The sequence below is a fragment of the Poecile atricapillus genome, chromosome 4 (assembly GCF_030490865.1).
Source record: "Poecile atricapillus isolate bPoeAtr1 chromosome 4, bPoeAtr1.hap1, whole genome shotgun sequence".
Lineage (NCBI taxonomy): Eukaryota > Metazoa > Chordata > Aves > Passeriformes > Paridae > Poecile > Poecile atricapillus.
Genome location: NC_081252.1, coordinates 70,487,065 through 70,558,213, shown reverse-complemented (window position 1 = coordinate 70,558,213; position 71,149 = coordinate 70,487,065). Strand labels below are relative to the sequence as shown.

The window sequence follows — 71,149 nt, the reverse complement described above, 5'->3', positions numbered from 1 at the left end:
CCATTTTGTGTTTTTTTCACAGGTGCTGTTGGGTTCTGTTGGGTTCACTTATTTTTCTGCAGAAAGCTTTAAAGTCCTAAAACTGTGGAAATTCTGAGCAAAGAGAATATCACTGTTCCCTACATCTATTCCACATTTACTGAGGATATTCCACATATATTGAAGAAAAAAGCTTTTTTTCTTCCAGCACCTCAAAGTGCAAAGCTGAGCAGTCCACGTGGCTCCATCTGAACCCCCAGACCAGACCTGCTCATCTCTGAATGTGAAGATACAAGGAATATGGAGTTTAAAGGAGTCAGAGCTGTGGAGAAGTGTCTGGTGCTCCCCCATCATCTGTTCTGATCCTGCATAAACAAACTTCATGTCAAGGGACAGTGGAAGTAAAGTGTGAATTTCATGTTAAAGAGAAAATTAAGAAGGAGAAAAATGTGGGAGGAATAAGAACTATTATAGATTTTTGGGCTTTTGTGGCTGGAGTAAGGGCAGCTGGGTGGAGGATGAGGACAGAGCTGTGGAGGAAATGCTGTTTTACCCTTAGTCTTTCACTTCCCTATAAATACATGTAAATTCAGGACTACTGGGATTATTTGTAGTGAAGTTTGCTAGGAGAGTTAGTGGGGGATGGACTTAGGGGGGGAAAATCATGAGAAGATGCCTTCAAAATATTCAGAATGAGGAGAGAGGTTCTTGCTGATGTTGGCCATGGGCTTGGAAGACCTTGGTTTTGTTCTGGGGTCAACCATAAGATACTATGCAGAGGTTTCAGCCCACACATTTGTTTTGCAGTTGTAACAGGATTAGGAAAAGATTCTTCACTGAGGGTGGCTGGGCACTGAACAGCTCCCCAGGGCAGCCCCAGCCTGACAGAGCTCAAGGAGCTTTTGGACAAAGCTCTCAGGCACCTTCTGGGGTTCTTTGGGGCTGTCCTGTGCAGGGCCAGGAGCTGGAATTCATTGGTCCTTATGGGTTTCTTCAAGCTCAGCATATTCTATGGTGACTGTGGAGATTCATTTGGGAGTGCCTGTACAGCTCCATGGACCTGGAAATGCTGGCTGGATCATTTCTTCACAGTGGTTCAGAGAAGCCAGAGTCTGTACAAGGTAAGAGACCCTTTGACTGAATCCCTTGTGCATTGGGGGTTCTAGCAGTCCCAGCAGTTTGAGGTACCACGTCTTCATATGGGAAATAATTCCTGTCTTTCCACCAAAGGGATCTAAGAAAGAGATAAAAAGGATGCCTTTGGATCAAATAAATCATCTTCTCATCTACTTTGGTTCTGCTGAACATCAGCACAGGCATATTAAGAGCAAAGATTTGAAAGCAACTCTTCCTGTCTGCAAGCAAAAGGCTGGAACAACACCTGATGGTTGGGATCCTGACAGGATTAGCAAAAGCCCAGAACTGAGCTTCCAGAAAACATACTGCTGACAAACAGGATTCACAAACTTTCAGATTTTGATCTCTGCTTGTTTTTGTGCAATAGTCCAAGGGGTCTTTGAAAGAACATGTTTCACCACTCTGTCCTTCCAGAGAGACCACATGTCAGTTTGATACTGAGAGACCTTGGCAGCAGTGGCTGCCTTTCTGCTCATCTCCTTCAGCTGCACTTTCCACAGAACTCTTCTTTTTTTCCCCTCTTTGTCTCCTGCTTAGTAATATCTCCTTCTGTTTGTCCTTGATTTTAACAACTGAGAATGTGCCTATGTGTTCTCTACACTGGATTTTTGAATGAGTGCCTACTGGGCAGCTGGTGTTGTTGGCATTTTGGTCTAGACTGGTGAGAAGAAAGGAGAAGCACTTGGATTCAGAACTCCAAAAATTGAAACCACCTCATTTTTCATTCCCTTTGATTAACTCGCTGGTTTATTTGCCTGTAACAATGACAAATGACACCACCAGCTGATGCTATCGCATTTGGCAGAGTCATCCTGGTTTTGAACTCGTCAATTAAAATTCTACATTTTATGGTAATGCATCACAAGCTCTTGGGGGAAAAATGGCTCTGACAGATACAAGCTAAGTAGGAATCTAAAAGGTTCCCAACAGTATGAACAAATAGTTCCTTCATGTCCTATTTATTCAGAACTAGTAATATTCACCAATGCTGCTCACTACCATGATTATAGGATGTCTGTGTTTTATTCTCATTGGGTTTTTTGTCTGCTTTACTGTGAGTCTAATGTTGATGTTATTTACACCAGTGTAAGCTGGAACTGCTTTCACAAAAATTGACTGCTGGCTTTGCAGTAGTCCAGGCTCCAGAAAGGCTGAAAATGCCTCATCCAAGCAGCTGAGGACAGGTGGTTGCTTGTTGAAGTAGAGATCTCACCTTTCACTTGAAACCTGGTTCCTGCCTTCCTGGCTTTTCGGAGAGGCTCTCTGAATGCAGACATCTCAAACCAAGAGAGCAAACTAAAACATCAAGTGTTGTATTCTTCCCCTCTTATTGTTGCCTGAGGGGTGCCTGGGAAGGTGTCTCATGGCTGTTTTCAGGGCAGATACTGCTGAATGTCAGGGCTTTGCAAGGAAGTTACCCCATGCCTGTTGCATCCATTAATGCCAGCAACAGTTTTGGTCTCCAAGATTCTCTGCTTGTGGAATGGATCAAACCCTATCCTGTCCTGTATTGCATCTGAAATATTTTACATCCAATGGGGAGAAACACACCTTCCAACTCCCCCAGACTACATGCTCCGTTAGGGGATCATGAATCCCACCTACTGTCCTAAAATCCAGTTGAATTGCCATCATGAATTGAACAAGTGAATTCAAACTTTGACCCTGCAGGGTCTGTACCCAAATTCTCGTGTCCTTGCAAGCCATAGATCATGTCCAGGAAAAGGAGATAGAAGGAAATCTTCAGGAGAAGCTCCAGGCATGACTCACAGGGGATTAAATCATTCCCTTGAGTGTTTCCCTGCAAGACAGGAGCAAGAAGAAAATTTGGACTTTTTTTGCTAACCCAGGCACAGAGGAATGGGGGTTGTGTTCAGACCCACATTTCTGGGAAACAGCTCTAGTAAAATCAGGGATGTGATGATCTGTGCTTGCTGCTGTGAGCTCTGAAGCACATGGAAGAGGAGGATGAGTCAGGAACCACACACCTGGAGCTGTGGAGGAGTCACAGGTAGACCTAAAAGGCCTTGAATTTGACATGAAATCTAATTTTTGCAGGCAAAGGTGGCAGAATGAACGGCTGTGTTCTAAGTCTGACCTGTAAAATGCAAAGTACTCATATCCCCCCCCCCCCCCCCCTCCTGTGGTGCTGTTAGTAATTAATTCAGCACATCTGCTAATGCTCCTTGTCTCTCTCCACTGCCCATGGCTCTTGTTTAAATGTTAATACCGCATGTGCTACCTTTTATCTGCAGATGAAGATGGATTGCTGTGTCAGACTGGATTTAAATTCATTTTTACTGTTAAAAATTTGGAATTATATTGAAAGGTTGTATGAAGTCCAAGACCTCTCTGGGCTACTGTGGTTAATTAGCTGCTACAGATATTGTGCATTCAATCAAATTGTTCTCACTGCATTAAATTTGGTTATTAAACACTTGAAATAGTTAAGATATTAGCAATGCTTGATCGCTGGAAGGTCACACTCTTCGTTACTCATCCAGGCTGTGTGTCAGGCAATTTAAGTGCAAATGGCTTTGTGGGTTGAAGAGCCCTCTGAGAAGGGATTTGGTAATGGTTGGCAGATTTGCACAGGCACTGAGGATGTAGTGGGAGGCTGGGGCTGATGAGATGAGATGGGTTCTTCATGCAGCAGATCAGGTGAGACTGTCCCTGCTTGCAGGCTTCACCAAGGAAACAGTGTTTGTGAGGGACCTACTGAAAAGGTCCTGTCAGGCTGTTTGTAGGAAGGGAGGGGATTGCTCCAAATCAGTTCAGATGTGAGTGAAAAAAAGCTTTCAATGATGACATGAAATTGGGAAGGGAGCTACCACACATAAATGGAAATAAATGTCTTTGTGCTGATACTCTGGAAAGCGTTGGCTTTTGACAAACCCTTGTGACCACAGACAAGGAAGACATATCTTGAAGGTGCTTCTGGTGGCACCAGCAGACAGAAGAAAGCTCCTGAGTGGTGGTGTGGGCTCTGCCCAGTTTGTCTGAAGGCATCATCGATGTGGCTGAGACAACCTGTGGGGTACCTAACACAGACACCTTCACCAGAGAGATGGGGACACTGAGGCAGGAGGTTCACCAGGGTAACAGACAACAGAAACCTGAGCTTTTCTAGAAACTAACCCAAAGTTTCTCCATTGCTCAGAGTGCACCTCAGTGCTTTGTTGGGGTTATTAAAGACAGCCCTCAGCACCTCTCTGCAGGGATGATGCTGCAGCATGGGGTCCATATTTCAAAGCAATGCAACTCCTCCTCCCTCCTCACCTGCCACCTCCGTGTCCCTAAGTGAGGAAGGCAGGGAATACTCAATTCCCCCAAAAAAGTGCAGCAAGCCATGCTGCACCCCTGATTCTTATTCCAGGAGCTCCCTAATAATCACTATTGCTCTCTGCTCCTCTGCAGGAACGTGTGCGCTTGTCTTCATAGGTCCTTCTTTGGGAAAAATACAAAGAAGAGGTTATTCTTTCTCCCTCCACTGGACATGTGCTATCTCCCAGCCCCGCAGCCTGCAGCTGCTTCTCTTTGTCAGAGGATTTTGGCTGGGCTGCCGCGATAATTACACAGCTGGGCAGTGGGAAATCCCGCCCAGTAGCTGACGCCTGCCTAATCGCCGCTGGTTGTGTTCGGAGGCTCCAGGACCTGCTGTAATAACACAGCCACTTAATTAGTCTTTTCCTGAGTAAAGGCCTTGGAAAGCAAAGCAGTCGCAGCTTCCTAGATCCTCTTAACTATGTGAGTACACAACGGGTGAAAACAGCCCCGATAAAGGGCTACAGAAGGAGCTTATGCAGCTGGGTGTCAAGGCTCTGCCCTGCCTCAGTTTCCCCTTCTTGGCTTTCTTGCTATCTGGTGTCAGGACAATCCAAGTAACACCCACTCCTAGGGCATGGTTTATTCCAAGGACATTACAGTTCAAAATGTCAGGATAAATCAATATAAACATTTCCTTCTGTCCCAGGGCTGTCTGGCATTTCACCCACCTCTCCATTTGTGAAGCTCTCACCACAAGCAGCTCCAGCTCACCACCCAAGCTAACTGCTCCATGTAAATGTGTCTGAAACCAGCCTGTGCTGTTATTTTAGCTTGTTTCTAGGTTTGTATCAATGACAGAGTGTCTCTTCTGTGTTTGGAGAATTCAGACACTGAATTAACAGTGAGCTGAATCACAGTAATTTACTGTGCCTGTGTTTTCACTCTGTTGCAACTGGGAAAGCTTTGCAGGGATTTAAACTAATTTATTCCCCTTGTCCTGCTCGCCTTGGGCTTAGGAGACAGCATTGTTAACCACGGCTCAGCTGACAGCATTGCATTGTGTCAAAGCTTAAATAAACTTTGCTGAAAATCAGAGTTAAAAGAGTGTAAAGGGCCATTATTATCCAAACTTGGAAAAAGAAAAGAAAACCCCTCATCTGCTCCTCTTCTTCATTGACCACCCAGCCACCTCATAATCCTTCATTACTCCCTTCTTGCCTGGACTATGAGAATTTATCAGCCCCTCAGACCCTCCTCCTTATCCCTAACCCATCCCCAAATCCTGACAATACCTTCATCCTCATAACCAGCTGCTGACCTCTCTCCTCCTCACCCACACATTCTTTATTCCTTCCCTTCTCCAACCCACCCCAAATCCATCTACATCTGCCAACAGTTTTTGGCTGCTCTCTCCAAACATCCTGCTCAAAGTCCTGGCATTTTTGCTGTGTGGCAATCCCATTTTTGCCTAAATTTGAGACTCTTCACCTCTCCTCTTCCCGCCACACTCTTCCACTGATGTGTGGTGGCCTTCCTTTGCCTGGTCTTCCTCTGCCTGCTCTGGCAGAGCATCAAATAACAACCACAGAAAACATCCAAACAAGCCTTGAAAGTAAGAAAAATTGGGCACTTAAAGGGGGAACGCAGCCATGTCTCTACTTAATTACAAAAACTCCAAGATCTCTTTGGTTGGATGACTGAAATTCAAGACCCAGTCCAAATTTTTATTGTAGTTTGCTTTGTAAAGGTGCAGTATTAAACTCTGGCACTCTGACTCCAGATTTCCTCCTCTGCTGTGTAGTTTCTGGTTTCAGCGTTGGGTCAGATCAAAGTTATCCCTGGAGACAGGGTGCCAGCACCTTCTCCATTCTGAGCTGGGTTTGCTCTTCAGTTCCACCTCCAAATTCAGTGTTCAGAGCACACATACATTGATGTTTTTCATTTTCTGTTTAGTCCCTAGCACTGTATTTATGTCAGGGGTTCACAATATCTAATTTTTCTTGTCTATCTTTCACATCCACATTTTTTGTGCCAAACTTTGAACATTAATAAGGATTGTACCAGCTCTTTGTGGTAGACCCAGGGCCAGCAGCTTTAACTAACCTGTGGGAATTGATGTTCAGGCACTTTGGAGGACACGTACCCTCACCTTCTTCTCCCAGAACCACACACCCAAATGTGTTCCCAGTGCAAACACTGCTGAATCCAGACTGCAGATGTTTATTTTCCTTTGCTACATTTCTTATTTCCTGAGAATTGGTATCTCACAGAAAAAGCTCAAGCCCTTCCCAGCTCAGAGTTGTCAGTCCCCCAAGGCAGCTCCACAGCTCTAAAACTTGGCTATGTGGTGGTCAAAACCAGACCAGGATCACCACCCTGGGTCCCCTGGGTGAGAAAAGAGAGGAGGGGAGAGGAGATAAAAGTGAGGGTATGATAGTCCCTGCAATGGGTCTGCTTACAGAGCTCTTGGGTAAAATTGTTCATTCAAAACATTCTTTTTGCTGAAAATGCCTTTTTTTAAAAAAATCAAAACCAAAATCTGTGGGAAATGTCCAATTTCAACAACAATTTTAAGGTTTTCATTGAGGAAGAAAAAGCTTGAAAAATGTGCAGTTTTTTGGCAAAAGCAAGCTAAGGAGTTTGGCAAAAACTCAAACGAAAACCAAAAACCAGAAACCCCAAATTGTTTTGGTTTCTGGCCAAAATGTTTCCAGTTTTTGATTGCCAGAAACCAAACATTTTTCAGTTTTTGCTTCTTGAATGAAAACCCCTGAACTTCTGCAGAAAAATGTTAAGATAAGCTTTTGTTTTCACCGATTGTCTTTCATGGGAACACAAACAATTTCTGCCTTTTCCCTTTTTCCTCCGTAGATGGATGTGTGTGACTATGGGAGTGTGATGTTCCATTTCTGAGCTCCATTTGCCTGTCAACCCAAGCTGCAGCACTTTCTCTGCCTGGCTTTATTCCTCCAGCCCTGGCTATCTGCCCATTTCTTGCTGTTCATGGGCAGGTTTGAGCATCCTCTGCAAAACACTTCAGGCCTTCAGCTTCCAGAGATATCAGGAGTATCTGAGGATTCCAAACACATTACAGGACTAGCTGGGCATTATGCAAGATCTGGCCCTCAAAAATCTACCTTCATCTTGGTGGGGAAGCCTGAATTAGGCATTTTGGCTTCCTAATTGTGATTTTTGAGCCTTGCTTACCACCCACTGTGCCTGGGATTACACCTGTCTGAGTGTGCATGTTCTTCATTGCTGTGTTCCAGCTTGGATACACTCCCTTAAAAACAATTACTTCATGTGGTGGATCTAGTTAACACTCCTTCCAGCTCTGAGCTGCCTCTGACCCTGCAGTTAAGTGTTAGCAGTTGTGCTCTAGTTGCTGTAATTCTCATTACCTCAGTGTAGACAAGACCTGTTTGCACCTTAAAAGCTTTAAAATCTTTTAGTGGAATCCCTATGGAGGGTTTGATGATGGGGGTGGCTTTTACTTCCCAAAAATGCTGAGTGCCAGTATCTGCCAGTCCCTTCACTGGAGCTATGTGAGATGGGCACTTGTGGCAGCTCAGCCAACTTCTTGCCCTTCACCAGCCTGCTGAAGTCATTGCCAAATATAAAGCCAGGCCCTTGCGCGTTTTCTTCTTGGTTTCAGATGTGAAGGTGACCAGCTGTTGATTGAGTGTTGCAGAGATCTTTGGAGAACAGTGTGCACTCAGCTTGGAGATGAAGGGCTAAATTCAGACCATTTGTGCTCTTGGCATGCTGCTCCTCCTCATCGCTGTGTGTTTGCTTTAGAAGTCTGACTGGCTGACATGCCCCGGCCGCCAGCTAATGCGGATTAATTCTGACTCTCTTCAGGCTTCAAGGAAACAGATTGTGGAGGGGTTTTCATCACAAGGGGAATGAAAGAAGCTAGCAGAGTATCTTAACCCAAACCACGTCACCCATTGCTTTCAATCAGAAAGGAGGGCAGATGAGATTAACCTCAAACCCCCCCGGCTTCCTTGCGGACACTGCAGACCACAGTACCAAGTAAGAGAGAAATGTGGGAAGAGGACGATTTTTTTTGTAGGAAACTGGACTTTGGACTGTAAGGAACTGGACTTAGTACACCAAGCCCATTCTACACTGGCCACTGAACAGTCATCAGAGGGTGTTGACTTTTGACCACTACTGTTTTTGTTAACAGGAAAAATAAAACCATATGTTGCCTAAGTAGATGCACAAAACTTTTCTCCAAATCCCCACAGACAAACTGTCAGCAGCAAAAGTATTTACTTTGGTAATGCAGCTGGGCTTAATCCCAGCCCCATTGTGTTTGTGCATGCCTTTTCACCACGGAGCTCAATAACATGCTGTTTGCGAAGAGGGTGAATGAATGCATGCAGTATGATTTCGGTTATTACGCCTATCGGTTACAGCCCGAGACAAAAGGCTGGAGTCAACAATGGTAGCACTACATAGGCCCTGCTCATGCTTTGAGTTAGGCTAAATGGAAATCTCAGTCATCAGTCACGTCAACTAGCCATCAGCTTGAGGTAGGACAGCAGGACTTGGCCCGGTGGTGCAGATCCTCAGCTGGCTTAAATCAGCGTAAATCCAGTGTAGTCCAAGGAGCCACAGCTGAGGATTTTGGCGCCTACTGTCTATTTTTGAGTTTAGTGGTTGTTGAATGCTTAATTCTCTGGGCTGCAGGCTCCTGCAGCTGAGCCATGGATGTGCTCTCAGGCTGCTTCCTCCTGTCTGGGGGGTCACAAATGTCAGTGAGGTCCCTGGATGGCACCTTTGGGTGCACCAGCCCCGGGGCAATCCCAAGCACAAACACAGGCTGAATGGAGAGTGGGTTGAGACCAGCCCTGGGGAGAAGGACTTGGGGGTGTTGGTGGTTTAGAAGCTCAGCATAGCCCCTGAAGAAGACTGTAAATGTGCTCATGAAGCCCAAAAGGCCAGCTGTCTCCTGGGCTGCATCACAGGAAGGGTGACCAGAAGGTCAGGGGAGGTGATTCTGCCCCTCTGCTCTGCTCTCATGAAGCCCCACGTGCAGTGCTGTGTCCAGCTCTTGGGCCCCCAACATTAGAAGGATGTGAACCTGCTGGAGAGAGTCCAGAGGAGGTCACAAGGGTGATCAGAGGGCTGGAACACTCGTGCTATGGAGACAGGCTGAGAGAGCTGGGGGTGTCCTGCCAGGAGAAGAGAAGGCTGCACCTTCCAGTACCTAAAAAGGCTTCAAGAGAGCTGGAGAGGGACTTTTCACAAGGGCATTGAATGACAGGACAAGGGAGAATGGCTTCAAACTGACAGAGGGCAGGTTTAGATTAGAAATTAGGAAGAAACTGTTCACTCTGCAAGTGGTGATGCACTGGCACAGGTTTCTCAGAGAAGCTGTGGCTGCCCCATCACTGGATGTTCTCAAGGCCAGGTTGGATGGGGCTCTGAACAACCTGGACTAGTGGAAGGTGCCCCTGTCTGTGGCTGGGAGCTTGGATAGAGATGATCTTCAAGGTTCCCTTCTAACCCAAACCACACGAGGATTTTATGACATGGCCTCATCAAAATTTGTGTGCAGTGTAACTCCATATTTGAGTACTGTGAACACTGAATGTTTTAAACAGGTGCTGGGGGAGATCAAACCAGGCACCAAATCTGTTCTCTTGTGAGCAAACCTTCGCAATCAAGGGCAAGTCTTAAAGCAGCAGGTCCATGAAAAAATGTTTTGGTGCCTTTTTCTTGTGCTGGAAGTGCTGCTGGAGATGAACTTGTAGCAAAGAGAGTTGTGCTTTAAGTCTGAAGAACCCTAACCATGGTTAGCTTGGTTAGCATGGTTAGCAAATTATCTGTTCCCAAACACAAAATAAGTGAGGAAGAGGCCAAATTTCCTTTTGTAAGAAATACAAGGAGCTGCTTTTCTCAGGGAAAAGGCTCATAGATAAACCAGATGTTCCCAGCTAAAAGAAGATCTGGTTCTGCTGACACTTCCATAAACCTTTTTTCTAATATAATAGACTTGAGCAGGTTGCTGATAGATCTGTGCAACACAAATCATTCAGACCTGCAAAAAAAACCCATAACAAGATGGGTGATTTAAAATATCCTTTGTAGACCTGCACAACAAAGTAAAACACCTGATAAAACTTAGAGACAGTCCTAAAATACCCCTGTAAAATATGGGACACTTGTGTTAAAGCTGTTTGGCACCATTTGCTTCACAAAAAATATTACAGTGCCACCAATTATTTCCATAACACCACGATGGGATGAGAAATTGACATATTTTGGGACAGTGGCAGAGAAAGGCAAGGAGAAATTAAACCAGAGAGAAAGCCCAGCACCTTGGACATGCTCTGGTAACACACACTTTCAGCAGCACAAAGGTATGAATCTATGGCTGTGTCAGAGTATTGCCATCAGTAATATAACCTGATTAAAACACTGACACTGTGTGCTGTAAACTGCACAAAGGAGAAACCTTCTGTCCTGAAGAGCTGATGGATACCAGGAGGCCAGGGCAGGGCTGGGAGGCTTTGCAGAAGGAACATTGAAGCTGAAGACAATGAGGCAACCATTAAAATGGAAAATGCTGGTATTTTTTCTGGTTTTCTGGGGAGTGGCAAAATGACTCTTTTGTGGAAGAATTTCAGCTTTCAGCAGGGAAAATGATCCTTCTGATATTTTTTTCTCCAAAGGAGATTTCCTCTCCTTATTTTTTATTTAGGCTGCTGTTGCCACTGAATCTCAAGATTTTCTTCAAAATTTCCTGTGGGGCATGAGACTGGGAATTAATTTAAATAATTATTTCTATATGTAAGCTCTAAACCTCTCCATGTTGCCCTCATCCTTCTCCTCATTCAGGACTCAGTCCCCTATTCAAGACTGTCCTTGAGCAAAGCTGCTTTAAGGGACTCCCAGTATTTCTTAGCCCCACACATTTTCCTCCTGTTACTTGGCAGTCTTCTGTCCTGCAGCCATGCCAAAACAGCTGCTGGTAGGTTGTGCTGCAAATGGGGTCTGTGCAATTTCTTTAAATCTCACTTAGTTTGTTTCCCCCTACTTTGGTGCCAAATGTTTTCTTTCACTGACCTGCTTTACAGATGATTGAACAGGTCCTAAGGAGGAAAACATTCAGGGACCTCTTTAGCTGGCTTTGCCTCTGGAAAAATGTCACATGGAAGATGTTAGGGGAGCATTTTCTGGCCAGCGCCTCGTGTCATTGAAGCAATCAGCTCTTTGAGTTCAGTCGTGTGCAGAACAAGGTCTCCTCTGCTGATCTCAGTGCTGTGTCTTCCTATGCCAAATACCTCCAGGTAATGAAGGTCTGAGCAGCACATCCAGGGTGGGTATTGCTTGAGAAAGGACACGAGCACGAGTGCTCCCAGAATGGTCACGGGTTGTTGGTTAATGCCATTTTCAAGGCTTCCCATGTCTGTGCTTGGCCGCGGTGCCCAGAGCAGGCTGCTGCGGGAGAGAGGGTTGAACCACAGGAAAATTATAAGTGAGTTAAAACGCTTGTGGCCTCTTCAAGCCAGCTAGGATGCTATTTAAAGGACTGTATTATCCCCTGCTGCATCTTCTGGCCTGCACAGGGAGCTTTCATTAGCACGGCTGGCAGAGAAAGAGAGATAGCGCCTTGGAGAGCTCACGCGGCTTTCCACAACATCTCGGCTTGAAAGAGCCTTTGACTGTGCATCTTGCAAAATGTTTTCTCTGAGCTGTCAAAATACTCATCTGTCAAACCAGAGGAGTCTGGAATGTGTTATGTGTGCGTTGGTGCACCGCAACCAACAGAGCTGGAGCTGTGGGGAGGGGGGGCACAGCAGGGGCTCCCTGAATCCCAGTGATAACACTGTGGTCCATGGGGGATGTACGAGGTCCTAGGAAGTACCTCAACCCTTCAAACCCAAGGGGGGTTCTCTCCAGGGGTCACAAATCTTTTGAACCCTCTTAGGTTTGCAAACAAGCGATGTTTTGCTACTCCATCCCTCAAAGAAGGGCAGGTCCCCTGGTTTTCTTCTCTTCCACAAGGGGAGATGGGATCCAGCAGTGGATGGGAGGGTGCCCAGGCAGGAACACAGGGTCATGTGTCATCACACACAGTTACAGCCTCCGTGGGCTGAACTGAGAACCCTCACAGGTGACAGAGCTTCCAGACCTGGTGTGGTCCTGTCTTGTCCCAGAAAAACTGGAGGCTCTCCTGCCTGCTGTGTCTGGGCTGTTGAGGAGCAGGACACTGGCCATCAGTCAGCCTTGAAAACATGTGAGGTGCTGTTGTAATTTGGGATTCAGCTCTCAGGAGTCCTTTTTGTGTGTCTCATGCCCAGCCCTGAGGACATGAAGGCTGTTGAAGGGGGCTGTTCCAACATCCAAATTTTCCTAAGGAGAAGGAAAGCATACCACAGAGCAAACTCTGGTAGCACAGGGATGGAGAGGCAGGCAAGCTGCTTTTAGTGAACTCCTGGGCACGTCTCCAGAGCCTGTTGGAAGCTGTTTGGAGGCGTTTTATTTCTAGAAGAGATTTTGGTGTCGTGTTGTCAGAAAACACCCAAGTGAGTCCTGATCACGGCCAGAGGGTGTCCTTCAGAGCATGTGGGATGTCTTGGTGACTTGCTGTGCCAGGCTGACTCCTGATGGTGCCAGGCTGACTCTCGGACAGTGCCAGGTGCCAGCTGTGTCCCCAGGGCAGCCCAGGGAGCAGGTTCCTCCCAAGCCGCTCGCTATCAGGAATGCAGGCATAGTGTTTCCATGAGTAAGCCTCGCTTGCAGGGGTGCATGTTTGCAGGATGAGGCCATGGAGCGAATTGGTGACTGAGCTCCTGCCCTGCTGCGGAGCTGACGAGGTACATGTGATGTGGAGCCGGGCAAATGCACGCTCGAGAGCTTTTAATTTCACGCTTCCTGAGCAAGCACACTGTTCTCCGTGAAAACTGCAGGACTCTTGGTGGGTTTATTTCTGCATTAAATCTAGCTTTTCTTTAAAAGCAGAAAAGGCTGAAAATGGGGGTGATACAGAGATGGGGTGGATTTGCCTGTGGGCTGGGGCAAGTGGCATCTTTCTGGTTTGGACAATGTGGTGTGGTCCTGCCCTGTGGATGAGATATCGCACGTTCAAAAATGCACATTGCAAACATCTTGCTCAGTTTGAGCTGTGGCCTTTCCCTTCTAAGCACAGTGGATAACAAACGAGGTGTGAGTTAGGGGCGTGCAAGGAGTCCCCAAGCAAAGTCAGAAAGGTTTAGTACCCCCAAACAGCAGGTCCCCATTCAGATCCTGATTGCAGTCTCATGTCATGTTAACATCACGTAGCTGGAGCTGATGTGCTCCCAGAAGGACTAATTAGTTTTGATTTTGGATGATGCTGATGTGGCCAGACCATTTCCAGGTCTGAGGTCACCTCTGGGATCTATGCACCACGTGCTTTGTGCTGCTGTGCTCCCAGGTGTGCACAGAAAGACACTGCTCCTCCACCTAGTGAAGTGCAAGGCAAGAAAGGCAGTAACAAATGTAGCAAAACTGGTTTGTAAATGATTTTATTTTTTTCTTTTCCTCTAATTAACTGACTGCCCAGCCCAATAACCCTAAACACCACCCTGGAAATACAAATCCTTACCAGATTTCTAGTCCTTACCTGGCTTCTAATTCTTTAAATGCATTTTCCCCCATCTAGCAGATAGCACATGGAAAACTTTGGGCTCATGGTCATACTACCTGTACGGATGTGAGTGCAGTCCAAGCAAATAAATCCTGAGTGCAAGCATTCATACATGAAGAACTTCACACTCGGAAACATGACCACACTAAATTGCTGCCAGAGTTTTAAAAGCAGCTTTTGAAAATATTGGCCCTGCATCTTGTGTTTCTGCAGCGAATGGTTTGATTCATCAGGGAAACACCAGCTAACTGCTCATCAGGCTGCATCCTGGAGATGCAGTGAGCAGAGAGGCTGTGATGGAGACAGCTCTCTGCTTGTACATAAATACACCCTGGACTGATTATCTACCAGAGGAAAAGGAAATCTTTATGATTTCTGCCTTTATTTGCCATGTCTCTGTAATTACAAGGACTTGATATAGAAGAATATCTTACAAGTATATGAAGCATATGCTCCCCAGAAACACTCAGCAGCAATGTTTTTGGCTCCTGTGACTAATGCTTGTAGAAGGTTTAATTTCCTGACCGTCAGCACCAGGTTTTACTAAGAATGAACAATTTCCCTTTATTTTTCCCCCAGTTCCCAAAGTATTATTGATAGCTGATTATTACTATTTTATGTGAGGTCATAGCAATTAGTTTTGAACTGCAGACCTGCAAATGTGCAGTCTGTAACACTCAGGTCAGTGTTGGAGTGCAGAGGTAGTATATGTCTGTGAGCCACCCTGAGGTTATAAACTCCATCCTGGAGAAGCCAGGAGATTCCAGAGTGAAGACTTGATCTCCAACGTTCCTTTAGCTTTTAGAGACATAAGTCTTGTGAAGGACTTGTGACCTTTTTGCAGTGTTTTTGTGCAGGATCTGCTCCTTTCAGCTCACTGAGGAGGCATTGCTCTTTCAAGGAGCACCCCCTCAGCATTTCATGTCAGCCTCATGTGTGCTACCAGTGAGGTGGGACAGCTCTACCCCTCTCAGCCTTGGCTGCTTGGGGGCCTGCTCACCCCACAGTTCCTTTCTCCCTTCTGCTGGCTCAAGGCTGTCCATGGGTGTTGCCAACTTGTCTCACTTTCAGCCCTCTCAGCCTTCTTCCAAAACAACTCCCTTGCTTTCCTCTGCACAGCAAGCCCAGGAGTGATTTATGGTGTAATTCATGAGTTATATACTATTACGATGCGTATCATGGAAAAGGATAGAGCAATGGGATATTCTGCTTCGTTGCAAAGACCCCTAAACTTAAGCCCATGGTTTACACTCTCTTACATGTTTGGGACGGGGGCCAGGATATTAGGAAAATATTCTTCACTGAAAGAGTGCTTAAGCATTGGAACAGAGTCCCCAGGAAAGTGGTGGAGTCACCATCCCTGGAAGGGTTTGGAAAACAAGCAGGCATGGCACTTTGTGAAATGGCTCATGTTGGTATTTGGTCAAAAGTTGGACTTGATCATCTTACAGGTCTTTTCTAACCTTAATAATTCTATGATTCTGTGATTTTATCAGAGGGAACATGCTCATGAGGACAGGACCTCAATTTTAATACCTACCAGTGTTTGAAGTAAATGATCTTTTGTTGCACAAAACCCATCCCTGACACTGTCACTGCGACACCAAACTGGTTTCCTGTGCTTAATGCTATGAGAAATCCCTTGGGATTCAGAAAGATCAAGCACATTGATGCACCCAAATCACACTTGTTTCAATATTTATACAAAAGGACACTGATTTTATAAGTTACTGGTGTGTTGTGGGTTAAATTTTTTAAAGCAGTGTCTTGGGCAAGCTTATTCCATGTGTAACTTTGGTTTAAATTTTATACCCCCCCAAGCCCTTAACTTTATAACACACTTTGATTCAATCAGGATTTGCTTGAATTCACCTGGTTATATCTGAGGGCAGCATTTGTCTTTCTCTGCTGCTAACTGTGGTTACACTTAAAGTGATCCGTGAAGGAAAAGGCACAACTAATAACAGTAAAATTAAATTACCAAATACCTATCAATGACAAAGTGTTGTGGAAAACACTTTGATCGGAATAAAACACTTAGCTCTACACAAAATGAAATATTGTCTGGTACCTAGGCCTTTTCATAAGCAAGTGGAAACAAATGTAATTATGATAGACAGAGAGAAAAATCAATGTTTTTATTTGAAAATTAGCCTTTTCTGGGTTGTTTTTTCTGGCTGAGACAATCTGACAGCATTTTATGAAATATTTTGATCTGCTTGAAATTGTCTCTCTTTCTCTTTTTTTTTTTTTTTTTAAACCAAAAAGTTGTATTTTTGGCTGAAAATTTTTACTGTATCCAGAAAGGGAAATTGTTCTGTCAAGGGTATTGTAAAAGGCCCTGTGTTTCATTGCCTTTTAATGGAACCTTAATAGAAGTTGGCAGTGCAGATGACGAAGCTGGAAGGCTGCAGTGAAATTTGAACAATCAGAAGTTGTTCTGAGGTTCATGACCATGAGAGAGCCCTCGAAGCCCGTAACTATTCACTCAGCCATAAAAGTGGCTGATCTCATTTCTTCCCATCACATCCCATCCTCGTGAGAAATGCTCACAACTGCAAGGAGCCCATGGGGGACCATGCTATGGCTATTGATTTTAGATGGAAGATGTGCAGATACTGCAGTGAGGATGGGAAGGATCAGCTTCACAAAAAAAAATGCATTGAAATCTGGAAAAGCTCTTGGACCTGTGAAGGAGAGGATAAATTTAGTCAATGTCAATGTTTCCAGCCGATTCAGAAAAGCCTGACTATGCATTAAGCTGTAATGACCTCTGGCAGACTTTTAATCTAGATGTGAGCATTTTAACTTTCTTTTAAATAAGGAGCATGGCTTCTAAATCCTTTGAAACAGTTGTATCTGAATGGATTTATGCTACTTGCAGCTTACATTGCACCCACTGGATGTTCCTTGGGTTTTTGCTGGAGTATTCCTGAAACCAGAGTTTGAAGAAATATTTCCCAGGGATGACACTACCTGGACTGGTACTTCCCCTGCTCTCCTGCACTGGTTATTTGTTCCTTTTCATTGCTGTACATATTCAAAAGGCTTTTAGCTCTTAGTCTATTGGTTTGTCTATTGCAGAGCCTTTAATGATGGTTATTTCCTGGTGGTGAATGCTGAACTTGGTCTAGGGGGACCTGTTTGTAGCATAGCTTTCCACAATTACCCAGAATTTACACAGCAATTCCAAGCTTATTATATGGGGCATAGTGTGTAATTACAGGCATAACATATTAGGTCCTAATAGCAGCAAATATATCATTACACAAATCACTCATGTTACTGTGCTGATATTTTTATGTGGAGCGAGTGAATACAATTACTAATAATGACAATACCCATCTTACAGCTGCAGCGTAATTTGTGCCACTGTGACATGCAGCAGGGCAGGGGCAGGAGCAAGGAAATTTCCATGGAAATATGGTTCAGTCCATGAAATACCACATCCCAAAACCAAGGTGGAAACCCTCTCTTTATAGTTTATATATGAGAATTTGATTCATCAACACCCAGGAAGAGGGATCCACATTGTCTTGCTTAGATGATGGATCTCCTAGTTATTTATGGGAAGGAGAAATGGTTTTCCAGGTTGGAGTTATGGAGGGAGGGAAGGAATCCTGTAAATGCAACAGCAAAAAGAGTTGAGGCAGCAGGTCACCAGGTGAGCTGTGCATGTGCTGTGTCTCACCTTCCAGCTTGGAAAAGCTGTGCTCAGCCCAGGATTTGTAATAAAAGTGCTTTGAGTCATGGTAGACCTCCCCTAAAAGGTGACCAGTGATGCCTGCCAAAGGTATATAGCTTGTAGGGAGAAGGTGTTAGTGCTGGCATTGTCAGACAGCCCTGGGTGTGGATTAAGGACACAGGAGGGGTTCAAGGCCAGTCCTGACCTTTGCATGCAGCTCTGTGAGGGATTTGGATTCATACATATGGGTTTATGAGGCCTTATGAGTGTTTTTGGGTTGATACACATTGGTTAATTAATTGGGGTTGATTAAGCTCTGCTGTTCCAGCACTCCAACATGCATCATCTCAGCCCTTGGCATGAGGGCAGCTTGGAGGAGGGTAGAAACAATGGAGATTTCATTTTCCTGTGCTACTATATCAAAAAGTTCAGGCAGTGACTTTTGTTTCAACATCTACATATTTATATCTGCTGCATAGTTTAGGCTGAAATTTGTTTCCTTTGCTGACAGGTTAACCTGCTTTCTGGGGTCTGTCTGCAGCAGCCCACCAGCACCTTTGCCAACACTAACCTGGATTTACAATGCTGAGCCCCCATTTTCCACAGCAGCAGGACAAGGGTCAGCCACTCTCATTTTGTTCAGGTCTCCAGAGCACTTCAAAGTGACAACAGGAGGAGAACAAAACATAATCTGGGGTCTGCCCTGAGGCATATCCTCAGGGGCACATGGTTGGGAGTTATTAACAGGACCTAGTTTGCACTTGGACACCTTACTTTGGGCAGAAAGCTTCTGTTTTCCCACCCTATTTTGGTATGGAAATACCCCAGTTAGAGCAGAGGTGATGAATGGGAACCATGGCAGCCAGAACCAGCCTGCCAAAGTGATTTTATCCAGCCATGTGAAGACTGATGGGTTGGCCTGAGTGGGAGTATTTCTATTGATGTGGGGCAGAGGGAGGAGATGCTCAGCTGAGCCTGGCCAGGGTTGTTGTGCAAATGCGGTTGTGTTGGTCTAGAAATCATATAATCATAGAATATCCTGAACTGGGGAGGACCCACAAGGATCATCAAAGCCCAACTCCCAGCCCTACACAGGAGAAGCCCAAAAATCACACGGTATGCCTGACAGCATTATCCCAACACGCCTCAAACTCTGTCAGCTTTGGTGCTGTGGCCACTTTGCTGGGTTCCCAACACCTTCCAGGTGAAGTACATTTTCTTAATATCCAACCTCAACATCCCCTGACACTTCATGCTGTTCCTTTGGGTCCTAATGGTTACATCCAACACTGAAAGCCACCTTGAGCTCAGTGTTCAAGGATAGAAATGGTAAGAAAAGGTCACATTACTCCCCTGCATCTCTACTGACCCCACCAACCATGAGCAACGATAAACCCTCAAAAGAAGGGAATCTGGCTTTATGGGGAAGATTATTCCACACATCTTTGAGACTTCATAGACAGACATGCCTTTCAACCCCTGGCAACTTCAAGCATTGCTATAATTGGTGGTACAAAACCTGGCTTGAAAAGGTTTGGATTTAGAGGTGTCTGCGGGACAGAGCTCCTAGTGCAAGAAGAACGTGGCAGCTGCAAGGACATTATTTAACAAGCAGGCAAATGGTGACTACTGCTGCAAGTCCTGTGCAGTACTGTGAACAAGTCTGGAAGTGTTGCCACATTTATAAGATGATGCTTTGGTATCCTTTGGTTTGTTATCAACTTGGCCACTAAATTCCTTCAGCAATTGCTAGATCAGAATTTAGGGGAAGAGCTGCTGCCCACCACAACTGGCACCTTTGCAGTGAATGCAGTGTGAGCAGTGGGTGCAGTGCTTTGCAGCCAGGCAATGTTACTGTTTTGTTGTGTGATTTCTGCTTAAATATGGCATCTGGGTCTAATATGACATTCAGCATCTGTGAAAAACCCAAATACCTCCCCTTTACATAATCATCTCCCCTCAGTCCCACAGTGGGTCACGGTCAGCTGAGCAGAGCTATCATCCTTTGTGGGAGCTGTGTTTCCCAGCCTCCTGTGCCCTCCCATTCCAATCCACTCCAATACGTGGAGCTGGGAGCTGGCGCCAACTGGGAGCAAAGGCTTTGGCTCTGCTGACCCCAGGGAGGTGATGGCACGAGGGCTGTTTTGCTTTTCCAGCATGATAACAAACATCATTCCCTTATTATCTCCAGAGAGGGATCTCTCAGAGAGGGGAGGAGTGAGGCAAGGTCAGCTCTGTACCTTAGCTGACACCACTGTGTGCCTGGCTATGAAAGCCTCCATGACAGTGTTCAAACACGTATTTGCCACCCTTTGGTAAACATTTATTCTTCTTGTTATTGTCAGGGCTGGTTGGTGGAGCTGGGCTGAGATGCAGGGGCAGTGGCAGGGGTGGCACTGCTGCTCCTCTCGCCTCGTCTGACCTCCCTGTGATTCAAAAGCACCCATACAGCCTCTTCAGAGTCTATCTCACTTAAATCAGGCAAACCAGTTTATTTTCTTAGCTTTTAGGGACTATCACTCTGCCATCATATACTGGGGGGTGGGAATAGAAGGGAATATTTAAGGAAAGTGAATTTGGGAATTTGTAAGTGAGCAACATAATCCCAAGCGTTAGTATTTCCCTTATTGGGGGGACAAAGAATGCTGTGTGACCTCAAGCCCCAAATGTAGCCCAGTGATGCTGTCCAGCTTGTGATTTACGTATTTGCAGCAAATTCCTTATCTATAACGGGCACTGAAAGGAAAAAAAAGGGTAAATAAAGCCTATCAGCAGCATTGTACTGCTGACTCCCCTGCAGACCTTGCTTTACTGATAATTATTAACTCAAACTGAGAGACATTGCAGAACTCATAACTCATAACTAAAATATAATGGTATTTCTCTAATTAAAAATGCTCAGTGAATGCTTCACTCTGCTCAAAGAAAGAAATGCCACAGAGTTTCCTGTGTGTCCCAGGACAAATTTGGGTTGTCCCCGTTGCTCTTGCTCAAAACCCAGATGGGAGAATTGCAGCATGGCCATCACAAAACCCACTTTTCTCCGTTTAGGTCATCTTGTGAAATTGTTGTTTTGTTTGTTTGTTTTTCTTTTTTTTCCTACTGCCTTCCCTTTCCCTTTTTCTCACTGTGTTCTCTGGCTGGGCCACACATACCAGGTCCAGTTTCTTGCTGGTTCTTGAAAGCAAATGCACTTTAAACCCAGCCCTTTGACATGAGTGCAAACAGCCCCTGGAGCATTTCCCTTGGTCAGTGAGCTCAGCCCCTCTCCCCATTATAAGCTAAAAAGCTGGCTTTAATGTATATAATAAAAGACATCGTTAAAAACTGTGCTTTTAATAAAGAAATACAAATGACAATCTAAAAATGTATTTTATTGGGCTGCTAATAATGACCAGCGGTGAGAGTGGAGGGGGGAGCAATATAATGAGCTCCTGGGAGGGGGTTTGGACACAGCTGTCCCATGTGTCCCAGAAATCTGCTAGAAGATATCTCGAGCTCACTGGGAACCAGGGGACTTGGCATCAAGCAGCCTGGCACCCCAGACTCAGGTTTTGCACAGCAGCTCCCCAGCCTGGGGCTCACCAGCCAATTGCTCAGCTCAGGAAATAAAACAGGCAGGCACTGAGGAGTTCAAGTTTTGTATATTCACGTCAGTAAAACAGAGACTATTCCCTCCCTTGCCCAGTGATTCTTGCCTGCCCCATCCCCTCGCCCGGCCCAGTGCCTGGCGATGCCTGGCCAGACCCACTCTGGAGTAAGTCAGACACACGGGAACCTGATTCCCACTGAAGTAGCCAGGATGTGAATCTGGCCTCACAAATAATATTTCCTCTTGAGATTAACAAAACACGTTAATCTTGGTTTGGAAACTCCTATTTTTTCACTTGAACACAGAACTCTGTCTCTCCATCATTAGCAGATGTCCTGCATACGAACTGCATTACCTATAAAGTCTGCTTACTCCAAGCAAATGTTTCTCCATCTCTTCTCTTTTTTTTTTTACTTCAATTTGAAGTGAAAGGTACAGTATAGGATTCAAATGCTTTTGCATTACACCGGTTTCTGACCACTTGAAAAACCCCATGGAAAAAACGACTTCACAAACCTGAAACACCAGCTCAATCGTTTTGCTGCACTTCTTTCTGCCTGGCTGAACTTTCTTACAATTTCTTTTTTTTTTTTTTTTTCTCTCTCTCTCTCTCTCTCTCTTTGCTTTACATGGCACTTTGCTTCTGCTTGTTTAATTTTATTTCTTTATTAAAAAAAAATAAATTCATAGCTCCTGTTTCAGCTCTCACTTCGTGTCAGTATTTCTACCCTGTGGATGTATCACACAGGCAGGAACATCAGGAAATTGCCCAAAAGGCAGAACTACAGAGTAGCTCAAAGGAAGAAGCAAACCTGAATGCTGAAGTATGGTTTGGTGTTGTCCCAGCTCTTGCCCACACCAAATGCTGGCTCCAGGGCTGCAGGCAGGGAAGTGCAGGCTGAAGAAATAAGAGGTAACTCACAGAAGGGTACAGAAATTGGGCTTTGTCACCGACAGCTGGCTGGCCTGCTTGCCACGATCTGAATGGCACCTCTGACTTTTCTTTGGCTCAAAGATTTAACATTAAGGCAAAAATTAGACACAGTGTAGAAGCTCCATCAAATCTTTGGCACAACAGTAACAACAACAACAACAAAAAATTACTGTACACATGAGCTGAGAGGGTAACATTTCCCAGTTAAGCAAAAGGAAAAGTGCTAAATAAATTGCACGTACTAAAAGGTGGCTCGCTTAACAACAATAAGAAGCATCCCTGTCCTTTTGTTTTTTCTTTTCTTTTCCTTTTTTCCTTTCTGTTCCAGAGATTAAGAAAGTTCCTTGGCCAATCGTCATCTCCAATAGGGGTTTCTGCAAAAAAGCTGCTTTCAGTCTTCATCTGGATCGTGCAACCTTTGCCAAGACCAGATGTAACTCTGGCTGGAAGCTCTTCTGAATCCTCCCTTCCTGGTTATTACTCCTGGAAAGAGAAAGATGCACCATGAGAACAGTGAACACATGGTGTCCCGGCGGCTCCTTGCATGGACTGTCGCTGACGCACGCGGGAGCATCCTTGGGGACTGCTGGCCATGGATCTGCGATTTTTAAGACTTGGGCTCACAGCAGAACCATCTGTAGGTGCCCCAAAGGAGGCCAGAGCCTGCACAGAGGAGAGGGAGTGGCAGACAGGAAGAGGAAGGGCTGGGGAAGAAAAACAACACAGTAATTTGGTGTTGGGTCCAACCCCTGACGCAAAAAAAAAAATTAAAAAATTAGAACTGATGGCAAATACCTGCTATTTTCAGTTCAGGAGCTGATCTCAGAAAGCAAAGGAGTTGCAACTAGATGGATTTATGCAGAAGATGGGCTTTCCTTCCATATTTGAGTTGTTGTATAGAGTTTTCTGCAGGCATGGCTGCTCAGTCTGTGGGACTGCAACTTGTCCCATGTGCCTGTGCATCCCCTGCGAGTCATAGCCGTGGCAGATCACTTGGGAAATTACATTGGGCTACAGATTATTATGGCCAGGTCCATAGGAAAATGGTCAACTCCAAACCATGGCAGCTTCAGACAAGGAAAATCTCATCTAAACCCCCTTTGGCATTAAAATAAGTCCCACAAATAATCATTAGCATAGTTCAAAACAGAGGAAAAATCCTTGGGGCCTGAGGATTTCATGAGATCACATCTCCATTGTCCAAACTGCCTTCATCACGTGGGCTCTAAATCCTCCTTTAAATAACTTAGGAATTAGAAACTTGGAAATGAGATCACATTTAGCTAGTGCTACCAGCGTTTCTTGCTTTTTGCCAGTGGATTTAAAAATCTTCCAGTGTGCAGTACAGATTCTGAAAGTCCTTTGGACACAGTCACCAATTCCCTGGACAGGTCAGCCATCTTTCTGTCACTCTTAACAAGGTCAAACTCCTCAAAGCCTGGCCTGAAAAACTTTCTTCCCCAGTCTGTTTTGTTTCTGAACTGCCTCTCCTTTTCCCTCACTGGATATTGTAACATCAGGGTATAAAATACTAGTAACCTACTGGTGTTTATTTGATTTATGACTATCATTAGGGCAGCTGCTGTGAGATCAATGATTACACCTGATCATCCATGACAGGCTAAGGGACAGGGGAACCTAAAATCCACCTTTTCACCCCCTCCTGTCAAGTGCAGACCCAGGGAAGCTCAGGACTGCCCCAGGACCATCAAGGTTTCTCTTGATAAGAATATTTCACTAAAAGCACTCAGGTCACCCTCCATGCAATAAATGGGTCTTCTGGACCCCAGATTCCTGGAGCTGTCTCTGGGCAATCCTACCTAATGCTCCTCAGAGAAGATGTAGAAACTATTGCCCTAATTCAAGACCTTATTTGGGATTTTGAATAAAGGAGGTTTAGGTGGGGAAATGACAGACAGCCCTGTGTACTGACAACACTTCTGCTGGGAACCTCCAAAAATATATATATTAATATATATATTTAAAAGCCCGTAATAGAAAAGTTGTTTAATTTATCCCACATTTACCTATGGAATGAAAATGTGAAAGAAGGGAAGCAGTGACCGCTGTCATTAATATTAAAAGACAGCAGAGAGATCAAAAGCATTGGTGGGTCTGGGAAAGCAGGATGGCTTTAAGAAGAGGAGTCTCAGGGTCAGGTCTCTGCTCTGAAGTCTCTGCAATTGGGGAAGATCAACCATGGGGGGACAAGAGGGAGGATGTACAAACCAGGCAAGGGCAGGTAAGGGCACTTGTGCTGTACCTTCCAGACACGGGAATTGGGAAGGGGAATGGAGAGATCCCCCTGTGACATGATGGAGATGCTCAGCACACCCCACTGCCACCACTCGATTGGTCCCCAGGCACTGCCCAATGCTTGGCCATGGGTTATGTTTGGTGGGAACAGGCTCTTTTATTTCCCCCTCCACCCTTTTTCACTCCAGCCAGGAGCTCTGAAGACAGATTTATGAGCCTGGGTCTGCTTTAAACTAATAACATCAGAACTCCCATGGCTCTTGAATTTGACAACTGGCCCAATGACCTTGGTGAGTTTGCAGCATCCCGGAGCATTTCAATCTCTATAAATCAAAGCACTTCTGGAATTGAGTCAGCCTTTGTTCCAGGGCTTCTCCTGTCTCTTCTACTCACATTTTCCTTTTGCTGCAGCTACCCAGTGTCTGTGGGGTGGATCTTACCCTATTCTTGGCAACACCCTTGCTCCAAAGGGGATGGACCCTATGCTGGGATCCTGCTTCCACCATTGGAGCAAATCCCTGGTTGGTCTTTGTGTGCTGTGACTGCTCCAACACCCCTTAAAGCAAAGAGGCTTTTGGGATGCAACAGGGGAATCCCACATCACAACCTTTTGTAAGGAAAAGCTTTGGGCCCTGCTCTTTGGGGTACTGATGCTCAACACCCCAGTGGGCCAGTGCAGGGTGTGCAGTGCCTTTGGGGATGCCCTTGGGGTAGCTGCTGCTGCCTCCCTGTCCTGAGTTGGGTGATCTTGCTCCTGAACTTGTCATGAGCCTTGGTACCCGTGCCCCAGCTGCAATCCTTATTTTGGGCTGCAGGGACATACAAGACACAAGCGATAAGCAAATGAATCTCGCTGGCCTCTTGCTGCCTTGCTTTAAAGCAGGTCCCTGGGTGGGTAATCCTTCAGCCAGCATGCAGCAGGGATAACTCATGGCTGGGCAGACCCAGGTCCCCTCTGTCCCCACAGGGATGCTGTCCCATGGCAGATGGACAGATGGACAGGCAGCTCAGAGCTGCTCTCCTGTGGTCCAGCTCCTCCCTGGAGCCCGCGGAGCTGGCGGCCGTGGGGATCAGACTGGCTGGCTGCCCGCTCTCGCCGGCAAGTCCTAGCAGGGAAATGAAGCTATTTTTAAAGAGAAACCTCTGCTAAGCCAAACTGCAGGGAAAGGGAGGTGGAATCTCGTTATGAGACCCCCTCTTCCCCACACAGGATGGGACGCCACGAGGAAGAAATGCCATGCAGATCATCAAGGTTTTACTGTGCTGGCTCTGAATGGTTCTGATAATCAATATCAGATGATCAATAACAGCAAGACCCTGCAGCCGGGATCATCTGCACAAACCAGGGGGTGGGAGCTGTGGCTTTATCTTGGGGCTTTGTCTAAATAAATCACAAGTCATGATACAGTGTTATCAAAAAAATATGCTTCAAGCAAATGGTTTCTGTGCTGTACAAATCAAGTCTGCCACTACCATTTCTCTCTTATAATATAAACCCTTAACTTGTTCGCTCCTGCAAGTAAATATGCCTGCAGAACGACCTCCTTCCATTTTTTTCAGAGGGAATAAGTGTTACCTACAGAATAAGCTCTGCTTTTAGCGAAGTAGCAATAAGGGGGCATCAAGGTATGGCAAAACACCACAATAACTATTTCATATAATGCAATAATTACATGCATAATGTCAGCCCTTTTAGTGCAGCAGGCTGCAACAAACAGAAAATCTTTTCATTCCATATATGTTTCTATATCATTTAATTATCTGGGAAAAGATATATATAGTGTATTTTTAATTTTTAATTCCTTGCGTCTGTGCTCATCCACACACACAGGCACAAAAACAAGAAACTAAATTCCAGCCGAAAACTTTTATTGAGCTCCAACTGCTCGCCTGTTATTCATAACCCAGTTTCCTCTCTCACAAAGAGACCTTTCGCATGGTTTTGGTTTTTTTTCTTTTTGAAATGTGTGTGTTTTTTTTTTTTTCTTTTTTTTTTTTTTTTTTTTCCCTTCTGCCTCGCTAACAGCTGCTCGCAGTGTTGTATCCTGAGTGATGATGAGGTTCTGAAAGTGTTTTTTTGGAACAGATGGCCAGGAGAGAGCTGGGGAATGTGCCAGCAGCGAGCTGGGGAATGCGCCAAGTCCTGCAGTGACTGAGTACTCCGGGTTCCAGCTCGCGTGCCTTTCCCCTGCCCTCTGCCCCAAGTGGCGCCAGCAGGACTTCCCAGCTCGCGCTCCGAACATCTGGAGTCTGCGACTGCCAGAAGAGCCGGGACGGGGGGAGGATGAAGCGGAGAGAGAGAAAAAAACCTCCCTCACCCATCCCTGCCTGCTCCGGCTGGGCTCCCATGGCTGTAGCGATGCTGCTGCCTAGCACGGGGGCTCGCCAGAAGCAATGAGGGGAGGGGAAGGGAAAGAAAAGGAACCTTGCCTTGGGTGTTTGGGGTTTTGGGTGCTGGGTGTGCTGTGCAGGGAGTTTGTCCGCGGTTGGATCCTGCTCTGTGTAGACTGAGCTGCTGTGGTTGTGCTGGTTGCTGGGGAAGTAAGCTCTGCCCCACAGCTTTGGGGCCAGATGCTGTGGGGCTGGGGGGCTGTGATGCACAGCTCTGCACCCCTACAAATGTCAGTGTCCAGGGACAGCCCCCAGCTGTGCACCCTACAACCCTACCCTGACCCTGAGCTGCTTTCCTGCAGGGCACCAGAATGCAGCCCTGGGGGGGGAAAGCTGGAAAGAAGAGAGTGTGGGACCAGCAAGCTGGACCCCAAACATGACAGAATCCCTGATCTGCTTTCAGATGACCCCTGGCCACTGAGGATCATGTGCCATGCAGAAACAGGGTACCTTGGGGGTAAGGAAAACCTGGACTTCCCTTTCTTTTGCTGTTGCATCCTCTGTGCTGCTGGAGAATGCTCCTGGATGCAGCTGAAGGCAGCTCCCCCCTTTTTTCCAGAACATCAGTGTGGCCCCAGCAAGATTTGGGGCTCTGCTGAGGGTGTTGCAACCCAGATCTCCAACGTGGTGCAACTCTTGGGTGCACGGTTAAGGACAAGGCTTAGCTCAGATAATTTGTATAACCAAGCAAGAGGCAGCTCTAAAGAATGAAAACTATCATCAGAATTCACCACCACCCCCCCACAGCCAGCTTTTTTCCTTCTGTTTTAAGAAAAGGCATCTGAAGCCTCCTTTGTTGCTTATAAATGAGATTTCCCATCACCAAACACCCTCATTCAAGTCTCAATTGCAAGAACTAAAATCACCTTATAACTGTAGTTAGGACAGAGAAGGGGATTTTTTTTTCCTAGTCAACTTTGAAAGACTAAAGCCAACTTTTCTAATTAACAAAATGGGGACAGAAAGCGGGGGTAAAACCACTCAGTAAATTTCCTATTGCAACAGCAAAATCTGAGCAACAACCTAACGTTAGGGACACAGGATAATTTGTCCCCAAAAACAAAGCAAAAGGCAATGCACAATCCAGCAAATGCAACATCTGGAGTCCCTGCCTGCCAAAACAAACTCCAACCAGCTACTTTTTTGTGTGAAAAGCTCACGGTGCCACAGCACATCACAACCAGAGAGCTGAGAGAGTGAGAGAGGAAAACACACAATAAAATGGAGATGACAGGAGATAAGGGTCTTGTGGACCTAACGTGGAGCTCAAGGAGCGGAGATCTGTGCTCAGGATCACTGCGATTTTTTAAAGCGAGAATATAAAAGGAAACTTAAAAAAACAATAACAAAACAACCACCCCAAAGTCGATAATTCAGAGGAACTGCTCAGTGAGCAGTGGTTTCAGAGACCTGATTAAAAACACACAGAGCTCACAAAAACGTGCCGATTTCAACATTAATGAGGGCGCGGCGATTTTGGGCCAAGCCATTGTATCCTCATCCAGCCGCCTGTGTGAGACCCCCCAGGAGAGACATCCCTTCACACCACCTGACAGCCAGAGCTTGGATCGTCGCTGCACAGCCATCCTGGATCTGTAATTTCCCTCTGACAACAGCCTTTTCCTCCCTCATCCTCGCAATTTGCTTGGCTCAAGGAGAAAGGGAGACAAGCTGAGTCCTCCCAAGCCAGGCTTTGCCTCCCCACTCCTACCTACTGGGAATTACCAGAGTTTCCTAGTGGTACCTGCTGGTTTTGGCTCGTCAGCAGATGGATGTGCACTTGCCATCACCTGAGCAAATACTGCTGGAAAATAAAACTGTACTTGTCATCCATAAGGGAATCTATGTGCTCTGGGGCTGCCTTAAACTTGCAGCAGAACTATAATTTCCAGCAAGAAAAACAAGACAGAGCAGGGATTAAGACCCTGCCTTGAGTACCAAGCCTGGCTTTCTTTTCTAAGAGGGCTTTTGGAGAAGGGTTAGGATGGGTGTCCTTCAAGAATGTGGAGAAAAGGCAGATTTTCTCCTGGTGATGCTGTTTCTGTGGGTTGGTGGTGCCTGGGAGGCAGGAGCTGCCCTGGTAGAGTTCCATTGTTCAGGCACTCTCGATGGGTTTGGGACTTTTTCTCCGCGCATCCGCTCTGGAGAGAACTTTAGAGAGCAAACACCGTAAATGGAAGGCTTTTAATTCTTAATTTATTTTTTTAATTAAGGATGGACCCAGCCCTAATCCTCAGATGTTAATACCCTGGGATTTGGAGCCATTTAAAATCTGGCTCCTTGTTTTCTGTCTTTAAGCCTGCATTGGTTTACATGTGCCAAGACAATGAGTCTCAGACCACTGGGCACCCAAAGCCTGAAGAGCAGCCCAGAAATGTGCTGAAACCCATGAAGGATGCTCATTCTCTTCTTTCCCTCCATTCTGACTTTGGGAGGGGATCCAAGACCTAACTAGCAATCTGCTAAAGCCTCACAAAGGATGCTCATACCCTTTTTGATCTGGAGAGCGATCCCAAGACCCAATCAGCAACCTCCTGAAGCCCCAAAAACAGTGCTTTTCTTCTTCCCAATCTTAACTTAGAGATGAGACCCCAAGAACCAACTCTCACCTTGCCCCAGGGTTGGTAGCACCACTTGAGTGTCCCTGGGACACCGCCGCCTGTGGCATTACAGACCCCAGAGTGAACCCCCAATTTTGGGCTGTGCCCAGGAGCTCCCCCACAGCTCCCAGTCCCAGGCAGTGCTGTCAGCTGTGGGCAAGCGGTGCCGCGTCTCCGCCTGGCACTGCTGCTCCGCGGGCATAAATACAGCCCGTGACAGCCAGAGGAAGCAACAGGGAGTGTGCTATTGTGTTTATTTATAAACTGAATTGCTGCAGGATGATTTGTTGGGCTAAAGAGGAGGAAAAGTGAGGAAACCTGCCCGAATCAGAGGCAGATCTTAACAACACCGGGGAAGGAGCCTGCTCCCCAGCTTAGCTGCCCATTCATCCATTAAAATCCTGCTGATTTATTATCCCGCCTGACAAGCAGGCTCAGAGAGCAGGGGGAAGTTCAATTCAAGTTTACAAAACTCTTTTTGTCACAAAAGCCTGAACAAAGACATCAATCACTCCTTTAATTCACCCATGTCACTCTCTGAGAGGAAAACTGGCAGAACGCTCTGCTTCCTCCTCCCGCGGCTTGACGATGATTTCACCTAATTGGTTCAGTGTTAAGTAACCTAAAGGAATGCAAGGCATAATTAGATTTAACGTTGTTTCCTCAAGATACCCACATGTCCTTCAGGTCATACATCTTACTAATGTGTTTATACATACAGTGTCTCCATTAGCTACCTTTTTTTTGTTGTGGGGTGATTTTTCTCAGAGATAAGTGTTAGATTAAACAAAACAGAAAACACAGGCGGGCGACAGTGTTTTACAGGCTCCGAAAGGCGACTCAAGGTTGGTTTGGTTTAACAAGTAACAGTCCCAAGATGACTCTTAATAGGATCACGCTCGTGTTGAAACACACGATGGGCGACTAACAGGGGAAGAGCCTGGCGCGGAGGATGGGAGGAGAGAAAAGCTTTTGATTAGGGAGGAATGTGGTTATTACAAGATCAGATGGATGCAGGAGAAAAAGAGAGAGACAGAAAGGCAAGGGATAAAAAAAATCAGGCAAATTTCACAAGGTTCAGAAAGGAAAGAAACCACTTTGGATTTTTTTTTTTTTATTTGGCCTTTTTTTCCCCTCCTTTTTGTAACTTTTACCATTATTTAGGGGGTCAGTTGGGGGAGAGGCTGTAACATACCTTCCTTTTTTTAGATCTTCCTTCTGCTTGTAAGGTCCTAGTGCACTGCTCCACGCATTCAGAGAAGCTCATGTTACTGTGGTCAGCGCTGTAATCCAGGTCTGCTAGTCTGGCCAGGGAAAGGATATAGTTACAGGCTATTCTCAAGATGGCCAGTTTGGACAACTTTTGACCATAAGAATAGCAGGGAACCTAGAAAGGGTAACAGGGAAAAAAAAAGAAATAATTAAAAATTAGGCCAGATAAACAAAATATCTTACTTGAAGTAACAAAACAAGTGTGGGTTATTTTCGTAGCAGTTTTAACATAAATAGAAACTCTAGTGATAAAATACCATATGGTCCCAACAGGTTTTTAAGAAGAACTCCCCTGCTGATCTCCATGGGGATGAAAGCAGCACGAAGCCTCTTGATTTCAGCAGGGCAGTTCTGCTTAAAATGTGATGGCAGGATACAGCCCGGGACATCTGCCTGCTGCTCAGTTCACTTCTTGGAGGCCCTGTTTCTTAGAAACCTGCATCCCCCTGCCTCCAGTAACTTGTCTTGAGTAACTTACTCCCCACAGGTAGCTCCCATGTCATCACAGGTCTTGCAGAATAAGGCAGTAAGAGCATCTACATTGCAACCTGGTGTTTTTGTGCTCAAACAACATCAGTTGTGACTTTCAGCCCATGAAAAAAACATGATGTTGAGTGGCAAGACCTTGAGGAGGCAGTAATTTCTACCTGCTTAAACAGTCCATCATAGTACCTCACCCAACAAAAGAGACCAAAACAGAGCCTGTTTCAGGGAGCTGGGTGTATCTTATCCCATTAATTTCCTCACCCCTAAAGATTTCTACTGTAATGTGAAACATTCAAACAATTCCAACAAAACTGAATGCATCTCAATAACTGAGCAGTATATGGCCCCTGCAGCAGAAGGATGGGTTGCTCTTTCAAGCATCATCCAGCAAAACACTACATCTACACTCAATTTTAGGCATACAGCTTTAATATGTCCAGCTTAGAGAGAGATCTTCCATGTTCAATAGGCTTGGGCACCCCATTTTCTAGTCTGCAAAATTGCTGAAGGTCACTCAGCCTTTTATGCACAAGAGTCTATTGCCTATGGGAAACTGAAGCTGTGCATTCATCTGAAATCCATCCAAGCCCCTCAGGTTGTCTGACCACCTGCCAAAGTTTTCATAGTAATCAATCATTGGAACGCCTCAATGTTTCTCTACCACCTGCACCTGTACCAGTCTCCATCCTCCACACCCCTCTAGGGTGTCACGCTCAGCTTAGGGCTGGAGATTTTTATTTCCTCTTGTCATGCTCATGCCTCAGCTTTTCTCTCCTCCACAGGGACACAAAGATGGGATCACACCTGGAATGCTCTCCCAGACTTTACAGAAGGTAAAACGGGCTCAGCCCCTCCACAAACCCCACAGCAGCCACACACAGATGCCAAAGGAGGAGCAGACCAGCTCAAGGCACATATAGGATTTCCCCAAGTGTTCTGCCAGGCTCCAACTACCATCACCTCCCTTGCTTCAGCTAGATGTGCCATCCCCATATTTAGCAACCCATGATAGATCTTTTCTATCCATGAACTTGGTCTGGTAAGCTGAACCCCTGTTGATTTTGAGCAGCTACATCTTTTTGCAAAACATTCAGTCTATATAATTTTTTTTCTCTTTTTGCTGGTTTTGAACTTGGCTCCTACTGGCTTCCCTTGAGGTACTATAGTTGTGTTTTAGAAGAGAGGACAACAGATATTTATTCACCTCCTGTGTGACATATGTTTTTAGTTCACCATTATCTCTTCAGACTCTTTTCCAAAAGAAAAAGATTAATCCTCCTTAGCAGACAGCTCTATGGAAGCCATCCCATACCTTTGATGACCCTTGCTGCTCTTTCCTGAGCCCTTCCTAGTCCCTTTGGAGCTGAGATGATCAGAACACAGAGTGTTCATGTTGTGGGTGCACATATCTAACAGATGCTTATGTTCTCTGTTTTAATATTCCTTTCTTGCTAACTCCTGATTTGATTTGTGACTGCTGCCAGACACTGACCTGAGACTTTCCTTGAACCATCTAGAGAAACCCCAAGGTCTCCCTTCTCTGAAATAATGGTCAGCTCAGGATCTATCACTCCATATGTGGACTCTGGTATGTTTTTTTCCATATGCATCACTTCACTTTATCTGTGTGGTATTTATTTCATCTGCCATATGATTACCTAATCACTCTGAGTCATGAACTTCAGCACAGGTCACACAGTCATAATTTCAGGTGATGGGACCTGACATTCCCTGTTTAAAGCAGAGCTAAGCTCAGAGTCAGATCCTGGTTTGTCCACCTGTGACATTGCTCCCTGTAGGAACTGGCCCTTTTTCCCTACCCCCCATTCCCTGCCTGTACTCTGATCTCTAACCCATGCTCCCACCCAGGCTTTCAGTCTTTCCTAGGGAAGACTTCTGCCATTGTGCTTATGGAAATACAAACTAATTGCCTGGATCACCCTTACCCATGAGCACAAGGATTTTAGTACTCTTTTCCCTATGTACAACACAAAGAATCTTTTAGGATGGAAAACACCCCTAAGGACATGGACTCCAACCATTAACCCCGCACTGCCAAGGCCACCACTGAACCATGTCCCCAGGCACCACACCTACACATTTTCTGAACACTTCCAGGGATGGTGACTCCACCACCTCCCTGAGAAGCCTGTTCCAATGTTTGACCACACTTTCAGGGAAGTTATTTGTCTAATACCCAATCTAAACGTCCCCTGTCACAGAGTTGTGCAGAGCCAGAAGGTCCCCTCAAGGTTCCTTTTCTCAGGTTGAGCCCCCCAGCTCCCTCAGCTGCTCCTCATCAGACTTGTGCTCCAGAACCTTCCCCTGCTTTGTTGCCCTTCTCTGGACATGCTGCAGCACCTCAGTGTCCTTCTTGTAGAGAGGGACACAAAACTGAACACAGGACTGGAAGTGTGATATGGCTGAGGTGCCTGTCCAGAAATCAGCCATAAAACTTCAAATAGCCTTTTTTTAATACACACCATCTGCTACTGATACCCCTGGAAACACAAGGAATCACAGAATAGCTTGGGTTGGGAGGGACCTTTAAAGGTTGCCTAGTCCAAATTCCCCCCTGCAATGAGCAGGGACATCACAGAGAATCTGTTTAAAAGCCCCTTTTTATCTGACAAATCCTCTCTCTAAATCCCTGCCTTCACTTTTTTTGCCAGCATTACGCACCCAGCAATGCCCCTACCCTCAGTACCTGGTCCCCAGATGCAATGAGCTGAATTATTTTGAAAGCAAGAGCTTCAGGCAGCAGGAACACCCAAGTCTCTTTTGACGCCAATGCAACAAAAACAGCAGAGACCCCAGATCAAACAGCATCAGGAAAGAACAAAGCAAGATGGAAACTAAAATGGAAGGATTCAGTGAAATGTGGGAGTAATTTCAGAATTAGAGAAAGAAGGAAGTTAAATCGAGTGGAAGGAAAATAGACCATGAAATCCTTGAGGCTGATGCACAGACGCTGTCCAGTGACAACACCAGAAGGCAGGCTAATGTCTCTTTTCCTCATCTGTTTTGCTCTTTCTTTTGTGTTTTGGGAATTTATTTTTTTTTTAAGGAAACAAAAAGGAACAAAACAAAACCCAAACTGTTTTGTAGGACATGTTTGCTACAAAAGGCAAGGAAGATCTCAGTGCTAACACAGCTGACAAAACCCTCAACTGGGATTACACAGCACTTTTCCCACACTACTGCAGCAGAATCCAAACTGGAACCATATGCCCATGGGAAGAGGTCCACCTTGAGGTGTCCAGACAGCCCCGTGATGGGAGCAGGGCACCAACATTAAGAGATAAGAGGTTTTTTTGCCATGGTAACAGTGTTAGAAAAACTATTTCATAGGAACCCTCCCTGTCTTGGCTCAGCTCCTGCCATTTTAATGTTTCCTTTTGAATTAAACATGGGAAATTAAGAGAGGAATGAGCCACTTAGTTCAGATCAAGAATCAAAACTTTCCCAAGTGTGTCTGTGTGTAACTCTGGTATTATCTCTTCTTTAACATAAAGTCAACAGGAAAGAGGGGACAGATTTGTACAAATTGCAGTAAAGGGTGTCAATGACAAACCTCGATACCAAGAAATCTTCAAAATCCAACTGAAAACAGAGCGAGTGTTTTAGAGGTGGGAAAAATGCCTGAGGCTGGTGTGGTCCTGCAGGTGTGACCCTCCCAGCTCCCACAGAGTCTCAACACAGATCTTTGGCAGGCAGTAATATGAGCAGATATCCGTCATGCTCCTGGCAAGGACCAAACCCTCTCCTTCTGTCACCTTCCTTCTCCTCATGCCTGAACTGAACAGACTTCAGTGCTTGAATGGGGCAGCTGTGAGCTGAGCAGGTCCATCCAGAGTCAGGGGAACCAGGCTTGAGTTCTTGTGCTGTTAATGAAAATATTTCCCTTATCTGACCTCGCCGGTCTCTGCCCAGCAGCAGCACAGCTCACCATCTTGCCTGCAATATTTGCAATGATTAAAAGGAATTAGGAAGGAACTGCAACTGAAATTTCACACCAGTCCTGAGGAATGCAGCTGTCTGCTAAAAAGGCAAGGACACCAGCACCATCCTCGGCTTTGGGACATCAGCACAGAGTGAGCTGGGACGACAGGAGCCAGAGCTTCAGTCAGAGGATGTTTGTTAGTTGTGTTCTGCAGAGTGTCATGGGTCTTATCAGGGATCCCCAGGCTGGCAGGAGTTGAAGCAAGGCAAGATGAACACTCCTGGGACATATTCCTGTGCAGAAGAGCCCTTCTTTGGCAGGGAAGTAGAACGGGATGTGACCTAACAGGTCTTTTCTATCCTTGACGTCCAAGATTCAGAGGCAGCGCCCTTGGAAAGCCAGAGATGCTCTCTTTGAAGTCTGTGGGAAGTCTGCCGTGCTCTTGACCTGCAGCCAGCCCTCTCAAGGAAGGCAGGGATCCACTGCAGTTCCCCAGAGTGTCACTGTCATTCACCAAAGACACGGCTGGGAGCTGGTTCTGACATGGCACAGCAGAGAGGGCTGCAGGATGAGGAATAACTCGGGTGAAAGGGTACAATTTTCACCGTGCCACATGAGGCTACAGGGCATGTTCACCGTGATGGGTCTGCAGGAAACAACTAGGAGCATCCCATGCACTTTAGGAGCATTAAGCCAGTTCACACCATTGAGCTTCTGTCTGCATAGCTCTGTCCTTATCAATAAGATACCATTTCCATAAACACCCTCTGGTCCTGTACAGATAACATCTGTAAAACCAAGTCTGCTTTTACACTGCATGAAAATGCTGGGGTAAAGAAGGGTGTTGCGTGCTGAGGGTCCAGATGTCTCTGTTACCATGCTCAAAGTGTGATTTAGCAGCACAGACATGCACAGATCTCCTCCACATTAAAGTCACACAGGGCAGAACTGGGCCCCCAGGCCACAGCAGGGGATGGGACAGCTCTAAGGCAGTGTTTGTGATGCAGCATAAGCTGAGCCCTCCTGACAGCTAGTTCCACAACAAGCCATAATAACATGCTGAATCTACCTGTCTGCTAATTCATCTGGTTTATTTTTATGCTGGGAGTTAAAACACAACAGAGCCCCTCTCCTTGCCCTCATCCCCCAGGAAAACATTTGGCTGCCTCTCCCCTGCATCCCGACACGCAGCCCAGCAGCGCTGTCTCATTGTTTGTGCTGTGCTTCCTGCCAAAAATATTTCCAGAGGTTCATATAAATGTCCAGTACTTAACAGTTCTGGCTTTTGTACATCCCTTTCTAACCCAGGGTGAGTCAGACACATCCTGGGGCTAAGACACCTTGGGGGAACAGCAGCAGGGTGGAGCAGCAGGATTGACAGTGTCCCTTGCTTGTTGGCCCTGAGCACAGGGGAAGCCCCTCTTTCATAATCTCAAATTATCTCCAGGCTGGCATCTGTAGAGCTACTGTGGATGTGTGGATGTGAGGTATCCTTCCTCATCCCTGGAAGGACACCTTGTCCCAAGGCCAAGCTGGATGCGACTTTGAGTAACCTGGGCTACTGGAAGGTGTCCCTGTGCGTGGCAGTGGGGTTGGAACTAGAGGATCTTTAAGGTTCCTTCCAACCCAAACCACTCTGTAATTCTATGAGTAAGATCCTTAACAAGCTGAAGGCCTTGCTTAGATCGTCGCCTGTTTTCAAGATGTGTTACATTGCAGACTGTTTTTGGGAAGGGTTTGGAACCAGCCTTTTTCTCTTTCCAGCCAGTTGTGGGGGTAAAGTGAACACACATGGGTCCTTTTTCTTCTTGCAGGACTCATTTGATGACTTGGTTGGTGTGTTCAGGTTCACCAGCAAGGTGACTTGGCTTTCCTACCTTGCTCTCAGCAGCTGCAGGCCCTGAATCCTTCTTATATTCCAGGTGGGACAATGATGACTTTTACAGCTGTACAATGGAAAAGCCTGCAAGTTTTCCTGAGACATCCTTTAACAGTCCTGCCAGATCCCTTCAGCCTTGATTCCCCAATGCCCCCCCTGCTGCTGCCCACAGCACAGCAGCAACCAGGATCCACTGAGCACTCCTCTGTGCCACTGGAGCTCACTACACTGACCTGGACCTTTGGGTTTGAACCCAGCAAAGCCAGGTCTTGCTATGTGGATGTTTGGCACGGCCCCAGGGGACTGCTTCTGGAAAAGGCCCCTACAGAATCACAGAATAGTTCCAGTTCAAAAGGACCTTTAAAGGTCATCTGGTCCAGCCCCCTGCAGTGTGCAGGGACATCTTTAACTAGATCAGGTTGCTCAGAGACCTGTCTAGCCTGACCTTGAATGTTTCTAGGGATGTGATATGTATCACCTCTCTGGGCAACCCGTGCCAGTGTTTTACAAGCCTCATTGCAAAACTTTTCTTCCTTATATCTACTCTAAATCTACCCTCTTTTAGTTAAAAACCATTATGCCTTGTCCTATGACAACAGGGTGTACTAAAGAGTTTGTCCTCATTTTTTTTATAGTCCTCCTTTAAGGGGAACGGCTGACGGGGGGCTGAAAAAAAATCTCCCAGAACCATCTCCTCTCCAGGCTGAACAATCCCAACTTTCTCAGCCAGTCACTTGATCAGCTTGGTGGCCTCCTCTGTGCTTGCTCCAACACATCCACATCTTTCCTGTGCTGAGGATCCCAGAGCTGGGTGCAGCACTGCAGGTGGGACCTCACCAGAGCAGAGGAGAGGGGAAGAATCACCTCCCCTGACCATCTGTGGTGTCACAGTGTCAGATGTTCCACAGTGCTCTAGTCCAGCCAGCAATGGGCAGCTATTCCATGCCATGAGTCTGAGAGGCTTCTGTTTCTCTGCCAGAATGCAGAGGTAAAAAAGGGGCAGCCCTGTGCTAGCAATGCAATCCCATCAATTTGGAAGAAAGCCTCACCCCTGCCTCCCCACCGGGAGCAAAGTGCCCAGGCCCAAACCCAGCTGAAAAACGCCAGCAGGAATGAAATCAGCACCGCTCAGGCAGGAGCCCCAGTCCTGACCGAGGTGCCTTTGCCTCTTGGGTGGGTCCACGTTGTCAAACAACCCAGCTCCTGGTTCCCTCCCAGCTCCTGGCTCCCCCATCGCTCACATTACAAAAACATGAGTTCACTCCTTGGAGCGAATGAATTGGCTTCCTCCAAACAAAACCTAGGTGTGGTGCTGGGTGAGTTCACCCTAGGAATCTCTTCCAAATGGCAGTCTGGTTAATGCTGCCCCAGGCCTGGCTCTGCTCTGTTTGGACAGTCCTTCTGCAGCTCCCACAGATGTTCTGCACCCCCAAAGCCTCCTGCACATCCTCAGGGTACACAACACACCCCCTCAGTACCCTGCCTGAAAAGTATCACATTGCTGGGCTGCAGCAAAGGTCTTACCTTATTGCTGGCTCTTTGAACAACTTCCCAAAAATAATAACTAGGCAGAAAGTTACTGGGATTATCAGAGGAGAAGTCCCAGGGCTACTGGGCACAGAAAATCTCCTCTGAAAGAGGCTGTCTTCCAGCACTATAGTGCAGAAAGCCTTTTTTGGGGGGTAGTTTAGTAGTGGCCATCTGCACCTCTGAGGCCCAATGGATCCAAAACCCCTGGCATATAGGAGAGCAAGCTCCACTGGAGATAATGGCATTATCAGACTCTTCAGTCACCAGCCACTGCTGGACACCACGGGGTTTTCACCTCCCCTGCTACCACTGCTGAGCCCCAGGAGCTGTCATGAGCCCATGGCAGCTGCAAAAGAGCACAGCCTCCCCCAGCACACACGTGGCTCTGCTTGCATCCCTGCATGGCACAGGGGACAGTGCAAACCAGGACCAGGATGGGATATATCACCTGAGGAGTACATGTGGCAAGCACCAAAGGAGATGCAGGCTGGGAACAAAGAGCCTGGGGAGCTCTGCTGCATGGTACTGAAAAGTGTCCCACCTCCCCACTGCAGCCTGGAAAGGAATTTGACAGTGGATTAAGGCAGGGAGCAGAGGCTGGATTCAAAGCTTGATGGAGAAAAGCAGACTCTTTTCTCCAATTTCAGTGGGAGCCATAAGAAAACACAGAGGTTAACTCAGGGTGGCTGCAGCAGGCAGAGCAAATACCTCCTGACAGGAGCAGGATTTGTAGCAAAGGATAAAATCAACTAGACAGCAGCCAAGGGAGCAAAAAAGCCCTGTTCTTGGTGACACACAGTCATTGTTTTCAAGATTTTTGTCCTTTTGCCTGGTTTTTCCCTTATTTTCTTTCCTCCTGTGTTGCTTCAGGCCAGTATTTTGTCATCTTCTTTAGCTGTTAAACCACAGGGCCGCCCCACTCTGGGCTCTAAATATCCAACAGCATCACTTGGGACTGGCAGCAGCCATGGAGATGCTCTGGTTAAGGCCATTCAGTGACAACACGCAGCGGTGGCACTGCACGCTGTGTCTGGAAGATGCTCCTGCTCTCCTGAAGTCCAGCTGCATCTCTCCAACAGCCAAACCTTCCTGCCCAGCCCTCACCCCCAGAGAGCTCAATGGGTGGTTTGTCTTCAGGAGCTGGGTTTTAAGGCATCTTAGAGTTTCTAGCTGGTGGGATCACAGAGGGATGAGTCACTGGGAATAGGGCTGGGGGATGTCAGCAGGTGACTGAGGATAGCTCTCAGCCTCCCCACCACAGAGAAAGGACACGTCAGCGACACTGGTCACAGGCAGGGTCCCGCCTGCAGAGGTGACAAACCACAGCCACCCTTGGGATGACACACAAAGAGGGCAAGCACGGAATGACGCATCCGCAGAACAGCCTCAGCCTCCGCTGGCTTGTGGCTAAGGCACTGCTCAAGCCACAGCTCCTGTCTCCATTTACTGCCTGGTTTGTCCCTTCAAACCCCTGCAGACAGTTTGTCCCCACAGCCACAAAACCTCCTCCTGTAGCCTTGAGGCTTCTGCTCCTGATGTCCCACCATGCTCCCAACGGGAGTGAGCAGGGTCTTTTCTGCACTGATTTAACAACAAGCCACAGCAGCCATGTGCATGCTGGCAGCACAAAGTGAAAGGATGTTAGTGTGTGTGGGTGGGGGGGAAAACCTCCATTCCAGAAGCTAAAAAGCCCTATAAAACCCTAAAGTGTCTCCAGAACTCGTATGAGTGCAGAGAGCAAGACTGTCAGCTGCTGAGTCAGAAAATGTCCTGGCAACATGGTGGTGAAAAGATTTAGAAAAACGCCAATACACTTCAAGGGAAGATGAATGTCTGTGGACACACTTGCTCGCAGCACAGGCTCCAGCTCACTGCAGCTCGATACATCACTTTCTTCAGGAGGAGCTGGACAGCAGTGCTCCAGCAAGAAACCAGATGTGCAAGCACAGGCAGGCTCCTGACCAGGAAGGCTGCTGTGGTTGTCTTCATCCATCGAGGGAGAGTTTGCTGCCACCTTAGGGTCTGTCAGCACCGCTGAGGAGCTCGATCCCAGCTCCTGGGAGTGCAGCATTCTGGTAGGAGCTGGTTTGCTTGGCTGTCCACACAGCCTCAAGGTGAAGTGTACTATCTCCTGCTGGCAAAGGTCTCCAGCAGAAAACCTGGTGGCTAAGGCCATACTGCAAATAAACCTTATGATGGTTCAGTTTCACAGGGATTTGCTGGAGCAGGAATATCTTGCTGCCAATAGGAATTTGCAGACAGAAAATATAGAGGCAGAATTGCATTGCATGGAGAACAGTTGCTTTGGAGATTGGCAATGTTGTTGTCACTTCTTGTCTCCTCCAGATGGTTGCACTGCTTCATGAATTTGAACATCCACCAGCACAAGGGCTGGCAGGAGTCTTCACATGGAGAAGATAACCACAGGTCCTTGTGAACTGAGGGCTATGTCTCTGTCTGCATCAGAGATGTTTGGGTTTGGTGACCACCCACCGTGGCAGGGAGAGGAAAAGGGTGGAAGTGACAACCCACAGTGTCACATGTGGAGGGTCCTGCAGCAGCTGGGGCAGTGCAAGAACTCACTGACCAGCACCTGCCAGGGCATTTGAGGGCAGGAGACCAGATAGGAGCTGCACAGTCACAGGGATAGGAGAAGCACCCAGGAGGGACACCAGAAAGGCAGCAGCAGAGGGACAACCAAGTACAGCAGAAGTATTTCACCACCTCCAAGTGTTTCAGAGCAGGTCAGTGTTTTCCAAGGAGAACTACACTGTTTGTCTCAGAAGTCTGCTGTCAGTGGAAGGATCACTTGGACAAATGACACTTGGCAGACTAAGGGGAAAAAAATCTCTTCCAGACTTAAGAGTTGAAGACCACAAGTACCAAGACCAGGGGGAAGGCGCTGTATCTCAGGAGCATCTGCTCTTCAGTCCCACTTCAGTGCTATGGCCGTATGGCAAAGGCAGCAGCTCAGTACAAAGAGAGTAATGCTTACTCCTGGTGGCTGTGACACCAAGGGGTGAACACACTGGCAATGCCACGTCTCTCCCAACAGCAGGCAGCTTCCCAGAGCTGGCAGCTGCCCTCTTCCCTCCCACCTCTGAGGGGGCCCTGGCCTCCGAGGCAAGCTGGGGACAGCTCAGTCCTCAGGGACACGGCTGGGTTAGCCTCTCCTTGTGTGAAACAACTGTATTTGGCTCTTCCTCCACCAAGAACTGGGAGAAAAAAAAAGAACCCACACCCCTTCCTGCCATCTGGAGAGTTAGTCGACACAAGCCAAAACATGTGTGCCATATGTACACAGCTGTGGAGCGCAGGGACGCCGCTGTCAGCCCATCTGTCCGGTGTGCTGCGTGCCAGTCGCTTGCCCTCGGGTGGGCTGCTGAGACAAGGAGAGTGTCCTGCAGAGAGGCATGACTTCCCTTTCCTCCTCCTCCCCCTCAGCAAGCATGGATGGGCTCCCTGCCGTGTGGCCGTGGTGGGTCTGATCCTGCAAGCAATGGGGTGTTATCTCATGTGTGCCAGTGGGGATGGGTATCTCCAGCCTCAAACAGGGTAGGGACAGGGATGACACCTGCATGGGTGTTGGGTACCAGTGGCTGAGCAAAGCTCCTGCTTCCAGCAGCTCCACATGCAGCACCTGACCCCTACCCAAAGGAGCGTGGGGCCAGGGTCGTCTGTGTGCAGGCACGGCACAATCCCCTGCTCCTCGCCCGCCTGTCTGCAGGGACGTATCGGTTTCAGCGCCTCAGGAAAAGCCTCCCAGCTGCTTAAGAGCCTGATATGTGATGACAAGGAGGGGACGGAGGACTAACCAAGGAACAAGAAGGGAGGCCTGCAGCAGACAGCACGCAGGGATTGCCTCTCACAAGGGGCTGAAATATGCCCTGGCATGTGGGAAGATGGTGCTGACCTGAGGCAAGAAAAAGCCTCCCTATTGCATGTGCCTCCACCAGGGCATCTCCATAGCCCTGCTTCCCACCCGCTGGCCAAGGTGTGACAGAAAGCAACCTACTGTGTCCTGATCTGAGCTGCACCCCACAAACCCCTCGGCCGTCACCGCTGCGAATGACGTGAGTGACAAGGCAGCGCCGTGCGTGTGTGCAATGAAGCTGACTGTCACCTGATGTCACGTACGGCACCAGGCACGCCGCTGGCAGCCCCACAAGAAATGAATACAAATGTCATCCAATGATGGTCGGGACAGCCAGCCCACCCCTCAGCAAATTGCTAGGAAAACCTCGTGGCAAACATTTCCCAGAGAATGATTTCTTTCTCTCTGCAGAGTGAATACAGCTCTGCCAGTATGTTCCTGTGCTGACCCTAGAGACTGGCTTTCATGGGAAGAGAGGACAGCAACTTGTTCTCCAGGCTCTTTGGGCTCCCAGCTGAGTCCACGGCTGAAGTGATTTATAGAGACAGGGCCAAGGCCAGGAATCTGAGGCTTTTCAAGAGTTGCCCATTTCCCAAAAGAGTGCGGCTTTAATTTGTTGCCTGCCTGACTTCTGCTTGAGGCTCAGCCTAGAACAAGATTGCCAGTGATTTGGGAAATCAGTGCTACTTCCCCTTGCGGTTTTGGTGGTGTAGATGTCTGTCCATGGAGAATTAGACTGACACTTCCAGGCGTGTTGCACGCAGTCGCCAAACAACCAAAATATGGAAGCAGCTTACAGAAACAAAATATATCAAGTCTGGAGTTTGCATCTACAAGGGGTGGCCTCAGCACTGGGGGACAGCACCCAGCATGGGCTGGATTGCTGGGCTTATAACAGCAGCAGTCTGATCCCACCACTGCAGAGTGGTCAAAAATGCTCTAGTTTAGTTGCTCACCAGGGATTTTCTCCTGACATACAGCCATGGTCTCAGCCTCTGAAATCTGTTTGCAGAAGTAGATGATGGGAAAGGATTAACTCTTGGGGTGCAGCTACCCAAGACACAGCAGTCACTGAGAAGGGCTGCAGGCAGCATGCTGAAGATAGGAACAGGCACATTTCCTCAGAGCGGGAGAGAGGATTGAGCCCTAAAGCGAGCACACTTGTGGAATGGCTCAGGTTAATAATGTCCAGAGCTCCCCTGCAAGCAGAGCACGCTGCTCCCACCAGGCTGGAGGGACCATCCTGGGAGAGGTGATGCTTAGCATCTCACAGTCAGACTCATCTGCAGCCTACAGCCCTCTGAGCCCTGTGCATCTTCTCCTTCCTGCACACCTGGAATAGTCCCATCAGCATTTAACAGAGAAGCAGAAAAGACAACACAGCAGGGCTTGAACAAAGTGACAGCACATCTTTGTCTATCACTGCACTGTACACGGTACCTACACGCGGAGAGGGCTGAGTACAGGGGCCAGGGCACTGATTTATCCTTGTGCAGAAGATGCAAGAGCCTTGCAGCTTCTCTGTACCTCTCTTCATCCTGGGGAAGTGATGGGAGGATTTTGACCGAAACCTTTCATTTATCTTTCAAAAGTACCACCCTGACACTGTGAACCTATCCCTTCACAGACAACGATGAGGATTTTCAAGTCCTCTCAGCAAGAAAGCCCAGCACCAGACACACTTCAAACACACACGACAGTAAGAACTACGGGAAACTAACTGGTGGAGGACCACAGCTCAGCTCGGCTATACCTAGCACACAGGGCACATAGAACGTTTCAGAGGCTGCTGCAAAAACCCCAAGGGTTCTGAAGGATCAGGCACCCTGCGCCAAAGTCAACAAGAGCACGGTGCTGCCCAAATTCCCGGTGATCCCTTGGGGGCAGCTCCCGCAGCTGCCCAGCCGGCAAGTACACGTGCTCTTGGTACAGAAGCATCACCCCAGCTCCCAGCTTGACCAAGTCCCTCTCTACACACTGCTCTCACCCAGAGAGATTCCTCGGGTTTGTTTTATTTTTCGCCCTGTAGACCACTCTCCCTCAGGGGAAAAAAACACCAAAAAACAGTCCAAAACTTTCTAACTGCAATCAAATTAAAGGCCCTTATTTATTTATCTTGAGTGTTAGCACAGTTCTAGGGTTGGTACTTCCAGGCATTTTGAACCGACTTCCCCTCCTGTCAGGCGGCCACTCGGCTCCTGCCCTTCACCTCCCCTGGCCCCGGGCGGCGCGGGCGCTCCCCGGTCCCCGCGCACCCCCCAGCTCCGCGGGGGTCCCGGCGTGCAGAGCAGGGGCCGGGCGGGCCGAGCGCTGCCCGGTGCCCCCCGCCGGCGGGCGCGGTGCCCGGCGGTGCCCGGCCGGCGGCAGGTACCTGCTTGCGCAGCGCCTCGAAGGCGGCGCTGATGGTGTGGACGCGGGTCCTCTCCCGGGCGTTGGCCAGCAGCCGCCGCGTCTGCTGCAGCGCTTTGATCTCCGGCGAGACGCCGGACGCCTCGCCCGGCCGCGGGCGCGGGGAAGCGGCGGGCGGCGGCGGCGGGGCGGCGGGGAAGGCGCTGGCGGCGGCGGGGCCGAGCGCGGCGCTGCGCGGCTCCCAGGCGGGCGGCGGGGCGGCGGCGGCGGCGGGGGGCGGCGCGGGGGGGCCGCGGAGCCCGGTCCGCCGCCCGCTCAGCACTTTGAGCTCCACGCGGAAACTTTTGCAGCCGCCGTGCTTGCGCCGCAGCCGCCGCAGCCCGCCGAGCTCGGCGGGGCACAGGCGCGGCCAGGGCTCGCCCTCGGCCAGCGGCGCGCTCCGCATGGCGCGGGGCGCTGCGCGGCGAAGCTCAGCCGCGGCCGCTCCGCCGCTGCGCTGCTCCCGATGCTCCCGATGCTGCCGCTGCTGCCGCCGCCCCGCTGCCGCCCATCTGCGCCCGCCCGGCCGCGGCGGGCAGCGGAGCCCCGGCTCCGTCCGTCCGTCCTCCGAGCCGTGCGCCCGGCCGCAGCTCCGCGCAGCTCCCCGCGCCTCCTCCCGCCGCCGGCAGCCGGCCGCCGCGCAGATGAGCGGCTTTAAAGAAACAGGAAGGCTGGCCTTTTTTTTTTTTTTTTTTTTTTTTTTTTTTCTCTTCCCAAAACAGCTGTGCTGCCAATCTCCTTTGTTCATCCCCCCCCACCCCCCCTTCCCTTCCCTCCCCTCCCACTCCCACTTTCTTCTTTAATCTCGCTCTTCCATGCGATGGAAGAGAAATCCTGCCCCCCGGAGACTCGCCGCGACCCGCCGGGTGCGCTTCCCCCCCAGCCCCCTGCCTTGCTTCCCCGGGGAAATGTGTGATTTGTTTTGGTTTCCAAACCACTTCATCCCGCTTCTCCTCCCTTATCGCTGGTTTTCCGCATCAAGACCCTCATCTGCGAGGCACGGGGTCCCTGACTTCACGTTGCCTTCCTAAATGTGCCCGGGAGCGCAGCCGGCACCCCGGCGGGACGGGAAATTGGGGGAGCTCCGATGCTTCCCACACATCCCTCCCGTCGTTCGCGGAATCCTTCGGTTGCTGCTCCGCCACCGATTCGGACCCACTAGGAAGAATTATTCCACAGAATCAGTCTGCCCTGTTTTTCACAGAGCTAACAAGGGAGCCTGCACATGTGGGTAACTGCTACCAACTTTGGGCTGCCTTCTGCTAGCACCCCAAAACCCCTCAATTCCCCTTACGTCAGCCTCGAGGGAATCAGGGCCAGGGGTCTCTGCAGTGGGCAGATGGTATGTGAGGGAGGGATGGAGAGGTGTAGTTCACAGCTAGGAATAAACTGCATTTATCAGGATTGTAGGAAAAAATTGGGGCAGAAGGGACTTCAGGAGATACTTTGTAATTTTTAAAAGTATTTCTGTTATTTAGATACTTGTCTTTTCAAGTCATCCAAACCCCTTAGACATTAAGTTGTACTGAGAATCAATGGGATGCAAGCTGTGAGATGCTTGAATCCATAGCAGTGAAAGGGATGTTGGTTCCTCACCCTCCTCCTCCTCCTCTTCCTCCCATGGTATGTCAACCTAGCAGCCATCAGCACTATGTAGGGTGAGGAGAAGGAGCTTCTATTGACCTCGTGTAGATCCATGATCCAAGACAAGCTCTGCCTGATGACTAATTTCCTCTTTCTACTGTGGCCAGGCTGCCCCAGAGCAGACATTGCAAGGATTTTCTTCAAGTGGAGAAAGCAGAGGTTTTGGAGAAAGTACTGGGGAAGATGTGCCGAGTCCTGGTTCAGCACCGTATCTGTGACAGCGGTGCTGCCGCCTCCATTACCTCCCGTGTCCCAAGTGTCACTGTGGTTTGATTTTCCTTTCCAGGAGGACTTTAGGTGAGTCAGTTGAACTCAGAAGTGCCTGACTTCCCAGTGTGGGTAGCAGCACCCCCCTGCCTTGTAGTGGTGCTGGCAAACCGCCCTGATATCCTCAGCTAGAGCCTGTGAATTATTGCTGCTAATGCTAGGGCATGCCTTAATGACTATTTTCTCCATCTTTCATCTTAGTTCCTCTAACTCTCAAAGCTGAGAGCCAGCAAAGGGATTTTCAGTTGACCATGTTTCTCCCACGCATCCCAGTGAGTGGCAGTAGCAGCAGCCCCTCCAGCAGGGTCAATCCTTCAGTGGGAGCCTCTGTTAAACATTTGGTGGCTCTTCACACCAGAGGAGGACCTTGGCCCAAAATTGCAGTCTCAGCCATTAAATTCTGCCTCCCTAAAATCCCCCTGCTTTTCCAGCTTGACTCCATGAACCAAATTCACTTGGGCAGTAAATAGATAAAGGCCATAAAAACCAAAGGCATTTGCAGCCATTTCCACCATTTTCCCCCTCATTTTTCCCCTAGGGCATGTTTATCTTCTCAGTGCTGGTTAAGTAGTTGCTGCCTTGGCGGTCGCTGCGATACGGAGTGCTTCCAAGAAGAAACCTAAACCTGAGTGTCCCTAGTCACATAACTGCCCGTCAGGCCTTCCCCTTCTCTCCTTTTAGTATCCTTGTGGTTATGGGTATCACAGGATGGCTGGGGTGGCCCAGCTCATGGCTGAGTCACGATGGGCCTCGTCCCTCAGCGTGACGCACAGAGCGGTGCACGCAGCCCGTCCCTGCCTGTGCCCCGTTCACAGAGGGGACAGCAGGGACAGCTGCCAGCCACAGAGCACAGACTGTGAGCACACAAACCTGCTCCCACTGTGCTCACCTTCCTTTGCTTCCACTGTTAAAGCAGGGCAAACTGGGTGGGGACTGTCACCATCCAGTTGGGTTGTTCCTGTTTACCTTAACAGAGGTTGAAACTGAAACTTGCTTGGGACTAGGCTGAAGGGAGAGGGATTTAAACTGCAGTGGAAGAGTTCATGCAACCTTTTCTACCAGCTTAAGTTGTTTATATGAAGGTTAACTCTTTCGATTAGGCCAAGGTGTGTTTCCTGAAGAACAAACCCATCCCTTCAGCACATGCCATGGTAGCCCCAGAGCCACTGGTGTGTCTTCCATGTGCAGTGGAGATGGGCAGTGATGCCTGACCTCACAAACCTAGCCTCTGGAAAATAAAGCATTGTGGCTGTGCTGGCACTGGAATTTGGTCTGGGGGCAGTGTGATCTTGTGCAATGCCCCCAGAGAAACATGGCTTTTGGGAGCAAATGCAGAAAAATCTGCAGGTGGTGCTGCCTTCTCTGTGCCATATGGAAGCAGCAGCTCATTCTGCTACATAGTGCCTACGTGTCAAAATGATGGCATGAGGTGAACAACAGATGGAGGGAGTCACCTGGCTGTGAGAATGCAGTGACAGGACTTGTAGTGAAACTTTTCGCCTCTCCTTTCTGCAAAACACGTTGTGCCAGCCTTGTCTGCACTCAGAGCTGTGTCATTTTAGCAGTCCTGCTGCATCCTATGGGTCCATTTTTTACAGATATGGGTAAGGCAGGAACTTGCAGGACATAGACACACTCCAGGGAAAGTTTCATCTATGGCAGAACCAAGGTGATGGTGCCAGTGTCCTGTGCCACTGCCCTTTCTCCTTCTTGCTGTCCTCCCATTTCCCCCCTTTGTCAGCTCTGAGGTTCTCTGTGCTGGACCTCCAGCCCAGCCCTGTTTGATGTGCCTGGCATTTTTTGATGTGGTGGTGTGGCCATGGCTGCACACTGGTAAGGTGGGAAAGGGGTTGCTCCTCTGCTTTGAGAATGACTAAAAAAATAACTTCAGCACCAGCATCACTTGTCAGGCAACCCTGCTACCTCTGCCTTCAAGGGTAAATAAAGGACAAGAGGAAATGGCCTCAGCTTACAGCAAGGGAGATTTATGTTGGATATTAAGACCACCACCTTTGTGACCAAAAGGGTTGTCAGGCATTGGAAATAATGAAATAAACCCTTTGCCAGTCCCCTGTGAAGGACATAAGAGTCCTGGGTAAAAATCACTGGAGAAGTGTTAACCTCTCCTCCCAGCATCCTTTGTCACTGAGTTACTCAGAGTCATGGATTAACTCCACCCACATAGGGTCAATTTCTCCCTGGCACTACAGCACCATACCCTAAATCAGTCTCTGCCTTCTCCCAGTGGGTGACACACCCTGTTGGGTGGCTCTCTGCCCCGGTAAAAATTAATGTGGATGTAAGAAAAGACTGTGAAACCCCAGAATGTGTCTTCAGACAATGTGTTTTTTAAAAGGGATAAGCAAATAAGAAGGAAAATGGAAATAATCTGCTAGGTGGCAAGAATTAGTTAGGAATTATTGGGTGCAGTTGTGATGTTTGAAAGGCTTGTCTTCAGAGCCCAGAGTAGGTGATGGGGAAAAGACATGCTGCAGGTGGGTGTCAGGGAGATGTCTCCAAAGCAGTGCCCAAAGGACAGGACATTTTCCCTGGGAAAGCATCCTGAGCGTTTCTGAAAGATGATTCAGCTGGTGACAGCCTTGTACTTCTGGAAACCAGAACAGACTCCAAACCCTGTGAAAAAACAGAGCTCTGCACTTGTTAAAAAAGTACAGCTACTCTCATGTACAGTTTCCAACATCCTCCTTAGGTAAGAGGAATTATTTTAAAATGCTGTTGAAGAGCAAAACCAGAAGTCTGATTACAAGTGGCAAGATGAGAATATCAATGTGAAGTTGAATCATCAAAGTGAGACTGAGATGCAGGCTTAATTCTTCTTCTTTTAATGTTTAAATATGTGTCATGTAGTCTGACATTATCATTAATAGTCTGACATGTGAGCAGGCATCTTCCTCAGGAGGTTTCAGGGTTTCCGTATGTGTTTCAAAATGTACAAGATATAAGAAAGAAGAAAGGGAGAACTTTTCTTTTTGCAGTAAAAATTCCATCGGGAGCACATTCTTTTATTGTGAAGTATTTAAATAACAACCAAAAAAAAAAAAAAAAGAAAGAAAGGAAGAAAGCATAAGCTTGGCAGGCTGAAAGTTTTGTCCAGTCCTTAATCTGAGGATAAAAAGAAAAAAAAATGAAAAAAATGTCTCTGGTTTTATAGTTCTATGAAAAATACATCTTAAAAAGCAGCAATTTGAGAATGTAGGCAGGCGAGGAGAGGAAAAGTGAGGAAAGGCTGCTGAAACACATGTCTATTATTAGTGAAGAGAACTGAAATTTCTCCAGCATTAGGAAAACCCTGTAGCATTTCTAAATACCCATAAAATGTACAGTGGGAGTTGTAAGAACCTGTAAAGTTGGTGGTCTCTCATCAGTGGGTTGTTTTAAAGCTATTTGGAGACTTGGCAAATGTGCATGGGCAGGATTATGTGAGTCCTCTTGGATAGTATGAAACTGAGGAAGGATAGTGAAATGAGATAGGAAATGAGAATTATTCACACACAATGTATATTGGAGTCATATCTGTCATTGACTTAAAGCTGTATGTCTTTTTAAATGCTTATTTTTTACTTGACACAGTCAATATGCATTTAGAGGAAAAAAGTGCTTATGACAGCCTGCAGCTCAATTTTGTTCTCTTAGCCTGAATGATGAGATGTAAGTGTCCTCTCTTCTCTTCAGCTGTAACAGTGATCTGAGGTCTGTAAAATATGTTTTGTCAGTCTATCTCAGCAAAGAGCAAAGGGTGAATGCCTTTGTTGCCTGTTCACCTCTCCATGTGGAGGATGTTGCTGCTGTCCCGTGGCATTTCTGTCTATCAGAAAGAGGTGCAATGATACCCAGAGGCAGAAAAAATGAGGCTTGTGAGAAGAGCAATGCAGTTATGCCAAACATAATGATTGTTTGCAGTACAATGCATAAAAGAATAGTGGAGCCTATACTGCTTGAATTGTATAAATATAAACTGGACACATTTCAAAAACAGATGATAGATTTTTAGCTGGGGACATGATGCAGGAATTACTGTATGAATTTGTGTGGAAAGCTGAACTAAATAATCATACAGGTTCCCTCTAGCCCTACTATTACTGAATCTCCAACAGATATCTGACTTTCTGATACATCACCATGCTTCTTGGTGGGAGACACTGGGTCCTCAGCAGTGTTGCAAATCAATATGGATCTGCACTCTCCTGCAGGTGGAGAGGCTCAATTTTATAAAGAAGTAGTGTTGTTTAAAATGAAAAGAAACTGAAGTTCTCAGCCTAGCCCTAGTGGAAGTACTACCTTACCCAAACCAGTGTCTCAGTGCCTCCCTCCAGCTAAGGCAGGGCCATAGATGTGTCCCCAGGGACCTGTCAGAGGCTGAGCCATGCTGTGGCAGCTTAGACAGGGACCCTGGGGCCATCGAGGTCAAGGACAGCTCACCCAGGGACTTCAGCAAGGGCAGTGTTGGCTCCAAAATTTCTTGGGTGTGAGATGTAGGGGAGGCTGAATAGCTGGGTAAGGACCTGCAAAAACCTCAACTCTTTCTCCATCTGTGAGCCAATGCACTGATTTATGCACAGTTGCACTGGCAGCTGGTCTGGCTTCAGCTCCATCTGACCTCATACATCATTAAAACCAGTAAAAATCCTCCCATTTGTTTGCATAGGACCTGTGTGAGGCTGGGAGGTTGTTCCTGTGGTCAGGAGAGGGGCTGTGTGTGGAGATGGACATGAGGTATAGTCCCAGCTCTGCCAAAATCCCCTAGTGGGCTGTTCCCTGTAGTGTCCCTGGTCTCCTGGATCCTGGTGAGCAGCAGTAACATGTCCTGCCTCGCCCCAGCCCACCTCCTCACTGTGCTCCCTGTCCCCTACTGCACCAACAAGATGCCCAGTATCACCATTAGCTCAAACTTAGTCACCCCATGTACACACAACATTCTTTAGGCTTTTCTCTTTTGAAGTTTCAGGTCCCCTGGAAAAAAAAAAAAGAACAACAAAAAAAAACAAGTGAAAAGGATGAGGTCTGAAGATATTAAAATCTTTCACTTATTGTTCTTTTGTTTTAGAAAAAGGACAGTTAACCTTAAATTGGACATAGGTACAGGACAGACTCTCTTTTAGTTAAAACCCATAAATTTTGGGTGGAAGTTTACTTTTGTGGGTGAGGGCAAAGCAAATATTTGTTTGCCAGATTTTTCAATGATGGCTGTTGACTGTGGTCTGCAAGGTCCCAAGAATTCCCAGTGACTCTTAGTGGTTACGTAGAAAGTGTGCAATTAGAGGCATATTTATTCCAAAGTCTCTGGTCAGACTCTGTAGGTGTAAAAGAGCTTTTAATGGTGAAAAGGGAAGAGCACTATCACTGACAGCTTCACTTATGTGAGCTAATGTGCTCACATCTCCAGTGGGCTGTTCCCACCATGGTGGAGAAATTGAGGTTTTGGGAAGGTAGAGATGCTTAGAGAGGCTCCTCCTCCTGGAGATCTTACCATCTGCTAAAGTCTATTATATTCTTCTATTAATCATTCATCAGAAAGGCTGAATTTACTATTAGAGTATACCAATGGTGTATTTTTCCACAAAATCTCATGTAGCACCTTGTCTCTGGTTAAGTTTGAACTTCATGTTGGGATACATTTCTGCAGAGGCATGTTAGTGAATAAGGACATGGGGTCCAGGGTCATGCTTCTGTAATTTATCTTGAAATCATAAAATAGAAAGATTCTAAGAAACTGTAAAAAAATAAATAATAATAATAATAATAAAAGGAAGAAGCACATTGAGTGCAGAGTGGTGCTACCTGTGGTACATCACTGCAGCTTCTGGCAGTCAGCAGCTAAGGGATCTCCTGAGGCTGAGTTTGGATTATGGTGTTTAACAGCCCTGCTGCCATCATTACTGTTTTAAGCCCATTTGTACTAATTTGTAATTTTTAGTGCCCATGACAGTCCCATAACTCATTTGTGAGAGAAATGTCCTTTTTTTCTGTTCTTAACTTTGTGTCTCATAATTTCATTAGTTACTGTCTCTCTCTGGCCCTTGAAGTTTTGAGAAATGGTGCACAATTATTTCCTGTTCACCTTCTCCATGCAAGCCATGACTTCACAGACCTCTCTCAGATCCCCTCTGATGTATTTTTCTCCCAAGATGAAGGGTTTTAGCCTATTCTGGCTCTTTTGTCTGGAAACTGTTCCCTGTCTCTGGTGTCTTGTTGTGCTTCCTTGTCTTTTGTAGTTCTGCTCTATCCTGTGTGAGATTGACGCATTGGAGCTATGTGCAAAAACTTGTGATATTGCTCTGAAGTCTTTTCCTACTAGTTTTCAATTTTCTCTTTGCTTTTTTAATTCTCATGGAGCACTAAATTCTTATTTTTAGAAAACCATCCAGGGTAGCTCTTACTTTGAAATTTTTCATAGGTTCTCACATTTGTAACGCCAAGGGAATGGCATCACTCACAACACCATTCCCTCAGTGACAGTCCCAAAAACTCAATTTGTGAAACAGGATTCCCTCCTGCAGATACAACACTTGATTCTTCCACATTACACCTTGCTCTCTGCTGTCTCTAATGTTCTTTTTTAGAATGTTGATCAGTTTGCCTTACACAGAATCGCACTTGTGTGTTTTCGTTCCTTCTCTGGAACCTGCTTTTTCATTTTGCATTACATTTATTGCTTTTATTCTTTTGGCATAGGCTGATTTAAACAGCAGGCTGGCTTTGCACCACAGATAACCATTCAGCAATTTCCTCTCTGGATTTCCATAGAGCTCTTGGGTGAATGCTGTCTGGCCTTGCAGATTGGTCTCATTCATTTTATCAGTTTGTTTGAAAATCTTTTCTACTGGCGCTTCAGTTTGAGGAATCTCTTCAGATGTGCTCTGAGGAGGAGAGGCTGCAAGGTGGGATGCATCCTCAGTATTTATTTGACTTTGCTATCATGAGATAATGTGTCTTGAGTGCTCATTTATCACATATTGATCATCTATCAGTCTGAACAGCTGTCTGGAAAACCACTTGCTTTGAGGCAGCTTTTGTTATTAGCTTTCAGAGCTTTAGAAAATTGCTTTTCAGAAGGTTTTTTAATACATTTATATTGACTTCTAACATTGGCTTACCTCTGTGCACATTTCTTCCATATTCCCTTTCTGGACTTCGTTCCCATACTTTGCTTCTGATAGACTTTGTTCTGTTGTTCACTCTACGAACATTTAGGTACTGTTTAAATAAAATCTGTGAGTCCTGAAACCATTTGACTCCTAACTTTCCATTTCAGCTTCCTTTCAGTACAACTCTTCAGTTTTGTGTTACTGCCTGTCAGCATGCTGAAAGTAGAGAAAAAACTCAATTACTTAAAATATGAAAGATGTGACTGGTAACCAATACATCAGTTTAATGCAGGACTTGGGTTAGTACTCGTCAGTAAATGTCTTCCTACATTTAATATGATATAAAATACAACCCCTGCCAAAATTCAAGGCAGTTCTGCAATACAGTTTCTCCACTTTGGCCTCCTAACATGTTTCACAGCACATAAATGCATACTCTGTGGGCATTATCAACTTTCTGACAGTTTGGTCTGTGAACTTCTCACTTCTATCCTGAGCAGGGCCCCGTGGAACAGTGTACCAAAAGAATACAGGGAAAGAAAAATTAGACTGAGGGTCTCAGCAAGGTGGCCACGGTTAGGCAGGGCTCTAAAGAAGTGAATGAGAACAAATGTGCTCAGTGGATATGAATTTGAAGAATACAGTGGTCTGGATAAGCAAGATGATGGCCCAGAAATTTGGCCAAAATACACCTAGGAACCCCTCCAAGAAGAAAATAAAACTTTAGCCTGGCATTAAGTTGAAGATTGGGAAGAGCAATGACACAGGGGAGGACCCAGGACAAGGATGGAATGGAAGTCAAGGAGATGTGAATCAGGGATAGGAGAGGTCATGCTCAGGAAATACAATCCCAGCCCAGGAGGATGGTGATGAGCAGAAAGCAGTGAAAAGGGCTCCTTGAACAGTGACTGGTTGAGGCAAAGCTGCAATCAATTGTTCAAGAAAACACCCAGGTGCTTAGGCACTTTTTTTTCCACCCTGGCTGCAGAGCTCAAAACTAAGGCAGAAGTCAGCAGCAGTATGGGAAATATTTTGGGATACAGCCAGAGAGGACATGAGAGACAGTGACACAGAGACTTCAGGTTCCATGAATAACTCTGAAAATGGGCTGTGAGTAGTGCCTCGCTGTACTTGCCTATGTTTGTGAAACATGTTGATATTTATTCATGGTATCAGTGGTGTCACCCAAAGCAAAAATAGCCACAGAGCTAACACATGTGAGTTCGAGCAATAGCTTATCAGTGATATTTCTGGGCTTCTCTAAATGTAACGAGACCAACTTCTTCCTAGGTGTCCAGATGTTTTGTTGGAATGTGTTCACTGCTCGTTGAGTGCTTCTTCAAAGGAGGAACACCTTCCAGCAAAGCTGTAGAAAGCAGTTTTCTAAATAAAGTCTTGCGCTTTTAGGCATGATCCAAAACTATCTTTCCATTGGTTTTCAGAGGCTTTTGGATTAAGCCTTATATGCAGATTTGCCAGTGCTCTCTGATGAAAAACAGTGAAGGATGTGAAGTGCCATATGGCATTAAGTGGATTTTATTGGGTTTGGAGGTAATGCAGAAACCCTAAACTGAGTGGACCCAGAAATTCTGGCTGCTGAAGTGCGATTCCCCATCTGTACTGAACATCAAGGTGGCTGAAATAAAGGTCAGGGACCCACATTACCATTCTCTGTTCCACTGGTGGCTTATAAAATATTTTAGGATGCATTGAGTGGGCTGTATAGGAACAGACTGACTAGTTTAGCAGATGTCAGCACTAGAAGAATGTCTGCCATGATCTGGTGTCTTGTCCTTTGATAGCTGTTCAAAGAGCAGGCAGGAAATTGCACTGCTGAAAAATAAATTGGATATTAGCACACCAGAAAGAGCTGATAATGTTTCTCTTTGTGATACCCGGGCTGAGCTGATCAGAAAGCCAACCTCAGCTGCCCTGAAACAAGAGCCTAGTGAAATATGTGCTGTGGCCCTGACTCCAGTTTTCATGTGGACATTTTTATTCCTCTGCTTTCCACCCACCTTTGAGCAGAGCCAAACATGATGCACAGTCAAACAGGACATAGAGGCTCTTTAATTTTCACATTCACCCTAACTTAAAACCATTTTCCTGCTACTGATTGCTCCTAATAACATTCAGAGCCCCTGGTGAATTCCTGAGACAGTAATTTGCTTTCAAATCCACAGATATATCATGATAAGTATCAAACCTCGTCACAATCAAGGTGGAAATGGGATGAGAGGAAAGCATAGAATCATTATGAGGATCTATTATGGAGCTTACCTGGAAGGGGGGATAATAAAGATTTCTCTATTTAAAGGTCCAGATGTCTGTGTTCCAACTGATATTTAAAATACATACTGTGCACTGCAGTGAGCTAAACAAAAGAGCATTTCCAGGGCTGCTGCAAAATATTTACCTCTCAAATGCTTTCTGTCAGAAAATTCCTTTGTGGATTAAGCATTTTTTTTTTCCTTGAGAAGTGACTGTTTCTGGCATGAAATTTCAAATGGTTACTGAAGTTTTATATCTAAAAGCAAAAAGTTTATTTTTAGCTGTTTCTATTTATTTTAAGTAAAAGTCAGAATTTTTGTGAGAGAAGAAAACTCAGTTTTCAGACCAACTGCAGTCCATTCACAGTTCCAGATGAAGAAGACCCTGAATAATGTAATTTTGAGGCATCAAGCTCTGTGTGAACATTGGAAACTCATAATAGGGTCTTGACTGTTACAAGACTTCACTCCCTGTCATGAGAGAGACTGGAGAAAAATTGGACATGTACAAGGCCTCTAATAACAATTTCTGAGTAGCTCCTAAAACTAGTGAAGTTGAAATAACATGTCCATGTTAAATGTATGAGGGCCTTTAGTGTGAAATATTTTCAGTCATGAAGGCTCTTGGAGAGGTTGGTTGAGTGACTCCCATTCTTGATGGTGGAGACTTGATGGGTTTCCAAAATTTGCCTTGCTCTCCTTTCACAAGCTGTAGGTGCCTGCTGCTGCTGAGCAAATTCACCCTCTTCAGTGCCAAATCCTAAGGCCTGGATGAACCAGAAAAGTAGTTTGGCAAGGTATGAATTTGAGAGTATCTTTCTCTTTGGAGATAAGGGTTTGTGCAAGATACAAGGGCACTTGGTGGAAGGAGAAACCCAGTTCTGGAATAGAGAGAAGTGTTTTTGCACATCCTCATATGATGGTGGATGTGTTATTTGAGACTGCTCAGCCACAAATCCTAGGGAAATTCAGGTTTTTAAGTTCCTTCCAGAGCTTCTCGTGGGAGCTGAGCCTCCAACCCTGAGGTTCACAGTTGAGATTTGCCTGAAAGAATGAGTGCTCCTTTTCCCTGTCATCTCTGCTACCTTCAAACACTGACATCCCCACCTGCCCCCCATGGGGCCCAACCCAGCGCTGGTGCTGTGCCTGGTGCCCGCAGAGTTGGGGTACGTGTCTCCAGACATGGCACATTTGAAGTACTCATTGTTTGATCATTTGGTTCCACAAACAATCCTGCTCCCTCTGCAGGAGGAATTATCCTGTTTTCCATCAGTTGATTTTGGATCTTCCCACTGAGAAGCGATCCAAGCAGTGAAGAGCTTCTTAATCCCATTACTGTGGAGCCGTTCTGAATAAACTGACCCATGGGGTAGAAGCTGTTGCTGCTGAAAGGCTCTGCACAAAAAGGAGAGGTTTAGTTTCTCCTGACGTTGATGCACAGCCTCTGTTTTGCTGCTGAATTCCCATGTGCCACGGAAGGACCCTGTTTTGTGCCCCTGCCCCAGAGGATGAGAAGGCAGCACCTCTTGGCTCTGCATTGTGCAATCGTCTTGGCCACTGACGTGTTGGGTCTGCGGGGGGAGCTGCTAGAAGTGATGTGGGAAGCTCAAACCTGAAGTCATCCTTCTCTGCTTGCCAGCATGAATCATTAAATCATTTGCTTTTGCAGGCTGTGGCCAACTGTAAGCACCCGTGGAAAGGGAGAATTCACTCTCCTTCTGCCTCTGCAGCCACACGGGGCCAGATCCTAGCCTGGTGCCAGTGGCTTAACACTAATGATATTCATTTTTTTCAGAAATAAGGAAAAAGTGGGTTCTATCTGTTTATTTAGGTTCCCCCCCCCCTCGCCCCCCCCCCCCCCCCCCCAAAATATGGTCTCACCCAAAATTTTTTCAAGGTATTGTATAAAGTGCTATTTGGGAAGGATCAAGAACATCTCTTGATGTGTCTGAGCACCTTTCCAGAGATGCTTCCCACTTTCTCACCTCAGCAATATAGGGTAAGAAGGGTAAAGAGAACAAGAAGTTCCTGAATGCAGCTGGAACTCCCTCTTTTACACAGAGGATCTTTTTTCCCTGGCACCTGCTGGTCTGCCAGGAAGGGTCCTGTGTCTGCTGAAGATGAAGCTGGGCTGCCACAGATGGCTATGGGTGAGCTAAAGCTGTCAGACCTGGTTTTGGTTTCTGTTGGATGATCCTTCTGGCAGTGGGAAGGAGGAATTTGTTGAAAAGATGATTTTGTTTAGATTCAACAACTTTCCTAAGCACAAGTTCCTTCAGAAAATCCAAAGATGATGGCAAGCAATGGCTTTGGTTGATTATCTCATCTCACTTCCTATTTTTGAGTGGAAACTAAGTGATTCTTTTTCTCTCAATTACTGAGACAGCCTTCTTTAATGCCAGGCTACAAAGGTGGAAAGCTATAACAGTGACAAAACATAGAAATACCCCAGCAGGCGATGGACACAAAAATACAGAGAAATGGCTTGAGGTGTAGAATAACCACAACTGGCACATGACTTATGGATTACACCCGTCATATGATCAGCCCTTAGCTAGTTATAAATATTATATTAGAAGTATTAGTGAAACCAGATGGGTTGCAACCAGTCCAAAATGTGGTGAGCCTGTGGCCTGAAATAAAGAGGGATGAAGCACAATGCTTTGGCATTAAAAATCATCATCATGCAAGAACCAAGAACTGATGAGGAAAAAGAGGAAAAGTCACATAGCTGATTGTGCTGTGCACATGATGCTTGGGAAATAATTCTTCTGTGTCTCATGGCAGCAAAATATATTTCCTAAGAGTCTGCAGCCCACATTGGATGTTTCATCCTGATGCTAATTAGCTGTGGTAATTAGTCAGATTGCTCTTATTTTGGGTGGCCAGTGGAAGAAGAGAGAATGTGGAAGCCATCACCCATTGTGTGTTTCCTGCAAAGGGACTGGACATAGCAGGACTTTTCTTCTGGATGTGCCTGGATTGCTCGAGGCTGGTGCTCAGGTTGCTGTGGAGGGGGTGATAAAATAGGTAAATGCAGCTTTGTCCATCAGTGCCTCCTTCCCTGACCCCTTCAGATGCTGTCCCTCATGTCTGAGAAGGTTTTAACCCCCAAATAGTCAGTGCCTGGTGCAGCTCTTGCCTTTGGCTACTGAACACACTTCACATCTCCTGTTGTCCCTGTGTTAGCTATTCTCCCAGAATTTTTTTCTGGCCTTATCTTTGCTTGGAGGTTCCCAAACATTCAGCAATTGCATCAGGAGACCCTGAGAGCCGCATCAGCTCCAGAGGATGGCCCAGGAGCACCGGGAGCACTGAGCACCCCACGCTCCGGGCCCGGTGGAGCGCAGCAGGCCGCACACCTCGAGCCGTGGCAAGGAGCATAATTATGATGCATTAGGTGCACCAGCATTTGCAGCCAGCCCCGGGGTTACCCGTGGGGAGGCTGATTTATCCCTGCTCCCAGGGATGGGGCAGACAGTGATCCGGCACCAGAGCGCTGTTGCCGGCTGTTAGCAGCTCGGGGTCGCGCAGGTGCACGGCCAGCCCCGTGTGACAGCCCGCAGCCCGCACAGCTGACAAAATATGCCCGGCATCTGGCACTGTCCCACGTCTGGGCCTCCGGCTGGCATGCCAGCCCCGGCAGCCGGTGCCTCCCAGCGCGCCCGGGCCTGGATCCTTACACAAACACACCGGGGCGGCCGCAGGAGCGCTGCCAGCCGCGGATTTGGCCCTGTCGTGCAAAGCAGCTCTCGGTCGTGCTTCCAGCCCTGTTTGTGAGGTCCTCAGGAACCTCGCCTGTGCCTGCACCTCGCCCGCTTCCCCCAGCCAAATGTGAGTCACCCACCTGGTTCTCTAGAGATGCCGGGCTCTCCACTTGGTCCCTGGGTAGGTCCCTCTGCCTGCTCTTGTCCCTCTCCAGTCCTGCTGAGAGGCTCATGGAGGTGCTGGGGTTTGCAGGCTTGGTGAGGACTGGTTGCATCCATCCTGCCCCAGCCATCAAGGGGAAATTACCTGGGAACTCTCCTCATCCCCCATAGTGAGGAGCTATGGGTTAGATGACTTTTGATGAGCTGCTGGGTTAGATGACTTTAGGCTGTGCCCTTGCCTTGGTGGGTTGTTGAGGGCTGTACACATTTGCAGCAATACATGGATACAAATGACTAATAATAGGAAAGCATGTGCTAGGTCTACGTCCACTCCTTTCCGTCCCAAAAAGGAATGGGCTCTCTCCAAGAGCCCTAACCTTGTCTTGAAGGCCAGGTCAACATGCTTTGCTGATGAGGTGGCCTGAATTTCATCTCCCTCATATCACTTTTGGTTCTTGGCAGACGTGAGAGTCCGTTGCTTATAATACAACTTACCTCTTTAAAAGGGCTGTTCCTTTGAAAGGCCTTTAAAAAGAAGCCAATAAAATTATTTCCATGTTCCAGATGGGGAAACTGAGGTATGGGGAACAAAACTGACTTCCCCAAATTACACAGTAGCACTGAGGCAGAAGCAAATGGCTCAGTCCTGCCTGCCTCTGTTGGCCACCATGGCTTGATCTGCAGCCATGGAACACAGGGTTGGGTGGCAGAACTCACCTGTGACATTTATCCTTTGGGGTGACTGAGTGTGTCCCCGCTTTCCTTCCTCACTGCCCATCAGTGCTCCCTTGCACCACACTGAGGGTGTTCCTGGGAAGAAGGAGGCACTTACAGGCAATTAAGACTTAAGGTTTTATAGTCAACTACAGCACCTAGAGCTGTTATATGGGCTGGACACACTGGTGTGATACTTTGCACAAGAATTTACTACGTGGAAAAGGACTTGGTGAAATGTTTTTTTTCCCCCCATACATTGTCAGGAACTTGCGTATTTTGTTAATGGTTAAAGATACTTCACAATAAAACCAAATGTCACCGCTGCTGTGCATACACTTTGTGTGAGACAGTCTCTTTCTTGAGACTAAGAAAAGCACAGAAAGGAAAAGTTACAATATCCATTTGACATTAACAGGATCTGGGGAAAGGAGATTCTTCTCAGAATCACACAAGAAACTGGTGACTGACCTGAGAATGCAATCCATTTTAAATAAAGCCTTGGTCCAGTGATCTAATGACCAGCACTTGTTCAAAATATGAATCTTAATAAGATGAAAATGGATGCAGAAAAGGAGAGTGATGGAGACCTTGAATGCTGAGGGCATTTTTGTTCATTCTCCCCTATAGCTGGATCAAGAGTCAAAACCAGGATGAAAATGTAAGAAGAAAGGTGTTAATGGAGAGACAAGAGCGATCAAGCTGTACCAATGACTCTGGAAAACAAAAGTGTGGGGGGGGAAAAAGCTGTATTCCAAGTGGGCATTGTGTCCTGAGCTGATGCTGCAGTTCAAAGCCTGATGGTCTTTGGACTTGGGTGGGCTGGTGGCTGTGTCACTGGGCACCACGGCACAACAGTGCAAGGGCAGCTGCCAGGTCAGGAGACATCAGAAGAGCACAGGTACAGACCCTGCTTAGGAGGGCCCTCAGCGATCCCTAGCTGCTGTCCAAAGCTGTGGTTTGCCTCTGAACAACCATACTTTCTCTCCAGTATTTTAATGGATTGATGAGAGTTGTCTTTGCAGTAGTTCTCCTCTTCTCCTTCTGCAGCTTCAGTCTCTTGGGTGGTGTTTTCCTGTGGAGTGGTGACATTTTGGTGGAAATTGGGTGGGTTTGGTGGTGGTGTTTAACTGTGAAAATGCTTCAGAGTGGGACTGAATTCAGCAAGTCTGGAGTCTCAGGTAAAACTTGGTCTTTGGGTTTGCTTTCACAAGAGATGCCCTTCCCCTCACACATTGGGTTTCATTCATATGGAAGGAGAAGGCAACAACGAGGGCAATTTTACTGCTCCTTTTTACCTCTGGAGAGTTGCCACGGTCGACATCAGCCCATCATGTGCTGGTGACTGTGCTGCATTCATCTGCTGGCTGAACACTGATTTCCCCTGTTAGCAAAAAAGGCAGATCCCTAAATGCTGCCACTTGCTGCAGGTCAGGCCACCACCTCGCTTAGAGCCTCTCCTGCTGGGACACTTTCCCTCCCTGGCTTATTTGGGCTCTGTGTGCAGCCTGGCACTCTGCACAAATGATGTAGCAATGAAAAACTACAGATGTGCAGACAAAAATGCCTGTTGGGTCTTTCCCTCCTCCTGTGCTGTGGGGAGTTAATGGACATTGTTCATTAGGGGAAATTTTCTTTTTGTCTTTTACCTAATTTCTCCATTTCCATGAAGCATATTGATCTTGAAAAAAAATCCTACTGCTTCCCCAAAATATAAACAAAACTCTCTTCTATAGAGTTTGATACTTGTCACTGGAGGGAAAAAGATATTCTGTTTTGCTGGAGGGTATTTTTGGAGGTGCTGCTGTCCCATCCTCCTGCCCCATCCCCTCCTTGGGGCTGCCCACTGCCCTGGCGCTGTGCTGCATCTGCTGCCTTGTGCGTGGATTCAGGATTCAGGCAGGATTCAGCCTCATCCATCCCAACCACTTCTGCCAGATGTCACCGCTGTGCAGCCCAGCAGACCCACGGGGGTATTCCTGCAGGAACGTGCCTTTCAGAAATACCATCCTCCAGCACCCCAGCCTCAGAACTGCTGGGGCTCTGTTTGCCGAGGAGGGGAAAAAAAAAAAAGCAAAAAAAAAAAAAAGCAAGCAACATGCACACAGGAGGAAAAAAAAAAAAAAAAATCTGAAGGCATCCAGTTGCTCCTGGGCAAATTGCCAGTGATTGAGTGACCTGCTGCTTCCCCAATATTGCATTCCGCTGGCATGTCTTTAGCCCTGGCTGACGCCAGCCATCTAACTCACCCCCAAAGCAAACATTTCCAGTTGGCACCGCTGCCTTGTTTTTCTGAAGAACCGATTCATGCCTCCCTTAAAAGTTTTACTATATCCATTTTTTTTTCTATTTTTTTTTCTTTTTTTTTTTTTTTCCCCCTGGTGTGTGGAGCCACCGGGGATCGACTGCTGCTTCAGGGATTTCTCCTTAAAATATAGGAGAAGAAAAAGAGAGAAGGAGGTGGGGGGGGAGGATTTTTTGCCACCTCCCTTTTTAGCAAGCATGATAAATCCATTCAGAGCGCTGGTTGTGCGCGAGTGTGGAAACCTTCTGCTAAAAGAGTTATTCTGTTCTCATTCACAGATAATTGCTCCCCGAGGGGCCGGGCAGAGAGCGAGGAGCAGAGACTGATAATCCGGGAGGACATGGATACAAATATCAGGCTGCTGCGCTGAGTGCCTGCTTAATTTATTGGGAACGAGCTGTTACTCAGCACTTTGCAGGATTAGACCCGCTGTAATTCTGTTATTTAAGGAGAGGCAGAGCCGAACCACAACAACAACCCACCCGGGGCCGCTGTGGAGACGGGCGGCGCTGGAGAGGAGCACATGCTGGTTTATTTTTTACGCTATGGAAAGAATGAGCTTTTAGGACACAAAGTCCTGGCGAGGGGGAGGTGGGAGGGGGGTGAGGGGACAGCCTGGCTCCGTGCTGGCCGCCCCAGCCCAGGGCTGCTGCTGGCAGCCGCTGGTGCCGGACAGGTGGGGACAGCACCCAGGTGACAACCGGGACACCACCAGCGCCTGCTGGCTCCCGCTTGGAACGCAGAGTGTTGTGTTCATTGTATCTCATCGTGTAGTGAACCAGCACTCCTCTGGTGGGCTGTTCTTATCTAGGACTTCACCAAAAAAATGATAATTCAGCCCCCTTCCGTCTTCAAGTTTACCTTAGGCTCTCTCTGCATCCTCGAAATTGGTGTGAATTACCCAGCAGGATGCCAAGAGGCTTGAACAGAGTAAAGAAAAGTGCCCTCTCTTTGTCTTCTCTGTCTTCGCCTGATGGACCTCTTCTTTCATACTGTATTTGGTAGAATTATCTGAATTTTCACTAGCCGGTGAAAAAGCCCCACCTTCTGGGAAACCAAAGGCCTGGAAAGAAATGTTTAGACCTTCTGGCCCAATTGGAAGTTGGAGTGACATTAAAATACAGTGGCCTTTTCTGTAGAAGGTTTCTCTCTTTGAGGAAAAGAAATGTATTTATCCGATTGTCTATTAAAGCATCTAACAGAACAAGCCTGAACATGACATGCTGTTTTTCCATGGGGTGGTCAAACAAGGACTCTCTGTGGAGTAATTTGGGCTATCTACTTCTCCCAGGTGCCTGGGAATGTTTCTCGCTTGAGTCTGTATTTTGAGTACCCATTCAGCTGGGAAAAGAAACTCAACGAGCTCTTAAAAACTGATTTTCTCCTTGGGCACATCTTGACACAAACTGTCAAATAAGAAGCTCCCACTCTGTCCATTTTACAAGTGGGGAAACTGAGGTAGGATGGAGAAATAGATTGCTTAAGGAAAATTCTGTTGGATAAGGCAGTCACAGAACACTGTCAATCTTTGTTTAATACAGCTGTTGCAATAAGAGAACTGAATGCTACTTCAGGGTTTCTCCACATATCAAATTATTTTGGAAGAGAAGAGGTTTCTTTGTGGCAGAAGGATTAGAGAGCCCTGGTGATGCTGGGATAAATACTTGCTTACAATTCCCTTAAATATATTATTGGGTAAGATTAATGGTGATTTTCGATCTGGAGGCTGAGGGTTAAAACCCTCAACTGAGGATTCTTTCCCAGCTTTCTCCAGTTTTCCCTTCGAAGATCAGTAATTGCTCCCCTCCTCCTCTTCTTGATTCTTGAGTGGTTTTTGGCCAAAAGGACCCTGTGCTCGTTTCATAGTAGCAGCTAGAAGAAAAGCTGACAGCTATGAGGTAGTAAAGACAAATGGTGGAAGGGAGAGTTTGGAAAAGCAGGTCTCAGGCTGTGCTTATGAGGAGTGATGACAGCAAACCTGTTTCTCCAGCAGAGTGAAATGTGAAGGGGAATACTTTGCTCTTTCAGGCTGCTAATGTAAATAAAAGGCACACAGAGAGACACGGGTAGGTTAACAATCAATTAAAAGCAAATTTCCCTTCCTGTGTGATGTTAGAAGGCTGTGGGTGATAGAACATGAGACAGGGATGAGACACCATGGCAAGTCAGAAGTGCAGAGACTTTAAGCACAGAACTGGGAGAACCAGCCCAGCAGTGGGGTTTCCCCTTTGGTTTGCAGTTTCACCTCCTGTGAGTGCTCGAGGGATACCTTTAAATTCATACAAACAATTCATTTGATTTCAACAAGAAGAAAAATTATAATGATCCCACTGATGTCTCAAACAGGCTACAGGCCTGATGTGATCTGGCTGTGTCCCTCAAACATCTTAATGGTGCTGAAAACACAAGTTCAGTTCCCTGGATATGTCATTCTTTAGCTGTTGTCTGGTTGGTTGAATTAGTGATGATGTTGTAATTCCATGACATCATATCTAAGTTCTTCAAAGCATTTCCATCTGGTTTCAATGGCATCATCAAGCAGGAGCAGAATGGGAACATGTGTCCTCAACAAAACCAAGGTTAAATGAGCCAAAAGAAGCTCATTTCAGTCCGTGGTGTCAGAGACACACAAGTGCAGGGCCCATAGCACCCACCTGGATTTCCATGTTTTGCAAGCCATGGTTTTTAGTCTGCACTGCTCCTCACTGGTGCTCCTGGTGGGATGAGGCATGGCATGGCCGGTGGCTGCACGCTGGTGCTGCATGAACGTGTTGCAGCTACACCACGTTTGGAACCAGCCACAGGAGATGTGCCCACCACGTGCTTGGCCCCACCATGCCTGATCCAACCTGCCCTGGGAGCTGTGCTTTGGATGGGTCCCTGGGCTGATCCTGCAGCCTGGTGGGATGGGGAAGCTGCAGCTGGTGCAGGCTCCAGCCCGTGCTCCATGGGCAGGAGGAGACCAAGCCCATGCAGTGTTGGTGCCTGGGGAAGCTGCTGTCCTGCCATTGCAGCTGCCCTGCAGGCAGGAGGAGGAGGGGTGCTGGCTGCCAGCTGTGCCCCTAGGCCTAACCCCAAGGCTGTCCCTGTCCCTGTGTCCCAGTGCCTGCTCCAGCTGTCGGCAGCAGTTGCTGTCTGTGGCTCAGTATCACCTTGTGCCGCCCCACAGCGTGCCCACCCCATGGACAGGCACAGCTGGGCAGCACCAATGCCAGGACAACACTGCTGATTTGGATCACAGCATCACAGAATGCTCACAGCTGGAAGGGACACACAAGGATCATCAAGTCCAGCTCTGAAGCGAGCGGCCCATACAGGGGTTGAACCCACAAGGTTGGTGTAAATCACACCAGGCTCCATGGCTGCCCTATAAGCACCTGGGTCTTGTAGAGCCCAGTGTGCAGCCTCACAGCTGAGATGGCACAGAGGGAAAGTGCCTGTATCATCCTTGTTATGCTGCCAGTATCTGTGTGCCTCGGTTCCCTGGGACACCCCATGTCCTTGGGCACCTGGCAGGAGAAGAAGGACCAACACTTGTGTTTCTCTCTAAGAACCTGTCCTCACGTGATGCAGCTGCTGGTGACAAAATGACCCATTGAAGCTGATGCCAGGGTCATCTCTGAGGTGAAGAGCAGCTCATTTACTTTCCCTTTCTGCACATCACAGGACACATTCCCAGCCTAACCCTACTGAACCAGCTAAAGATTCCCTCTGCCCTCAGTGACACTCAAGAAAACCTCTTGTGGGGTGCAGGCTGCCCTGGTCTTCCTGAAACCCTCCTCTCCCTGCATGTGCTCCAGCCAAAAAGATTACTCTAGCTGTTAGCAGACACAGAACTGTACAACTCCCTGCTCTGTTTCCTAATTGTCTTTCTCATCTGGTGAGAAAGGGTGGTTTACAAGGGTGGTTTCCATCTGGTTTCCGAGGGTGGTTTCTTTGGATGGTTCAAAACCAAACTTCCATACCCCCCACCCCAGTCAGGTCTGAGCTGTGGTTTGAACTTCGTTGCTCAGAACCATGCCTGGCTCTGATCTTTCAGCGCCCAGCACTCCCATGCTTTCCTAGGAAGCACATAAATAGCATCATAACAGTCCTAGGGCTTAGGAACCAGAGTGCAAATAAAAGTACACTTAAAAAATTTATATATCCCGTTTTTGAAGGCAGTGTCATGACCTGAGTGCTTGGCTCATGAGTGTGACAGCTTGCCCCTGGCAACAACCAGCAACTTCTCATCACCCAGCGAAGAAGAGTGATGGGCAGTGCCAGCAGCCTGTCTGAAACACTGCTGAGAATGTAGATGCTGGATGCAGATTATGCTGTTACACTGTGCAAAAATAAATGGTACATGGAGGGAATTTATGGGGATGTAGCCCCGGAGCTGGCTAAGAGCATTCTCTAGCACCATCTAGTGCTCTGAGAGCCCAGGTTCTTAAAGAATGCTGAGGTTTAATCATCGTATAGATCAATACCAAAGGCAATTTGAGCAGCGTGGTGCAGAACTGTGAAGTGATGCATATCTTGCAATATATTACATGAAAGGGTGAGCATTAAATTAAGTGTTGGCCGTGAACCAAGGTAATAAAATGTGACATATATATTGCAGACAATGCAGATTTGTGATTTATGCTGGCTGGGCTCTGAAAGCAAGAATCCATATTGTTAAAGTACATGTTCAATCATTTCAGAAAATCAGAATGGATTAGTACATTTAGACTTCAGGGGCTGAAGCTGAATATCCCTGAATCATTAAAATGTCTTCTCCCCTTTTCCCTGGACATTGCTGCTTTTTTCTCTATATATCTTTGTCCCTCTTCAAACATGTCCTATCTTAGCATCACAGAAATGTTTGGGTTGGAAGGGACTTGAAAAACCATTTTGTATAAACTCCTCTGTCCTGGGGTGCCCCTATGGACTGGGGCACCTTTCACTAGACCAGGTTGTTCAGAGCACCATCTAGCCTTGAACACTTCCAGGGGTGTGTAATACCTAGCTTCTCTGGGCAACTTATTGCTTAATTTACATAATTCTTATTTTTGCAAGACTGCCTTCAAGACTGATGGGATTAATTCCCAGAGGAGAATACTCCAGTTGAAAGAAACAAAAGGAATAACATCAAGCAACCATCAACACCTCCAGCAGATGAAAGGAGAGTTGCACCATCTCTGGCTGTTGAACTGGACTGGGGACAATTAATTCTAGAGAGGATACCAGCTGTTTACTTGAAAGCCCAAAACTCAATCGAAGTTTGAATCAAGTTTTGAGTGCCAGGAAGGGAAAACAATGGCCCTATGCTTTTCTTTAAATATTTTGTTTTCCTTATTCGTTTGGTAGATGAGGCTGTATGGAGCTGTTGAGCTGTGAATCAAACTTTTGATGTTTTCTGTTTGGTTTTATGCCTGTCTCTCTATTACATGATGTACCTTAGCTCAGTGTTTTCAGGGCTTGTCCAACTCTGGTGGAGGAGACAATTTTACTAATGTATGTAATTTCTCTGGCACAGTATTTACCCAACACCACCATTTTGAATGTGGTAAAACTGGTAATAGGGGGATGGTGCTAACAGTTCTTATAACAAATCCTGTCAGATATCAGGATTTCTTTCCTGAGAGTCCTTGCAGTAACAAAAATCACCAATAGCCAACGACAGGTGGATCTTGTCTGCCTATTTCCTATGTTCAGCTGGTCTTTCTCTCTTCTACATCACCATAGCTAAGCCAAAGCAAGAGACTCAGAGGGTGTATGCTTTACCCATTAAGCCATTACAGTCCTAATCAGTAAGTTAGTTCAGCTCATCTGCATTCACTTCTCAGACTTTTGTTTATATATTCATTTTTTTTCAGGGTCAATGGCTGTGAAGTTTTGGCTGGGAAGTTATGAGTGAGAGTTATTAAGGCTTCATGAAATTTCAACACAAAAGCAAATCAGCCTCTAAGGCAGACACAGCAGCGTGCTGCATGATTTGTGCTGGTGCCAGGGGTTACAAGAGGACAAGGAGCCTGTGCTTGAGGTGGAGCCCACAATATTTTGGCATACGAGTGAGGATGGGACACTGCACCTCCTTATGGCATCCCCATCACCAGCACTGCTGAAGGTCTCTCTTTAAGGAAAACCCTCCTGAGCCAAACTGGCACAAAGCAAAAGGAGTAAAAAAGGCAGCAAGAGGTGTGTGGTCATGCAGGTTACTCTAACCCTCCCAACATGGGCTAGCAGTGTTTTGCATAGCATAGTAAAGAGAACAGGGTTGTCTTTAATAAAGTTTAGGTGCCAAAATTATTTGCATGGATCCACACAATCATGAAGAAGAAATGGTTGTAGGCTCAGCACACAAAATCCTTGAGTGGTTTGGGTAGGAAGGTATCTTTTGAATGAGATGGGACAAAATGCATGAAATTGTGCTGATGGGGAGCAGTCAGAAATGAGGAACACATGGCCAGGCAGCATCCCATGTGCTACAGTGGGTCTGACTGTCTGCACTAAGGATGGGACACAGAACTCCAGATTCTGCCTTGCCAGCATTGAATAAGTGGGATCATCCCTCTGGACCTGCTGGCAGTACTTTGTCTTAGTTAATTAGTTAATGCAGCCCAGGATGCCACTGACCTTGACCATGAGAGTGTGTTGCTGGTTCATGCTCAATTTGGCATTCAGTAGCACCCACAGCACCTTTTCCATCAAGCTGTTTTCCCACTGGGTGGTCCCCAGCATGTCCTGCTGCCTGCATTTTTCCCTCACCAGGTGCAGGGTTTGGCACTTCTCATTACTGAACTCCATGAGGTTCCTGCTGTCCCATTTCTGCAGCCCACTGAGGTCCCTCTGGATGGAGGCACAAACCTCTGGCACACCAGCCACTCCTTCCAGTTTGGTGTCGCTGTCAAACTTGCTAAAGGCACACTCTGGCCCATCATCCCAGCTGTTAATGAGGGTGTTAAACAGGTCTGGACTCCGTCTGTGACCCCTGGGGTACAATTATGAGCTGTTGCCCTCCAACCATGCTCCATGCCACTGACCACCAACCTCTGGTGGCAGCCACTCAACCAGGTCTCAAGCCAAATCACTGCCTGCTTATCCAGCGCTTAAAACAACAGCTTTTCTATGAGGATCTCAAGTGAGACAGTGTCAGAGGCCTCCCTGAAGTGCAGGCAGACAATGTCCACTGTCAGTCCAGGCAGACAATGTCTGTCAGTAATGCTCTTGAAATGAGGCTTTCCTTCTTAGGGGTAGCTTTTCAAAAAACTGATTCAGAGCTGATCCACACTAGCTGTGGTTTAAGAGAGTTCCAGTGGCATGGGGATATAGGCAACTGCAGAAAAACAAGTGTGACCAGAAGTGCCCAGCAGAAAGCAAAATGAAAAAATTGCAGTCTGAATTTACACTCTGTCAGAGCAATTGTATTACTGTCATAATGTGCATTATTAATTACTGTAATAATACACATTATTATACTGTAATAATGCACATGCCCTTGTAATGGAGTGCATGCTTCTGAAAAAGGTGCCAAACAAATGCATTCTCAGCTTTTGAGGTTAGACCTTCCTATAATGTAAAAATTCTCACTGAAGATCTAGGACTCAGGATTTTTCTTGTGCCTGGTTCTTCAGATGGAGAAGGACCACCACCTTGGGAGAGCAGTCCTCTGCAGACTGTGATTGCTTATTTCATTTAAAGAAGAATTTCCCAAATTTTAAAAATGTTTGTTAAAAAATTAAAGCTAAACCCCAAAACCATCAAATCAAAACAATTGGATTTTCACTTACTGGAAAAAAAATCTCCTAAACAGTTTATTTCTGGCTCCATTTTAGCAATATACATCACCAAAAGCTATTTGAAAAACTTGCCAAAAAAACCCCAAAAATCAAATCTGTTTTAAAACATTTTTATTCTTGTCTTGTTCTGCTTTAATTCAATGTCCCCTTTTCAAACTATAAAAACCTACGTTTTTAAAATACGTTTAGAGATGCAGGATTGTAGTGGTTTGGGATACAGTGGAGCAGGTAGAATATTTTACAACAATCAACTTGAAAACCTTGGCTAGAAAACCTTGATCCTGAATCTAATCAAGAATGTCTCCAAAGCTGTGGGGTTTGGGTTTTCTTGAAATAGCAGGTGGCTGTTCAG

At 47.0% G+C, this 71,149-nt stretch overlaps 1 protein-coding gene and 2 long non-coding RNA genes across 3 annotated transcripts; 1 reads left to right on the top strand and 2 right to left on the bottom strand.

The window, feature by feature from the left end:
• Positions 1-21,639: 21,639 nt before the first annotated feature.
• On the bottom strand, positions 21,640-45,525 carry ATOH8 (atonal bHLH transcription factor 8). Its single transcript, XM_058837388.1, has 3 exons — positions 44,843-45,525; positions 30,683-30,874; positions 21,640-22,723 (listed from the first exon to the last, which is right to left on the bottom strand). Exons 1-3 carry the CDS (start codon positions 45,263-45,265, stop codon positions 22,718-22,720), a joined length of 621 nt encoding a protein of 206 aa, XP_058693371.1. The 5' UTR covers positions 45,266-45,525; the 3' UTR covers positions 21,640-22,717.
• Positions 45,526-45,669: 144 nt separating this feature from the next.
• LOC131579286 (uncharacterized) lies at positions 45,670-64,220 on the top strand. The gene is made up of 3 exons (XR_009277667.1): positions 45,670-46,086; positions 46,611-46,800; positions 63,313-64,220. It is a non-coding gene; the product is annotated as an uncharacterized LOC131579286 (long non-coding RNA).
• LOC131579285 (uncharacterized) lies at positions 58,521-60,298 on the bottom strand. The gene is made up of 2 exons (XR_009277666.1): positions 59,994-60,298; positions 58,521-59,153 (listed from the first exon to the last, which is right to left on the bottom strand). It is a non-coding gene; the product is annotated as an uncharacterized LOC131579285 (long non-coding RNA).
• Positions 64,221-71,149: the final 6,929 nt, after the last annotated feature.

Bases quoted from the DNA above. Each gene is read 5' to 3' on its own strand.
- ATOH8 (XM_058837388.1), bottom strand. From the start codon at position 45,265: ATGCGGAGCGCGCCGCTGGCCGAGGGCGAGCCCTGGCCGCGCCTGTGC. The intron at 30,875-44,842 runs GTACCTGCCGCC...TACCCTTTCTAG, and splicing joins TCGAGGCGCTGCGCAAGCAG to GTTCCCTGCTATTCTTATGG.